The sequence below is a fragment of the Eucalyptus grandis genome, chromosome 5 (assembly GCF_016545825.1).
Source record: "Eucalyptus grandis isolate ANBG69807.140 chromosome 5, ASM1654582v1, whole genome shotgun sequence".
Taxonomy (NCBI): domain Eukaryota; kingdom Viridiplantae; phylum Streptophyta; class Magnoliopsida; order Myrtales; family Myrtaceae; genus Eucalyptus; species Eucalyptus grandis.
In genome coordinates, this window is record NC_052616.1 from 25,782,473 (window position 1) to 25,854,561 (window position 72,089).

General features: G+C 39.9%; 3 protein-coding genes and 3 pseudogenes across 3 annotated transcripts; 4 read left to right on the forward strand and 2 right to left on the reverse strand.

Moving 5' to 3' along the window:
* Positions 1-7,403: 7,403 nt before the first annotated feature.
* On the reverse strand, positions 7,404-8,180 carry LOC120293780 (putative B3 domain-containing protein At1g78640). The gene has a single exon (XM_039313526.1). The coding sequence runs from the start codon at positions 8,178-8,180 to the stop codon at positions 7,404-7,406; it is 777 nt and encodes a 258-aa protein (XP_039169460.1).
* A 7,790-nt stretch (positions 8,181-15,970) lies between these two features.
* On the forward strand, positions 15,971-23,979 carry LOC104445877 (annotated as a pseudogene).
* A 7,032-nt stretch (positions 23,980-31,011) lies between these two features.
* Positions 31,012-31,994, forward strand: LOC104446591 (annotated as a pseudogene).
* Positions 31,995-32,019: 25 nt separating this feature from the next.
* On the forward strand, positions 32,020-32,379 carry LOC120285946 (putative B3 domain-containing protein At1g78640). The gene has a single exon (XM_039313527.1). The coding sequence runs from the start codon at positions 32,020-32,022 to the stop codon at positions 32,377-32,379; it is 360 nt and encodes a 119-aa protein (XP_039169461.1).
* A 2,477-nt stretch (positions 32,380-34,856) lies between these two features.
* Positions 34,857-39,239, forward strand: LOC104430823 (annotated as a pseudogene).
* Positions 39,240-40,059: 820 nt separating this feature from the next.
* On the reverse strand, positions 40,060-40,836 carry LOC104430822 (B3 domain-containing protein At2g33720-like). The gene has a single exon (XM_010043546.2). It carries the CDS (start codon positions 40,834-40,836, stop codon positions 40,060-40,062), a length of 777 nt encoding a protein of 258 aa, XP_010041848.2.
* Between the last annotated feature and the right edge of the window lie 31,253 nt (positions 40,837-72,089).

The window sequence follows — 72,089 nt, forward strand, 5'->3', positions numbered from 1 at the left end:
TTCATTTTTAATTAATTAGGTTTTACTTTTGTTTTTATTTTTTATTTTATCTTTTCGGATAATAAACCAAAAAAGAAACGAAAAGAAAAGCGAAAGCGAAAGGCAAAACCTTCTCCCGCGTGGGCCTTTAGCCCATCGTTGCCTCAAGCCCGCCCTCTCGTGTCGCTCTTCTTCCTCGCGCCACCGAGGAGCACGCGCGGGTAGGCGACGCGGAGAAGCTTGAGCACACGGCGGTCGCGTGGGAGCAGAGGAGCAGCTGGCATCGACGGACGTGACCGGAGGAGGTGATGATGGCGGATGGGACGGCGGTCCAACCGGGGGGTCGAAGCCCGCCGACCGGCCGCTCCTAAGCCTATAAAGAGGGGGGCCACCGTCGACGAGGAGAGAAAGATAGAGGGCCGGAAAGGATCGAAAGCCGCATCCGAAACCTCCCACCGAGAGACTTTAATGGGGCCGAGGACAAGCACACCGAGATCCAAGGTCGGCTCTGAGAAGCGAGCACGTAGACACACCGAGACAGAGAGAGAGAGAGAGAGAGAGAGAGAGAGAGAGAGAGAGAGAGAGAGAGAGAGAGAGAGAGAGAGAGAGAGGCCACCGGAGCTTGGGGTCCCCTGAGAGACTTCGGGGAGCTCAAGTTCAGGTTGGTCGTTGTGTGGTGAGCCCGGAGGGGTCCCCGAGAGACTTCGGGGAGCTCGAAAGGTGAGCCCGAGGGAGAGAGAGAGAGCGTTCTGTCCAAATTTAACCGAGACTAGGTCTCGCCGTGGCCGCCGCTGCTCGCCGAGCCTCGCCGCCGCGCATCAAACTCACCAGCTTTGCCGTTGCTCGCCGTGGCCGCCGCCGTCGTAGATCGCCCCCGCCGTCACCGGCCACCGCCTTCGCTCAAGAAAAGGTAAAAAGCCGCGCCTTCGTCCTCGCCATCCATCGCGATCCCATTCCGTCGCTTGCCGCCGCCGCGTGGTCCCCATCGTCGTTGTCGCCACCACCGTGGCCGCCGCCGCCACAGATCACTTCGCCTCCTCTCGGCGCCGGTGATTCGCAAACCCTAGGGTTTGCGATTTTCCGGTCACGGCGGGATCCAAACCCGAAAATCGGGTAGGGTTTGCAATCCGAGGGTGGCCGAGGATGGGTCGGGTGACCGAGCCGGAGCCGATCCGGTAGGGTGTCGCTGGGGGGCGGGTCGCCGAGTCGCCGCCGGGCCGGGTCGGCCAGCCGATCTCTCCCAAAACGACGAGCCACGACGCCGTTTCAAAAGAAATAAAAAAGAAAAAGAAAAAGACGAAAAAATCCGAGTCGACCCAACCCATGATCCAACCCGGTCAGTTTTTAATATTATTTTAATATAAAAATATTTTAAATAAATAAATAATAAATATTTTATTTTCCGAAAATTAAAAAAATAAAAAATTTTATATTTTCCAAAATATGTCAAAATCCAAAAAAGGCCAAAAATTCATGAAAAAGCCAAAAAAAATTCAGAAAAAGCCAAAAGACTTGTATTTTTCCAAAATACCAAAACAAAAAAAAAAAAAAAATCCATTTTATGTCCAAAAATGAGAAAAAGACTCAAAATGTTTTTCGTCCCAAAATGCATGGAAAATCCTCAAAATCCAAAAGCCTTAGGGTTTAAACAAGATTAGGTACCGAAAAGGCATTAGTGATTAACTAGTGTAATCAAGTCCCCGATCCTAATTTCTCTCGGTCGCAGAGTGAGTATTTCTCCGATACTTCACTGGGTTTCTAATCAACCCACCCCAAATCGATTAGTGGCGACTCCAATTTAAAAATTGATTTAAAGGTTAAAACTCAGATTATTAAGGCGTGAATTGGTGGACTTGGGAGAGTCCGGGCTTAATAAATTCAAATTGAGCCATTAGCCTCCTTAGGCGCTCGTACTATCAAGGGTGCCAAACAAAAAAGAGGTCGCGACAAACACAAACACCTAAAAACCTTCAAACTTTTCACATAAGGTTTAACACCATACCAGACTTCAAAAGGTGTTGACCTCTTTAAGGCCTTTGTGGGCAATCTGTTCAACAGAACACTGCAAAAGATTAGTGCTTCTTCAGCCCATAACTTCTTAGGTAACTTCTTCTCTTGCATCATACATCTAGCCATCTCCATAATGCTTATGTTTTTCCTCTCACCGACCCCATTCCGTTGAGGTGAATAGGAAGTAGTGAATCGCTGCACAATTCCTACTTGCTCACAATTCAACTTAAACTTATGAGCAGATACTCAACCATTATCGACCCGAGCATTTTAATTTTCTTCCCACTTTGATTCTCAACTAAGGCTTTAAACTTCACAAACACATCAGCAACTTCAGACTTGGCTTGCAGAAAATAAATCCAACTCATCCTAGTCATATCATCAATGAAGGTAATGAAATACCTGCTACCATTGAGAGAAGACTCAGACATAGGTCCACATAGATTTGTGTGGACTAATTGCAGCTTCTCACATGCTCTCCAGCCTCCTCCTTTGAAAGGAAATCTGGCTTGCTTGTCAAGAAGACAAGTTCTACATTGTGGAAATTCCTCCTCCAAACTTGGCAAGTCATCTGCTAAGCTATTTCTCTCGCATAAATGACATGCTCTTCTTGTGAACATGCCCAAGTCTTTTTATGCCATAGCTCGCATTTTCTTCTTTGCACTTTAAAGCCATTTGTTGCATCTCTTGTGGCTTGAACATGAAACTCTTGTCCCTCATTGGGATTCTTAGCACTTCTTTGTTATCTGCATTATTAATAAGACATTCATTCCCTTCAAACTTCACTTTATAGCCCTTTCAACTAATTGACCAACACTTAACAGTTATTCTCGTCAATGTTTGGCACAAAAAGAACATTACCGATTAGCTTCACCTCCGATTTCCTTCAATAGCCACTGCACCCTTCCCTTGCACTTCGATATACACTATCCGTTTGCCACCCCGACTGACCCGACTAACCTGTCTAGACTCCTAAATAGTTTCGAATTGCCAATCATATGATTGGTACAACCACTATCCACCAGCCATGCATCATTCCCAATAGAAGATTCAGAAAAAGAAGCTACAAACAAGTACTCTTCCTCGCCTTTCATTCACCGCTACATGTGCTTTCCCCGCTTGCTGGTAATTTTTTTCTTTGCAGATGGCTTCCATGTGACCCAACTTGTGACATCTTCCGCATCTAGCATCGGGCTTTCTCCAACATCTAAAAACGATGACTAGTTCCACCACGGTATTGACAAGGCTTTTTGTTATTCTTCCATTTGCTAGACCCACTAGAATTTCCTTCTTTTGCTACAAACTTGGAGTCACCAGCATTTTCTCTGGATTGAATCCATTTCTTCCCTTTGCCTCCATCATTTGACTTCACTTTAGCTTACATCGCACCCTCTACAAACTATTCTCTTCTCATCGGTCTTCTTTGCTCTTGTGCCTGCAGAGCATTTAATAATTTTGCAAGCTTTATATTAGCTAAGTTTCTTGTATTTTCCAGAGAAGCTATGGTGGCTTCGAACTTCTGGAAGAGACACCAGATCTTTCCAAACAAGCCTTTCATCCTTCAAGGCACCCCTAAAACTCTGATTTTTTCAGCTATCCCAACCAGCCTATCAGAGTACTCCTTCACTGACTCTGAATCCTTCATTTGCTGTCTCTCAAACTCCCTCAAGAGATTCAGCACCTTCATGCTCCTTATCTTCTCATCTCCCTCGTATTCATCATTCAATAAATCCATATTGCCTTTGCAGAATCACATCTCATGATCCTTGTGAAAATAAGGGTGATGGAGCAAAGATACAAAAAGTCTTTTGCCTTGGCCTTCCTTGTGATTCTTTCTTTATGGTACTTTATCTGATTCAAGATCGGATTGTCTAGAAGTGGAGCAACCTCATAATCATTCTCCACAGCCTCCCATAAATCATGACCCTCCAAGAATGCCGTCATCTTGACAGCCCAAGCATGATAATTTTCCCCAAAGACTAGAGCAGCCATTGCAAAGAATCCACTGATCCGCCTCCATCAGCTTTTTCTTTGTAGATTGGAAGCAATCTTCACTCACTTACCCTCACTTCACAGTCCCTTAAGATCCCACAAACGCTCTGATACCAATGTTAAAGCTCATAAAACAACAATCAAAACAGAAATTTTTTTGTTGTTTGAGAGAGAGAAAAAAAAAAAGAGAATAGAACTTCATACGTCTTGTGTAAAAGAAAAAAAAACTGTCGAGTACCACAACTAAATACAAAGAAAAAAATGCTCACATACGTGCAACACATAACTGCACACAAACGTGCTATTAACTTCCTAGAAAATAGCAAAAACACTAAATGCATAACTAAATGAACTTGGCTGTTAAAAAAAAAAAAACAGAGGAAAACAGAGGAAAAAAACACAACAGAAAACAATAGCTGAGACAATTCCAACACATATCAGAAGACTTTAACTTTGCAGCTTCGCATTTGTTTGCTCAAGCAGCTTAGTGCTTTCTTTGGATTAGATGTTTTCCTAGCAAAGTGACAAGACTGTTTTCTTTCCTGTAGACATCATTTGAGCGAGCCAAAAAGTGGGTTCAAGAACTTCAAGCACAGGGTAGTGATTAAATCTTGTTTAATTTCTCTATGTTATAGTTATGTGTTTGGCTTTGCCATTGGAGTTTATGTTTATTTATGTTTTGTGGCTTCTAAGTAGGTAGACTTTTTTAACTTCTTGATCTCCAATATGCTTGTGACTTTTTGTTCTTCTTTTCTTTTGTTAAAAGAGACATTTTTTTTATGTTTAGTATAACCTTGGGGTGCCAGTATACACAATTATATTGTGTAATTTATCATGGAGGTGTTTGGATTTGACCTCCTTATGTTTCTTCAGCAAGAACCTTATACCATCTTATAATAATTTCATGGTCAGTAGTTGAGCTAACTAGCTGTCTCCATTCCTGTCAAAGGTAACCCTAACATGGTTATGGCTCTCGCTGGAAATAAAGCAGATTTGTTGGATGCCCGGAAGGTTACAGCTGAGGTAATTACAGTTTTCCTGCTGTTTTGCTTTTGAGGTGATTGCTTCTGTTTTGTCTGAAATTATATTTTCTTTTATCAAGAGGTAAGTGCAATTTCATTGAGGTGGAAATAAGGGGGTGCCTACCTCAGTATACGCTAGATGTCGGATATCTACATCTTCCAATCTCATGCGATGTTTGGAGAAGATATTAATTGAGAAGAACCGATACTCCTTTTTATTTACTATGTACTTCTGGGCACGCTCCTCTTCCTCTCCCTTCTCTGTAGACAAAATCTTGTATGAGAAATCTTTTGTGGATACTTGTGTTTATCTTTGCACAATCTGATGCCTATCCAACCCTTCAGTCCTCTACAGAAATCATCTCGTTGGCTAAAGATGTGTGAAATCAGGAAAGTTAGTCTTTTGAAGTTTATCCTTTTTATAGATAATCGGTTGGGAGATTATTCATGCTGCTTTTTTATCCTTATTTGTAACCTTGGGCAATGCTTATATTCTGCAGTCCTAATGAAAGGTGGAACTTGATGATTACTAATTCATGAAGGTCGAAACTTATAACTATTGCAAAGTGCAGGCATCAAAATGATACTATTTGAGTTGGTTAGATAAAGTGGGCACAGAGCGAAGAAAAGAGTGTCTCCATTGATTTTTTTATGATGTGAGTTGACTCCAATTCAAAGTGGTCATTGTCATTTACGGAGATGACCGACTTTTTTGGAGCTCAATTGGAAGTCAAGCTGTGTATTGATCAACCAAGCCTAACTTTGTCGAGTTCACTGTCAATAGGCAAGGCATGAGAAGAAGTTGATTGATTATGCAATGGCACTGTTGACAATGATTTTATGGCTCGGTTTCTAGTCAGCATAAAGGTTTTAATTGATCATCTTTATAATTGATATCAGTCAAAGGAGAAACTGTAGGTTTGGTCCAGATTGTTGGATAATGAGACTCATTTTCAATTGTCGTCCTCTATAAATTGCTTATGTCTGGTCCCATTTTACCGCAGGAAGCACAAACATATGCCCAAGAACACGGTCTCTTCTTTATGGAAACATCTGCAAAAACTGCTGCAGACGTCAATGACATTTTCTATGAAATAGGTATACTGTCTTGTCAATGTATTTGTCTCGCGAATGCTTAGTTCATATCATGCACGCCATTGCTTGACTGGTTTTCATGTACATGTACTCGTCTTTGCTGTAGATACTGCATGCTGTGAACTCCGTTATTAGGTTTAGAAATTTGGATATTGCTTATAATTTGTCTCTGCTCTCAACCAAGGCTGGTGATTTCAGCGAATTATCTACAATATCTTCTATAATGAAATGTTCCTGTCAATTTTTGTGGTGCACATTTTCTTAGTTTGTCGATTCCATGTAACTTACTGTTTTATTTTTCATGGATACAGCTAAAAGCCTATCCAGAGCTCAGCCAGCACCGAACCCGTCGGGAATGGTTCTCATGGACAGACATGCCGAGAGGACGGCAGCTGCATCGTGTTGTTCTTAAAGTAGCCTTTGTCTGTGCTTTCTGTAGAAGCCCATGACACCTTCTCCCCCAAAATGCATGATGAATTTTCGCCACTCAGAAGTTGTCTCTGCCGAAATATTGGGCGGAATTGTACAAGCGATGTTAATTTAGGCCCCTCTTATGCACAGTGTTATTGAGGGCGTGTGATATATAATCTTTCATATAAATGTAATGACTATGGTTTGGCTCCTATATTGTTCTATGCTCGTGAGGATTGCGAACCAGTTTCGGTGCTCTTAATGATATTCTGACTTAGGATCCTTTTGGTAGGATCGTGGTGTGTTGGCCATTTCGGTTCTCAGCAAAATTTGCAACTCTCTATTCCATGTTTTTGGATGGTCGAGAATCTACAGCAATCACCTCTTATATTTTTTCAAGCTTAAAAGATTGGTCACTGAGACGATGATGTCATTGTGTTAAGATATAAAACCAACAATCAATGCACATCCGTGGTCAAGTTTCCAATTCCAATTAGCACAAGCTTTTACCATGAAGTAGTAAACCTCGAGCTTCGTTCATGTTCCAGATTAATCAAATATCATTTAAAGAAGCCAACACGATATATTTCTCTCTAAAGTATACCTTCATGCGTGTATATAATATATAAGAACGGAACAGAAAAGTAAGTATATTACCATAATAACCATAATAGAAAGGAAACGCCTCAACAATATAGGAGACATTAGAATTGGGCTTTAAAAGAAACGCTCAACAAGAATTGAATAACAGCAAAATTCCATCACTTTCTCTAAAGGTTAATTTTTTTTCCCTTGGTCACCTAACAATTAACAAAAGAAATACTAATTCAAGTGCAAATCTAATTGAATGATATGGTGGCCACTTAATTGATCAGTAGTCGGTTTCACAAGACGCTAATTCGCCTTGTGAAGAAGGCTGAAATCGAACTTGCTAGCAATAGGATCCCAATGTATCCCGATTTCATCACCTTCAGCCAACCCCCTCCGCTGCACGAACTCCTTCATCCAACACCCCTTCAGGACGTAGGACCCTGACGATGCCCAGTAAGCAAACACCAGTTGGTGCTCGGAGTGTGTGTCTTCGTCCCACACCACGACCTCGGCACCCTCGTTGCTCTTGACTCGCCTCGCTCTCTCTTCATCCATGCACGGGAGCACGTAGGTCGCCACGCCCGCCCGCGGGATCAAGAGCCTCGACAGTTGGCCAAGATCGCTCTTCTTAAGCGTCTTCTTGATGTGATAAGGGTCATAGCGCAGCACCTGCTCCGTGGAAACGTCCCCGCATCTCTCTTCCTCTGCTTCACATTCTGAGGCCCCTCTCTTTCCCTTCTGGCTTCTACAGCGCTTCGCCTTCTTATCCACAATCGGAGTTCCGTCATCAGTGAGTGAGGCCGTGGACTTTCGCTCTGGTCGGGTTGGAGCAGCACTGAGTTCCTTAGTGTCCAAGTAACCCCTTGTTGGATCCGGCGTGAGAGGAAAGAAGACGCGAGCCGGCACCACCACTGCAGCAGACGAAGTTTCTCGGCCCTCTTCTTTGTGATTCCTCTCGTGGTCGTGCAGATGAGAAACGCATGATGAAGAGCCGATCGACGGCAGCAGCGTGTGTAACTCGCTTCTCGGGACGTCGCCAGTCGGAGGCAATTCCAGGGTGAAGGGATCGACAAGCTTCATGGTTTTCGGGTCGAAGAAACAGGAAAAAGTGCTCCGCAAGAACAACAGAGGGCAACACGGTGCAGAGAAATTTAGAGAGAGAGAGAGAGAGAGAGAGAGAGAGAGAGAGAGAGAGAGAGACAACGTAGAGAGAATAGAAACCAAGACGACGAGGACTAGGAGGTTGGAGAGAATTTATAGTTTACCGTTGTTTGCCGTTGGAAATGGGATTAGGAGTCCGGTTCGGATTAGTGTACGTCGGGGATTACTAAAGAAAAAAGAAGAAGAAGGAAATAAATCCAAGATTCCAGATTGATTTCCTAACGAAGATCGGCTTTTATTTTCCTTTTCCGTAAGGGATTGAAGGACAAATTCATTAATCTCCACTTAAATTTTCCCACTAATGGTTTTTTATTTTTTTCAATAATAGAGAACCGCATGGATTTGTAATTGTTTTACTTATTCCGGTCAAATTATCACATTTTAGGAAATATACAGTCTTACAATTTACATTACATGCGCACATGCACTTGTTACCTTGCGCTTTCAATCCAACCCGATTTTGGAAATACTTTGTAGTTCAACTTAATTCCTTCTAATTGTAATTCGATCATTTTGAGCAATCCGTACTGGTCGCATACACACACCGGTTTTTGGGTTTTGTCTTAATAAAAATATCTTGCAAAAAGAAACAATAGCTATTTTATTAGGCACGAAATAATAAGTAAATACCTTATTTTAGGTAAGGAAAAAGCTATCAAAAATCATAAATTATACTTACCGCGACACATTTATCTTGAATTTTTTTGTGAGGAAAAAACCCAAAACTTATACCTATGTGACACGTTAATTTTTTTTATGACACCAAAAATTATAAATTGCATATGTGCAATACATTACCTCAAATTAAGTTGGGGCAAATATATTACATAGGTACAAATGTAAAAAAGTTTAGGGTACCTCAAATTAAGTTTGGGGCAAATATATAACATATTTACAAATTTTGGATTTTTTGTGTCACAAAAAAAATTTGAGATAAATGTGTCACATTTATCATAGTTTATGGTTTTTAGTGGTTTTTTTTTTTTTTTTTTGGTCCTTTTAGGTATGGTTTTTTGCATGCTAATCTACAGAGATTTGAATTTGCAGGGAAGTTCTATCACCTAAAATTTATATCTCCTTTTGTACTCGAACTCTTATTTGAATAAATGAATTGAGGATTTTAATTCCCATGTTTTGATGTTAAAAATTGGGAGGGACGAAAATAAGATGTAAAATATATACAAGAGGCACCTGAAACTTGATTCTCATTCAAACCTCAACTGGGTCCAAATATCAAATGGGATTGGAGTTACTAAATTCAAAAATTGTACGATTCACTAAAAGAGACTAATGCTAGCAATATTAAAAGATTCGAATACATTAAATGTTGCAAATCAAAGAGAAATGCTAGATCTTGATATAAAATTGATACACTACAGTAACGAACATCAACTGGGTATCAAATAAATGCTCACTTAAAGTACGACACATATCAATACATTGGTCTTAATATATTTAGCACTACTCTTAGTGTCACGCCTCGAACCTCGAGCGCGTGCCCATCCCTCTTTGGTCGATAAAATTTTGCAACTTCCCAGGATGAGTCGCCGACCCATTGATTTTTAAGCACATATGAAAGCAAAAATAAATCCCCTGACAATAATCATCTCGAGATAGAAAAGCAAGATACGAATTCACAAAATAAACATACTTTTATATTCACATAATGTCAAGCACAAGGTCTATGACCAAAAGGCCACAAAAACTAACTTTCCAAAAAGAGAGGGCCCTAGCTGACATACACTTCACATCACTTCATCTCGGCTCCCGGTCCTCCACTCAACGATCCTAAAAATATTGTCTCACAACTGGGTGAGATAAAATCTCAGCGAATCTAAGCTCTAAACTCCAATTAGGAGGGAAATACGCCCAAAAGCATCCTAACCACGCAATCATACAATTAGCATAGAAGACTTACCTCGCCTCAGTTCCACCTTGCAGATCAGCACGGTTTATATACATTATGTATAGAATCGATACATCCAGCAATTGAAACGCATCACTCAACTTAATAAATCACATGGGTCCAGATTATATGGCCAAATCATTATGACACATCCTATATCATGTTACACAATTTTGTCACATAATCCGGCGCATCTATTTCACTCAACATGCGTTCCAATTGATAATTTCACCCACTCGAGGGTACGGCCTACTAGAAGTTTGGCGGTCTACTGGCGTAGCCAGGCATCATCTCATTCCATTGAGCACAATTACGTCTCTCTTAGAGACGACTTCCCCGAAGGGGCGTAGGTCAAGAATCTACTACGATCCGAATACAACCTACTCACAAGTTTGGTGTCTTTTGGCATAGCCAGGCTTCGTCTTCACCATGAGCATGGCGACGTCTCTCAATTAGACGGCTTCCCCGAATGGGCGTAGGTCCAGAATTTACTGCGACTCGAGTCCCAATGAATGGGTAACGTCTGGCTTAATAGCCTAGGATGGTTTCTTTTAACCAACACACGACCACTCAATCTTGGCCTAAGACACTGTGCATTGCACTCAAATGCTTCAATTAAAATAGTGATCCTGGCATATTTTCTTCGTATTAAAAGTATCTCGAAAATAGTCGTGTGTTGGTACACGATCAATTCGAAAATCCTAAATTATACTAACTGCGACACATTTATCTTGAATTTTTTTGTGAGAAAAAAGCCCAAAACTTATACCAATGTGACACTTAAATTTTTTTTTAATGACACCAAAAATCGTAAATTGCATATGTGCAATACATTACCTCAAATTAAGTTGGGGCAAATATATTACATAGGTACAAATGTAAAAAAGTTTAGGGTACCTCAAATTAAGTTTGGGGCAAATATATTACATATTTACAAATTTTGAATTTTTTGTGTCACAAAAAAGTTTGGGGTAAATGTGTCATATTGATCATAGTTTATGGTTTTTAGTGGTTTTTTTTTTTTTTGGGTCCTTTTAGGTATGGTTTCTTGCATGCTAATCTACAGAGATTTGAATTTGTAGGGAAGTTCTATCACCTAAAATTTATATTTCCTTTTGAATTACTGTATATCTTACTCGAACTCTTATTCGAATAAATGAATTGAGGATTTTAATTCCCATGTTTTGATGTTAAAAATTGGAAGGGACGAAAATAAGATGTAAAATATATACAAGAGGCACCTGAAACTTGATTCTCATTCAAACCTCAACCGGGTCCAAATATCAAATGGGATTGGAGTTACTAAATTCAAAAATTGTACGATTCACTAAAAAGAGACTAATGCTAGCAATATTAAAAGATTCGAATACATTAAATGTTGCAAATCAAAGAGAAATGCTAGATCTTGATATAAAATTGATACACTACTATTATGAAGTAATGAATATCAATTGGGTATCAAATAAATGCCCACTTAAAGTACGACACATATCAATACATTGGTCTTAATATATTTAGCACTACTCTTAGTGTCACGCCCCAAACCTCGAGCGCGTGCCCATCCCTCTCTAGTCGATAAAATTTTGCGACTTCCCAGGACGAGTCGCCGACCCATTGATTTTTAAGCACATGCGGAAGCGAAAATAAATCCCGTGACAATAATCATCTCGAGATAGAAAAGCAGGATACGAATTTACAAAACAAGCATACTTTTATATTCACATAATGTCAAGCACAAGGTCTATGACCAAAAGGCCACAAAAACTAACTTGCCAAAAAGAGAGGGCCCTAGCTAACATACACTTCACATCACTTCATCTCGGCTCCCGATCCTCCACTCAACGATCTTGAAAATATTGTCCCACAACGGGGTGAGATAAAATCTCAGCGAATCTAAGCTCTAAACCCCAATTAGGAGGGAAATACGCCCAAAAGCATCCTAACCATGCAATCATACAATTAGCATAGATGACTTACCTCGCCTAAGTTCCACCCTGTAGGTCAGCACAGTTTATATACATTATGTATAGAATTGATACATCCATCAATTGAAAAGCATCACTCAACTTAATAAATCACAGGGGTCCAGATTATAGGGCCAAATCATTATAACACGTCTCATATCATGTCACACAATTTTGTCCCATAATCCGATGCATCTATTTCACTCAACATGCGTTCCAATTGATAATTTCACCCACTCGAGGGTACGGCCTACTAGAAGTTCGGCGGTCTACTGGCGTAGCCAAGCATTGTCTCACCTCATTGAGCACGGTTACGTCTCTCTCAGAGACGACTTCCCCGAAGGTGCGTAGGTCCAGAATCTACTGCGACCCGAATACAACCTACTCACAAGTTTGGTGTCTTCTGGCATAGCCAGGCTTCATCTCCCACCATGAGCACGGTAACGTCTCTCAATTAGATGGCTTGCCCGAATGGGTGTAGGTCCAGAATCTACTGCGACTCGAGTCCCAATGAATTGGTAACGTTTGGCTTAACAACCTAGGATAGTTTCTCTTAACCAACACACGACCACTCAATCTCGGCCCAGGACACTGTGCATTGCACTCAAATACCTCCATTAAAATAGTGATCCTGGCCTATTTTCTTTGTATTAAAAATATCCCGATAATAATCGTTGCAGACACTCAATTCGAACTGTAAGACCGATACCTATCCTTTTCAAACCCCACTATTTGATATAGTACTTAAAATCCATTTTCGGTGTTAAAACCCGACACCTGAGATTTTCTAAATAAATATCAAAATCCACAAATTTTGGAATTAAATACTCAAAATTTCAATCAACACTCAATTTACACAACTAACACTCAATTGCGTAAATTAACCATACCTTTGCAATCAGTATGAAATTCCCATCGGCTATCCCAAATTAAATTATGAAAAATAATTAATAAATAATTAATTTCTAAAATTAATTAATTAATTCAATTTAATTTCTAAAATACTAACCTTGGCCAAAATTATTAAATTAAATACCAATACGGACCCGGAAAATTCCCAAGAACCGTTCTAGATAAACAGTACAATTTATTTAGGCCTTAGCTAAACCATGCTAACCACCTAATGTGCTCAATTAAATAATTTAATTTCTAATTTAATCTAACTAACCACATAATCCCTAATTAAATAGATCTAAACACCACTTAAACGTTATTAACATACTAAGCAGAGTTTTAGAGTATAAACTCACTGGTTAATTGCGGAAACCGGTTCACTGTGACGACGGCGTGACAGCGGCCAAACTTGGGCTCGCGATGACACCCACGGGCTTGGACCGGGCCTGAAATTGGCCCAACAAATCTCAGCCCAAATCTGAGATTTGCTTTTAACTTGGGTTGGGCTTCAAATCTAACTGAAGGTGGGTTGGCTGCGGCACTGGGCTGCCGAATTGGGCCTGCTGTGGCTGGGCTTCAAGGGCTGAAGATTACATTCACAAGGCTGGCCTGACTTCTTCGCTGGGCTGAAGACACGGCCCAAAGGAGCTGCTATCACGTGGGCTGAAGGAGGGCCCAACCGTGGGCTGACTTTGCTGGAATTCACGGCAGCTGGAGAAGACCCCGCGGGGCAGCTTGCTGACGTGTGGACTGATCATTGAAGGGAACGGGCGAGTGAGCAGCTTCGTCCGTGGAACTAGATGGACGAGAGAAGATGCCGCAGCTACGAGCGACACGGACTAGTGAGAGAGAGACGATCACGGTCTTCACTGGACAGGTGGGTACGAAGCGTTGGGGTTGCTTCGTCGAAGATGGAGCTTCGGACGTGAGATGGCAGAGAGATGTGGAGTTTTGGGGGTCAACCAAACGTAGCTTGTTGACTGGATGAAGGACTTGCGTTGGACGAAGGTGGAGAAGGAACAATGAAGTGGGATGGTGGGGCTGGCTTCGGCAAGTGGCGGAGATGAAGGAAAAATAAAAATGAAAGAAAAGAAGGCTGTTCGGTGGGGGGTTTCGCAGGGTCAAAGGAAAATAAAAGATGGAAAGGAAACAAAGGCAGCTGGTTTTGTGGTGTGGCGTCCGCGCGAAGGAGATGGAGGAGGGGAGTCGTGCACGAGAAGCTGCCGAAGGGGGAGGATAAAATCAACCAAACAAATATCTAATTCATCGTGACTTGATCTAAGAAGTCTCCAAGCTTATCCAATGGTGTTCCCTATTTCTTTCTAGCCTTTTAATCCACCAATAATTCAAATTAAGGCCAAAATTGCAGCCTCCAAAATGGCATACGAATTTCACCATAAACACTTCAATTTCCTCTCCGATTATCCAAATCGAGGTCCGATTTCGCTGAAGAAAAATCCTGAACAATTTTCCGTAAATCTCTGACACTCAAAGGCTTGGATTGGAAGTCTAAATTTCCCTTAATTCGGCCCATATGAATTTCTGCTAATTTTCCGCAACATCCGAACCGATTTTCCGAAAAATCTCTGAATCTCTGAAAATTCTTTGGAGGATGAGTTGACGTTCCTAAAATAGGTTGAATACTTACGTAACTTTTGATTTCCGAAATCGAGTTCAAATTCGCGGTTACTTTCAATCAAGCGCGCTTTTAGCGTGACTTAGTCTACCGGGTAACTTTTATGAATTTTTGGTGCAATTGATCCGTGATCAATTTATCTCGAGTCATATTGTACATTTTCGACACATTTGCGACTCTCGATTGTCGTGAAAATCTCGAGATATCAATTACGGGCACCGGATACCAAAACGATAGAAAAATCGGTCTAGTGCCAATCAACGAGTATTTTGCAAATGAGGTGGAATCACCAACACTCTGATTACATATCTTAATCGAATCGACCTATCTCCGGTCTCTGATCAATTTCTGACAGTGTCGTAATGACCCTTGCAGATCAACACGGTCGAGCAGTTAATTCCTAATCGAATTCTCAAGTCTATTGTATTAAAATCCCTTAATGGTTTCACCTGATAAGCTAGTTATCTCGTGAGGGGCCCTCTCAGAGAATAAGGCCATAAGCACGTCGATAAAAAGCCCATTTCATCTCATCGAACTCAGACTCGAAAATCAGGATGTCACACTTAGAGGTTCGCTTGCTTGATTGGAAAATGTATGATTTGGAAAATATTTTCCTAAACATAATTGATTATATTGCTTGGAATAATTAAGAAACAAAAAAAATTTCATTATCAACAACAATCTATGTCTAAATTTCTCGTAAAAGATGAAGATAATATATTTTTATACATTTTTTTCTTAAACAACGCTAGTTATCATTTTTAGGAAAATATTTTCCAAAATGTGGATTTTCCATGAAGCAAACAAATTCTTGAGTTAATCTCAATCTTTTTAGCTTCCTAACTCAAAATGGTATTAGGAAAAACTAATGCGTTGAGTGCTTCGATTAGGACAATCATTTAATGTTAATTATCCACATCGTGGTTCAAGATTCAATAATTCTGAACTCTGGAGATACGTGTCTTTATACTTAACTTAGGTTTATTTAGATTTTTCTAGATAAAAATGAATATATAGAGTGTCAATATTCATCTTCTTAGACGTGTCTTCGGGCTTGGAATTCAACCGCTTTCAGATTTCTTTTGTAGGGGCCATCCTCTCTGGTCCCACCAATATATCTTCTTAGACGTGTCGGTTCTAGACATAGTGCGAAGCACGTGTCTAACTAGCAAGAAGCAAGCTCCCCAGTAGAAGCTTCCAGAGATAGTTTGATAACTCGACACCTAGCTTGGATGCCTTTCTTATTTCAATGTGTCGATACTCTCACACTTTTGCCCCCCTCCCCCAATTAGAGAGAGTTTTTCTCTATATGAAGGTGAGGCATTGATCTGACTGCTTGTATGACAAGACATATGATTTGTTCAACTATGGTTGTATTTATCTGCCTTGGTAAAGATCTATGTACATATTAGAAGACTTTACAGTTCTACATCTGCTTCGGTGCTCTGCAGCTTAGTGCTTTCTTTTGGCTTAGATGTTTTCCTAGCAAAGTGACAAGACTGTTTTCTTTCTTGTAGGCATCATTTGAGCGAGCCAAAAAGTGGGTTCAAGAACTTCAGGCATAGGGTAGTGATTAAATCTTTTTGCTTAACTTCTCTATGTTATAGTTATGTGTTTGGCTTTGCCGTTGGCGTTTACATTTATTTATGTTTCGTGGCTTCTAAGTGTTATAGATAAAGCAAAATATTTGTTTTTAGGGGCTTTTTTGTCTTTTCTATTAGATTTCCTTTTAGGTTAAAAGTGGTACCTATATATTAGCGATGGCAAAACCCTAGCCGTCAAGACGCTGAAAAAGGAAATAGAGAGGCAAGAAAAAGAGAGAAGAAAAAAGTGAGTTTTTTTCTTGATGAGAGTTCTCAATCTCTTTGTGCCCTGATCTTAAGAGAAGATCGTGTCACAGTATTCCAACTATTTCCGAAGTCTAGTGGATTCGAAGAGTGCCTCTGCGGAGATGTAGCCCAAAGTTTGGGTGAACTTTAACAAATTTTCTGGCGTGTTCATTTGATTCTGCTATTTTATTACTATATTTTGTCTGGTGAATTGTTTGCGAGCACTATTTTTCTGGAATCGACGTGCGATTTCGTAACAACTGGTATCATAGCCTGGGTTGGCTAATCGAAAACATCGAGGGTTTTCGGTGACGTTCGATTGAAATCAAACAGGATGGCAGAAGATAAAATCAGAATCAATAAGTTCAATGGAGAGGATTTCAGATGGTGGAAACTACAAATAGAGGATTATCTTTATCGAAAGATCTCTATGCACCACTTGAGGGTTGGAAACCCGAGATGGCGGAAGTGGATCCGATGCAGGCCGGATGGAAAATTCTTGATCAAAAGGCGTTAGGTGCGATTTGTCTAGGGTTGACGAAAAAGACAGGGTATCACATCGCGAAAGCAAAAACTGCAAAAGAAGCCATGGATATTCTAACGAATATTTTTGAGAAGCCATCCACATCAAATCAGGTATTTTTGCTGAAGAAACTGGTTAATATGAAGTTATCTGATAGAGGTTCTGTGGCAGAGCATATTAATAGTTTCACGCAGGTCACGGGTCAATTGGAATCTGCAGGCATAAATTTGGATATGAAGCTTCAAGCTTTATTATTTTTATGTTCTCTTCCGTAAAGCTACAATACCGCAGTGCAGGGGAATTTCGAGCACCATGAAGGATGATTTAACTCTTGATGATGCTGTGAGTAGTATCATGGATGAAGAGATGCGAAGGAAAGTCTCGTGTGGAGATAATTTTTCTGCATCTACATCTTCAACGGCACTTGCAAAGGGAGAACCGTGGAAGAAGTAAAAGTAGAGGAAATTTCAGCGGTCGTAGCAGATCACAATCAAGGGGTAAGAGACGGGTTGCAAAAGATGAGTGTTGATTTTGTTACAAAACCGGACATCGGAGGTTTCAGTGTGAAGCCTACAAAAAGAAGCAGCAATATGAGAATCAAGGTGCTAATGTAGTTAGTGATAAATCTTTGCTAGATAACTTGTGTTTGTCTACAGGGTTTGGCTTGACAACAGATAAATGGTTTATTGATTCTGACGCTTCTTTTCATTGCACCTCGCAAAGAGACATATTTGATGATTATGCTAGTGGAGATTTTGGACAAGTGGTTGTGGGAAACAACCACATGTGTCCAATTGTTGGGAAAGGAACTGTGACTGTGAACATCTCAGGTGGAGGACGTTTAGTTTTGCGTGAAACTAGGCATATTCCGGAATTAGAGAAAAATCTGATTTCAACCAGTAAACTTGACCAAGAAGGTTTGGTAATAACCTTTGGCTGCGGAGAGTGGAAGATAACCTTAGGGGTAAGAGTAGTAGCAAAGAGAAAGCGTATAGGTATACTTTACCTTCTCCAAGGAGACAATATCGGTGATATGGTTGCAACTACAATGGCTACGGGTAATTTATCTACTCTTTGGCATTATCGTTTGGGACATCTTGGTGAAAATGTGTAAAGCAGTTACACTCGAGAAAATTACTCCCAGGTTTGCAAAAGTTGAGTTAGATTTTTGTGAGAGTTGCATTTATGGAAAACAGAAGGCTGTTAGTTTTCAATTGAATGGGCGACAAAATAAAGGCCGAAGCTAGAGTTGGTTCATACCGATGTATGGGGACCCTCGGAACTATCTTATGGTGGTAAGAGATATTTTGTCACATTCATTGATGATGCAACAAGAAAGACTTGGGTCTATGCTCTTAAAGAAAAATCAGAAGTATTCGGGATGTTCAGGATGTGGAAGACCATGGTAGAAAAAGAAACAGGTTATCAGATTAAAGCTTTGAAATATGATAATGGTGGTGAATACACAAATAAAGAATTTGCAAATTATTTGAGCCGAGAAGGCATACAAGGGCTAAAAACTGTTCCTAAAACTCCTCAAGAGAATGGTGTAGCTGAAAGAATGAACAGAACTATTCTAGAACGTGCGAGATGCATGAGACTACACGTGGGTCTCCCGCTACACTTATGGGCTGCTACAGTTGATGCAACTGTTTATCTTATCAACAGAAGTCCATCTAGTGCGTTGGATGGAGAAATACCACAAGAGCGGTGGTCAGGTAAGAAGATTAATTATTCACATCTAAAAGTGTTTGGTTGTATTGCATATGCTTTAATTGACAGGGAGGATAGAAAAAATCTTGATGCTAAGTCCCAGAAGTGCGTCTTTATCGGATACGGTGGCGACGAGTATGGCTATAGACTTTGGGATTATGAGAATAACAAAGTCATCCGAAGTCGCAATGTGGTATTCCATGAAGAAAAGATGTACAAGAATCGTCAGACAGAGACAGAGCATGAGAAGGTAGTACAACCAAAATATGTTGAATTAGACACAATGCCCGTGAAGATGTTTCCAGTAGATCAAAGTTCACCTGAAAGAGAGGTTCAAGATGAGCCTATTATCAGTGAAGAGGTAGTTTAAGAAGAACGCAGTGATTCGGAGCAAACGAATGACCCTGAAGTACCTGTCTTGAGAAGGTCTACACGTGTGAGAAAGCCAAAGGTAATTTTTGATCCATCGCTAATACCGTTCGAGCCATGTCTTATATACGATTCGGGGAACCGGTGACTTACGATGAGGCAAAGGCAAACACGTCTCACTTGCAGTGGGAGTGTGCTATGAAAGACGAGATGAGCTCGTTATTTCAGAACAAAACTTGGGAGTTGACCAAGTTGCCCACAGGTAAAAAAGCTTTATTAAACAAATTGGTGTACAGGGTTAAGAATGAAGCAGATGGTAGTATTAGATACAATGCGAGACTTGTAATCAAGGGCTTTTCTCAAAAGAAGGGATCGACTACTCCGAGATATTTTCACCAGTAGTGAAAATGACATCAATTAGAGTTCTGCTAAGTATAGTTGCAGTGGAGGATCTTCATCTTGAGCAGTTAGACGTAAAAACAACGTTTTTACATGGTGACTTAGATGAAGAATTATACATGGCACAACCTAAGGGTTTTGAAGTCAAAGGTAAGGAGCACATAGTATGTCGCTTGAAAAAAAAAACTTGTATGGCTTGAAACAAGCTCCGCGGCAATGGTACTTAAAATTTGATGGTTTCATGCAAGAAAAGGATTTGCACACTTTGTGAGTCGATCACCGTGTTTATTTTCGCAAATATGATGATGGTGACATTGTGTATCTATCTTTATATGTGGATGACATGCTGGTGACTAGTTCCAATATGAAGAGAATCGTAGAAGTGAAGAAGATGTTATCATCACAGTTTGTTATGAAAGACTTGGGAGAGGCCAAGAATATTTTAGGCATGAAAATCATCAGAGATAGGAAAATAAGAAATTATGGTTGTCGCGGGAAGACTATGTGAACAAGGTGTTAAAGAGATTTAACATGGACAAGGCAAAACCGGTTGCAAATCCTCTAGCGAATCACTTCAAACTTTCCAAGGATATGTGTCCAAACACTCAACTTTTGAAAGATGAGATGGCGGTAGTTCCATATGCATCAGCAGTGGGGAGTTCGATGTATGCCATGGTGAGCACGAGACCAGACATTGCACAAGCAGTGGGAGTTGTATGTCGATATATACAGAACCCATGCAGAGAGCATTGGAATGCAGTTAAATGGATATTGAGATATCTAGCAGGTACTTCCAATTACTCACTTTGTTATGGTGGTACATCTCTAGAGTTGCAGGGTTATGTAGATGCAGATCATTTGGGTGATCAAGATAGTGGTAAGAGTACCACTGGATATGTCTTTACAATTGCAGGTACAGCAGTGAGTTGGGTATCTCAACTACAAAAGATAGTGGCTTTATCGACGACAGAGGCAAAATATGTAGCGATTACAGAAGCCTCCAAGGAAATCATGTGGTTACAAGATTATATGGAGGAGTTACATCGAAAACAGCCAGTCAGTACACTGTGGAGTGATAGTCAAAGTGCAGTGCACTTAGCAAAGAATGCAGCTTATCACTCAAGAACTAGACATATCAAGAAGCATTATCACTTTATCGAGTCAGCATTGAAAGATAATGAATTAAAGCTACAAAAGATTGATGGCTCGAAAAATCCAGGTGACATGATGACCAAGGTAGTAGACAGAGAGAAGCATATTTTCTGTACTACTACCATTGGTATTACTCCATGTTGATTGATGAGCAAGATGCTCGCAGAGGCACAAGTTTTTCAACTACTATTTTTTGAAGAAGATGGATGCAAAGTTGCTTGGTGCTTGGGTATATTTGTCTTCAAGTGAGAGATTGTTATAGATAAAGCCAAATATTTGTTTTTAGGGGCTTTTTTTGTCTTTTCTATTATATTTCCTTTTAGGTTAAAAGTGGTACCTATATATATTAGCGATGGCAAAACCCTAGTCGTCAAGACGCTAAAAAGGAAATAGAGAGGCAAGAAAAGAAAGAAGAAAAAAGTGAGTTTTTTTTGATGAGAGTTCTCAATCTCTTTGTATCCTGATTTTAAGAGAAGATCGTCGTTGTATTCCAACTTTTTCCGAAGTCTAGTGGATTCGTAGAGTGCCTCTGCGCGGAGACGTAGCCCAAGTTTGGGTGAACTTCAATAACAAATTTTCTGGCGTGTTCATCTGATTCTGCTATTTTATTACTATATTATGTTTGGTGAATTGTTTACGAGCACTATTTTTCTGGAATCGACGTGCGATTTCGTAACACTAAGTAGGTAGACTTTTTTAACTTCTTGATCTCCAATATGCTTGTGACCTTTTGTTCTTCTTTTCTTGTGTTAGAAGAGACATTTTTTATGTTTAGTATAACCTTGGGGTGCCACTATACACAATTATAGTGTGTAATTTATCATGGAGGTGTTTGGATTTGATCTCCTTATGTTTCTTCAGCAAGAACCTTATATCATCTTATAATAATTCCATGGTTAGTAGTTGAGCTAACTAGCCGTCTCCATTCCTGTCAAAGGTAACCCCGTCTCCATTCCTGTCAAAGGTAACCCTAACATGGTCATGGCTCTCGCTGGAAATAAAGCAGACTTGTTGGATGCCCGGAAGGTTACAGCTGAGGTAACTACAGTTTTCGTGCTGTTTTGCTTTTGAGGTGATTGCTTCTGTTTTGTCTGAAATTATATTTTCTTTTATCAAGAGGTAAGTGCAATTTCATTGAGGTGGCAATAAGGGGGGTGCCTACCTCAGTATACGCTAGATGTCGGATATCTACATCTTCCAATCTCATGCGATGTTTGGAGAAGATATTAATTGAGAAGAACCGATACTCCTTTTTATTTACTATGTACTTCTGTGCACGCTCCTCTTCCTCTCCCTTCTCCGTAGACAAAATCTTGTATGAGAAATCTTTTGTGGATACTTCTGTTTATCTTTGCACAATCTGTTGCCTATCCAACCCTTCAGTCCTCTACAGAAATCATCTCGTTGGCTAAAGATGTGTGAAATCAGGAAAGTTAGTGTTTTGAAGTTTTATCCTTTTTATAGATAATCGGTTGGGAGATTGTTCATGCTGCTTTTAGATCCTTATTTGTAACCTTGGGCAATCCTTATATTCTGCGGTGCTAATGAAAGGTGGAACTTGATGATTACTAATTCCTGAAGGTCGAAACTTATAACTATTGCAAAGTGCAGGCATCAAAATGATACTATTTGAGTTGGTTAGATAAAGTGGGCACGGAGCGAAGAAAAGAGTGTCTCCATTGATTTTTTTAGGGTTAATTCCATAAAAAAGCACGAACTTTAGGTGTTATCCCAAATCTGGCCCGAACTTTATTTTGTCTCAAAAAAAAGCACGAACTTTAAGTATTGTCTCAAATCTGGCCCGAAATTTATTTTGTCTAAAAAAATGCACAAATTTTCATTTGTGTCCCAAATCTGGCCATCCGTTAACTCTCATTCCACAGTTATCCGACATGGCATTTCCACGTCAGCAATAATATCCAACACAGCAAAACGATGCTGCATTCGAGTGTTTGGAGGAAGTGTTAAATTTAAGTTTGCATTCCAATGAGGTGAACTTTACAGATAATTCTCATGGGAAAAATAATTTAACAGCTTCAGTTCTAGGGGACGAGGCACATAGCTAGGGCCATTAGATCAATTAACAATTGGTAACTGTTTGCAACGCCCGTAAGTCAAGTTGAAAGCGAAGATTACATTGCCTTAAAGCGAGATATTAAAAGCGTGTGCATCTTATAGTTAAATAGAGATGTGAAGCCTATTTGTAATAGAATTAATTTATTTTGTCTCAAATAAAGTTTGGGCTAGATTTGGGACAACACCTAAAGTTCGTGCTTTTTTTTTAGACAAAATAAAGTTTGGGCCAGATTTGGGATAACCCCTAAAGTTCGTCTTTTTTTAGACAAAATAAAGTTTGGGCCAGATTTTGGGATAACACCTAAAGTTCGTGCTTTTTATGGAATTGACCCGATTTTTTTATGATGTGAGTTGACTCCAATTCAAAGTGGTCATTGTCATGTACGGAGATGACCGACTTTTTTGGAGCTCAATTGGAAGTCAAGCTATGTATTAATTAACCAAGCCTAACTTTGTCAAGCTCACTGTCAATAGGCAAGGCACGAGAAGAAGTTGATTGATTATGCAATGGCATTGTTGACAATGATTTTATGGCTCAGTTTCTAGTCAGCATAAAGGTTTTAATTGATCATCTTTATAATTGATATTAGTCAAAGGAGAAACTGTAGGTTTGGTCCAGATCGTTGGATAAGGACCGTGATGTTAATGAGACTCATTTTCAATTGTTGTCCTCTATAAATTGCTTATGTCTGGTCCCATTTTACTGCAGGAAGCCCAAACATATGCCCAAGAACACGGCCTCTTCTTTATGGAAACATCTGCAAAAACAGCTGCAAACGTCAATGACATTTTCTAAGAAATAGGCATTACTGTCTTGTCAATGTATTCGTCTTGCGAATGCTTAGTTCATATCATGCACGCCATTGCTTGACTGGTTTTCATGTACACCTACTCGTCTTTGCTGTAGATACTGCATGCTGTGAACTCTGTTATTAGGTTTAGAAATTTGGATATTGCTTGTAATTTGTCTCCGCTCTCAACCGAGGATGGTGATTACAGGGAATTATCTACAATACCTTCTATGATGAAATGTTCCTGTCAATTTTTGTGGTGCACATTTTCTTTCTCTGTCGATTCCATGTAACTTACTGTTTTATTTTTCATGGATACAGCTAAAAGACTACCCAGAGTTCAGCCAGCACCGTCGGGAATGGTTCTCATGGACAGACCTGCCGAGAGGACGGCGGCTGCATCGTGTTGTTCTTAAAGTAGCCTTTGTCCGTGCTTTCTGTAAAAGCCCATGACGCCTTCTCCCCCCATAATGCATGATGAATTTTCGTCACTCAGATATTATCTCTGCCAAATTATCGGGCGGAATTGTACGTGCGAAGTTGATTTAGGCCCCTCTTATGCACAGTGTTATCAAGGGCGTGTGATATATATATATATATGTAATGACTATGGTTTGACTCCTATATTGTTCTATTCCCGGGAGGATTGCGAACCGGTTTCGATGCTATTAATGATATTCTGACTTCAGATCCTTTTGGTAGGATCGTGGTGTGTTGGCCATTGCGGTTCTCAGCAAAATTTGCAACTCTCTGTTTCATGTTTTTTGGATGGTCGAGAGTCTACAGCAATGACCTCAAATTTTTTCAAGCGCCCTAGTGGGCGAAATTTAGATCTTGGGAAGCAATCGGGGGCAGGTGTAGGGTGTAAAAAGCCGAACCGAGATAGGAACCAACAAAAGAGCGTTTTTAAGAAAAGAAGCAACAGCCCTCACTGATCAGCGCACATTCTTCCCAAAGCACGTGTTCTGTAGACTTCAAGCTGTCCACTAAGTTGAGATAATCTGACTCCAGAGTGAGTTGTGCCGTACGAGAAGAGAGAAATTTCATCGTCTCCACCATTGCTAGGGTTTCTGCTTGCTCAGCCGTGGAGATGGGTACGTTCTTCGCAAAGCCATCAATCAAAATCCCAATAGAATTGCGACGCACGCAGGCGATTGAACCTTCGTTTGACCTAGGTAAGTACGCTGCTGGTGATCAAATCTTTCTTCTTTCAACCGTTTTGAAAGCAGACTTTTTTTTATTAAACCCGAGATTCATCAAAAGTGTTTTAATATTGTCGCCATATATTCTTGAGTTTTCGCTGCCATAGCCCGGGACACCCGACAAGGATTTGCCATAGCCCAGGAACCCCCGATAAGGATGCTTGGTTCGACCCGACGTACGCTGTAGAAGAGAGAAAGATAGCACAATATTTTCAAAATGTGGCGCCGCGCACAGACCACCCAATATTTTCTCAACAAACGCGGACGCAACACAAACTCTTGCCAAGACAGCTTTTCCCACACTACTGTCCACGTGCACGCTCTGGCAATGACAGGATCAAGCTTTGACTATACGATCTTCAATCATGAATAAAAGAATGCAAAGGAACCCATGGATACGTTCAATTTCTTCCAACCCCAACAATCATTACTGATCACTCGCCACCAGCACCACCGATAGTCTCTTCGTCCAGCGTTTTCGAAGTTGCCAACATTAATGATCACAGTGAGAATAATAATCGGAGCCAAAAAGAAGTTTTATCTCCGCAATTTCGGCTAACCCTGACTTGTTCCCTACTAATAACCTCCACTGACATTCCAGAAAGCTCGTCTTTCTAGGTCGGTGACAACAGCACGCATGTATAAAATCTAACATGAAGAAAAGCAGCACACACGTATTCAATCTAAGACTTTGTGATAAATCTACTCTTTTATCAATTTCCGTGTCTTGTTGGCACCCCAAGCAACCTTGACAATGGCCTCGAGGGGTCATTGGCTTCTTGAGATTAAAAAAAGGGATATGTTCAACATAAAACTTGAAATTAGATTAAAAAAAATAAGTCCTAAAACTTGTCAATCAAAAATGGAAACAAAAAATTTTTTATTTTCCACGAGAGTTTTTCATTTACAAAAAATTAGCTTTTATCAACTTTTTTCGTCGGCCTTGGGCGGGGGTGGCCGCCTCGCCGGCCCCGGCGAGGGCCGGCGAAATAGACTCTAAAATTCATTAAATTTTTTTGAATTTAAATTAGGTAAAAGTGATCCCTTGTTATGGATGAGAGAGGGGATGATAGTTGTTTTTAATCTAATTTTTAAAGATTTTGAATAAAAAATAATTTTAAAAATCCATTTGAAAAATAAAAAAATCATTTAAAATATGATGCATTCGCTTTATATGTGCATATTACAAGTTTTAGATTTGAAACTTTTGTAAATCAAAATAGAGCAGAAAATCCATTCGAATCAAAATTGAAATAGCTCAATTTTTTTGGAAATAACAATTAGGTAAAGTGATCCCTTGTTATGGATGAGAGAGGGGATGATAGCTGTGGTAACAATTATTATTTCTCAAATAAGAATATTAGAAATTTTAGAGAATAAATTAATAGAAAAAAGGATTTTATATATATACACACGCCGGTAATGGCGCACGTTCCGCTGAAGCCGCCTACCGTACAATCGAATCATCAGTCAAATCTCCGACTAGGCTCCAAAAAAATAATAATAACCTCGTTCACCGGTCGCCTGCTTTCTGGTTTGTGCTCCCCTTTCCAAAAGATTTCGTCAGCTTTCGCTTTTGTGATCGTTATTCTCGTTATTTTTCCTTTTTTGTCTTATCTCCCTTACTCTCGTTGACGTGTCGCTTTTGTCCGCCTTTCATGCTCCTTCGTTCTCGTTGTTGTCTGATTTCCCTTACTCTCGTTCGCCTCTCGCTTTTGCCCCGTCTTCCCTATAAATACCATCACCGATTGCTCTCGATTCGCTCCCTCAGACCACCACCACCACCACCCTCCCAACGCACACTCTGTTCCCACACACACTGCGGCGATGACAGCATCAAGCCCAGCACCCCCTCCTCTGATCGACTTCCTCAGCAGCCCCGGCAACTTCTCCTCCTCTCCAATCCAGAATGCCGACATTGTGACACCCCCTCCCAACCCACACTATGTTCCCACACACACTGCGGCAGTGACGGCATCAAGCCCAGCACCCCCTCCTCTGACCGACTTCCTCGGCAGCCCCCGCAACTTCCCCTCCTCTCCAATCCAGAACGCTGACATTGTGACACACCAAGAGGGTAAGTAGATACATTTCATTCATTTGAAATATACGAAAGTTATCCTATGGCGACTTCCGTGTAGTTTACATTAATAAAGAAAAGAGAAGAAGAAGAAAGGAGAGAAGGAAAGAGACAAAAGGAGACTTTTTTCCAGCTGTCTTATGACCTACCTGAAACGAGAACTCCCAGAGCCGTCGACCTTTGACGTAACCCGCTTTGTCTGTGCAGAGAGGAATAGATCATCTGACGTCTCCTCGGAGTTGACGCTCCGCTTGTATCCGAGGGAGATCACAAAGAAGCTAACGAAAAGTGACGTTAACCACTTGGCGCGGCTGCTGCTTGCGCTGGACTGCCTCAAGGCCATGCTTCACGATATGGACGAGGAGATGAGGAGGCAGGTCGAGAGCACGGAGGGGATGGGGGTTGGCGTGGTGGACTTAAAGACAGGCAACGAGTACCAGTTCGTGTTCCCCGCTGGGGATCGGGGAGCTACTTGCTGAACGGGGGCTGGACCAAGCTGTTCGTCGAAAAGCAAGGGTTGAAGGTCGGGGACGAGGTCTGGATGTCCTGGGACAAGGGCTCGCGCAAGTTCTACTTTAATGTCCTTTAAGGTCCTTCACAAGGTTGCTCGTGGGACGTGCAATGCAGCGGCTTGAGTTATCTTTTTTTGTACTGTACTTTAAGTTTCCTTAACAGCAACTTCCTGATTCGCGTCGTCTGTGGCGGCGCATATCTTTACCTTAGTACTGCATCTATTATGTTTTCAAGCCGCTTGGTTTAGAATTTGAATAGAACAAATCCATCTCTTTTTGCTTGAGATATTCCTCACTCGGAGTTAGTACAGAACTTTACTTTCCTTTAATTACTTTTGATAAAAGATATTTCATTGTCAAAATAATTTCGGTGAAATCCTAAACACGGATTATTTCATCATTAAATGGTGGATCTTTTCAAGTATGCAATGACGGATTCTCATCGTCTTGAATTTCGTGCCTCTCTCTCCAAAAAAAAAAAAAAAAAACAAACAAACAAACAACATAGATCAAAAGAAAGCGAAGAAACCCATTAATACATTTGATTTCTTCCAATGTCAAATCTCCTCCGATCATCATCGATCACTCGCTGCCAGCGCTATTCATGGTTTGTTCGTGCCGTGTTTCCGATGTTGCCAACCTTAACCATGACAATGAGAATAACAACCGTAGCCAAGAAGAAGTTTTATCTCCACGTGTTGGGCTAACGGTCAACTTTTTTCCTGGTAGTACCATGCAGGGAATGTCTAGAAAGCTTTGTCTATCTCTACTGGGAACCACAAAGTATATTGACTGTGAATCCACGTAAATAAAGCAAAGAATCTCCCTGAAAGCTATACCCACGGTGCTTTTCCCCAGTACGTTGGCTGGCTTTAATAATTGCCACCCGTTCAGCAGCACGCACGCACGCACAAAATCTAGGATATTGACTTTATGGAAGGTTTGAGCATTGACTTTTTCGACGTTGAATTCGATCCAGTATCGATCTATTTTGTTTTTTATTTTCCTTGTTTGGCCGCATCATACGTGGTAAAGCATGTTTCTGCATGCCAATTTTGTGAGGAAAAAAAAAATTATCCAGTAACTTCATTAAATTTCACGTTGGTTGAAAATCGTTGGTGTAGACACCAATCATCCTATATAGTATAGTCAATGACTGACGTTGACGTGGATAATAAGTTTTGTTAATTTTTATTGAATTTTTGACTGTTTATTTTCTTTTCTCTTTTTTTCCCCTTTTTTTCCACGGGACTAGTGACCCCGTTGGACTAGGGTGAGAGTTGTGACGCCCTTATCCAACATGATAAGGAAAAAAAATAGAAAGAAAATAAAAATAAAAAACAGATTTTCTAAAATAATATAAAAAAACAATTATTAAAAGGAGTGTATGGAAGAAAATCAAATCAAATTTTCCATATCGAACGGTAGAAAATATTTTCTAATTTATTTTTAAGTTTTAATCAAACATCGGAAATATTATCATTTTTCTGGTAGCTAGCTTTATAAAAATGATTTTCAGATTTTTTCTTTTTTGAAAAATCGTCATAATTTTTGCGAAATAAATCGAGTTTAAATTTAATTTCCAAGCACCCAAAAAAATACGACGCACGCCGTGTTGCACGGGATCTTAGAGAGTTCCGAATGCCAAAGGGGGATCAAGACATATTCGTGGTCCCTGGTGGGCAAACAGCTGGGCCCCTACAAAGCAATCAGACAGCGGTCGATTTTCAAGCCCAAAGCAAAAGTTTATTGAGAAAAAAAATCCTCCGCATCCAGCATTAACATCGATAAACGCACATCGCACCACATGATGGTGTCAGGAGCCTTTTTGCCCTTTATGGAAGCGTACCTGGATCGATCGGACACCCCAAACCGTGATTGGAGTTTACGAAAAGTCAAGAACCGATGATCTTGCGGCCAATTTGTTCGAAAAAACAAATGATGAAACCCTACTTGGCAAGAACACATCTAATTCTTGGAGTGAGCTTGTATTGTTAGTTTTTTTTTTTTTAAAGTACCACACAAATGATCAAATCACTCACGAAAATCAATCCGATTACCAAGTGAGCTTGTATTGTTAGTTTATTATATTGAGCTCGTGTTGCTCCATATTGCACGTTGCAATAATTGGCATGAAATTGCTGTGGATCATTTTGTTGCTTTGTCCCTCTAGTTCTTGGAGTTCTATACCCTGTGTTTGCTTTCTAAACTTGCACAATGCCCTATTGAGCTTTGTTAGGTCATCATCTCGAGAAGACCACCGCTAAAGAAGTTCAACAAATAAAATAAAATAAAAATCAAAGTGGGAAGATAGTAGGGTAAAAGAGTGAAATTTTTCTAACTCTCTATTGAAAAAGTCAATGTGCTTTTGATCCGTGCTTCGGCGCACGCAATAATAAAGAACAAAAGATCAGTGGCCGGCTCCCATGTGCAGTCCTTTTTCTTCTATCGCCGACGACGACTTGACAACCGGCTAAAGAGGATTCTCGGTCATTGCTAATGGTGGTGCTGAGGCCAGAAGAAAAAGTGTGATAAGCATGCTACGTCCAATCCTCGGACTTACCGACAAAATTTGCACGGCAATAAATATGGTTAGACCTACTTTTAATTATTGTCGATGTTCGATTTCCTCCAGCACAAATCTTCTCACAACGTCATCGATCACTCGCCGCCGGCACCAACGATGGCTTCTTCGTCCTATGTTTCGATGTTACCAACATTGACAATGATAAGAAGGAGAATTGGAGCAAAACATAGGATGATGATAAGAAGGAGAATCGGAGCTAGGAAGTGAATTCATCTTCACCTTCCTAGCTAACCCTCAACTTGTTCCCTACTCAGACATGCAATAACATTCGAGACAGCTTCTCTTTCTTGATCATGAACACCAGCTGTGGCGACCCGCATCAAAATATCAATCTAGTTCCGCTTTAGGCCGACAAGGGATGAACAATTAGGAAAACATTCGGCACGAATGGCTTGCTAATTGTTGGACGATTTATGTATAAGATAATCCTAAAGAGTAATGATACATGATCCGAAAGTCTAATTTTGATTGCACCCTATGGCATCATAGAGATTGTGATTACAAAACTAAATGATGAGTATATGTTGTCGCATGCTATCCTAGTCGGACCAAATTTGGTCCATCTTAGTCGGCTTTCGTGTTTCATCACATGACTGTTTACTTGTTTGGGTTGACAAGTCCCTTAGATTTACTGTCGATTTCCGAGCGCCCAAGAAAATATTGTGCATGTGGTGTCGCATAGGTTATAGAAGATGCCGACAGCCAAAAGGGAATCAATAGCGACACGTGAAGGACAGAGGATGGACCATACAGAAGAAATCCCAAAGCGGCGTAATTCCAAGCCCAAAGCAAAAGTTTATTGAGAAAAGCTTCTCGCAACCCCTAGTACAGAACGCGACACTGGGGAAAGCTAAAGCTGATTTTGTTGGATTGACTCGATGAAATGTGACAATATGGTACGAACTTCACCCGCTCGCTCTTGGATACTTTGCGATCGATTCTATATACCGTACCTAAATTAGTGCTCTTTTCACTCTCCCCTCTCCCCGCCTAAAAATGCCCTATCGACTACCAACCACCCCACATTCTCGTCACACACCGTCGCACTGATAGGCTCAATCTCAGACTCACCCCTTGTGACCGACTTCACCCAACTCCTCCAATTCAGAATAGCAACATGGTGACGCCCCAGGAGCGTGAGCTCCCAGTGATAGACCTGAGTCAGCCGTGTGCAGAGGCCATATGCTGGGCAGCCAAAGAATATGAATTCTTCCTGGTGATGAACCATGGGATCAGCAGTGAGCTGCTTAAGAAGATGACGAGGGAGCAGATGAAGCTGTTCGACAACTCCTCCCGCACCTCCCCCCTGCCCAGTTCTCCTGGCCTGAGGCCTTCCATTTCCTTTTCACGAAGATTTATGACCCCTCTTTCTACGGCCAATTCACCTCTCTCAGAGGAGTGATGATGGAGTTCGCCCCCGCCATGTCTTGGCTAGCCAGGATGCTGGCGGGGTCCTAGCCGAGAATCTCAAGCATCGGACCACAGCAAGTTCAACAAGATATGCCACGAGAGCACGTGCTTCCTCCAGCTGAACCACTATCCGGTGTGCCCGCTCTCGCCGGAGACGTTCCGGCCAGTGCCCCACGCAGACGTTGACTTCCTGACCATTTTCTACCCAGACCAGGTACGAGGCATCCGTTTCCGCAAGGACTCCCGATGGGTCGTGGTCAAGCCCATCCGTGCCGCTCTTATCGCCAGCATTGGAGACCTTCTTCAGGTAACCAAAAAAAGAAAGCACAAACTCAAAACAATGATTATCCAATCAATGCTCATCCAATTCTTCAATGCTCCGACTTTCTCGTGTCTCGAACGAGGACAATGATTAACGCGGGTATGAATTGCTCATCTTTCTTTGGGCAGGCGTGGAGCAATGACGTGTACAGGAGTGTGGAGCAAAAGGTGGAGACAAACAGCGAGGTGGAGAGATACTCCGTTGCTTTCTCCCTCTGCCCTTCGTGCGACTCTCAGATCGGGAGCTGCAGAAAGCCCTCCGTCTACAGAAAGTTCACTTATGATGAATACCGGAAGTAAGTACAAGAGGACATCGAAAGAACCGGCCACAAAGTTGGTGTCCCACGTTTCAGGCTAATGGGAATGTAAACACAGTTCGTGTGAGGTATCTGAAATGAAAACTCCCGAGTCGTCGACCTCTGACGTAACCCGCTTTGTTTGTGCAGAGAGGAAGATATCATCTGACCTCTCCACAGAGTTGACGCTCCAGTGGGACCCGTGGAAGATCAAGAAGAAGCTAACGGAAAGCGACCTCAATTACTCGTCGCGGCTCCTGCTTCTGTGGGACTGCGTGAAGACTCACGTGTTCCAATGGATGGGAAAGGAGATGGTGGACCAGTTCGAGAGAGAGGAGGGGATGGAGGTCATTAGGAGGGACGCGGACACAGGTGGCGAGCACTGGCTTGTGTTCCACCGCTGGAAGTCGGCGGGGTCTTACGTGCTGAACTATGGCTGGACCAAGCAGTTCGTCTAAGGGCGAGGGTTGGATGTCGGAGACGAGACCGGGATGCTCTGGGACATGGTATCTCGCAAATTCCACTTTTCGGTCCTTCGCAAGGTTGCTCAGGCGGCCGCTTGAGTCTGTATTAGAAAGTTTTCGCGATAGGATCTTGTTCTCTCTCTGTTTTTTTTTTTTTTTTCCTAATATTGGTCTGTGACTGGGAGCTTTGGGGTTTATCTTGTTTTTTCCACATAGTGTTAAGTTTTTCTTTTTCGATTCAAACGGTATATGATTCAGAGCTAATTGAGGAGATGTTATTTGTTCACTTTATTGGGTTTGTCAATTAGCTAACCATGAATTATTTCGTCATTAAAAGGGTGGATCTTTTCAAGTTCTAATCTGCTGCAATGCTAGAATCTTGGGCACCGATGGAACCTTTTCCCCTTAAACCACAGTTGACAAAAGTGATGATGAAAGTCCTCGCGTCACTAACATCCTACGGACCCAAGCTCATCCTACCCCTCCCTGCAGCTTGCTTGTCAGCCTTTCGCTTCACCCTTTTGGGCTTTATGTTACTTGAGGAAGGAAGGCTTCGTTTTCCTTGGCCTCTCACTGTCAGTTTCTCCTTTTAAGATAGCTTTATGGCGCAATATGCTCTGCTGCCCTCCGTTGGTTTGTGTTCGGAATGTGGTAATGTCCTTGCTAGTCTTCATATTGCAGCTTCTCTGTTCTGTAATGTGAGTTGTTGGTTAATTATATTGAGCATGTGTTGCTTCATATTGCATGCTATGAGTGGTATGCAGCTTTATTGGACTTCAAAGTTCGACATGTAATTGCTGTTTGATCATTTGCTGCTTGTCCCTCTGGTTCTTGGAGTTCTATACTTCCAGAATGTGCTATTCTGTTTCGTTAGGTTATCATCTCAAGAAGACCAAGCAAAGGAGGTGCACAAAAAAAGGAAATCAAAGTGGGAAATAGCAGGGTAGAAAAAAGAAACTTTCGTAATGCTAGATGGAAAAAGCCAGTGTATTGTTGATCGAAAGTGCTTATGTGTACACAATAGAAAGCTAATGAGAGAATAAAGACTAGTGGCTAGAGGCCCCTCTGCTCTCAATTACATTTCTCTCTTTCCTCAAGTCACCACGAGACAGAAACAATGCAGAATTATTGATTTATTGCTTCTCTGAGACTTTGTGGCCTGCTGCTAATCATGTGGTTGCAGAAGAATCTAGGTCATTACTGATGGTGATCCTGACAACGGAAGGATAAGTGTGATAAGCACGTTATATCTCTTCCTCTGCTTACTAGGAAAACTTGCACAGTGAAAGGCGTATCGTCTAATTGCTTGATAATTGACAGGCTTTTGTCGATGACCTCCATCTATATTTCCTTAAGCCCTAATGGTTATGACTAAGTATTGTAATCTATTTCTTTCTGTGCTTCTTCACAAGCTAATTACTTATTTTATCCAACCACCTGTTTTTGTTTGATGTTTTTCGTACATTAGGTGCTTCTTGGAGATGTAGGAGCTGGACAATCTGGCTTGGTACTGCGGTTTGTTAAAGGCCAATACATTGAATTTCAGGTTCACGAGACTCAATTGTTGATTTATGAGGTTGATTTTGTTTCTTTCAATGATAGTTGCTTGACTTTGAAGTACTTCTGATGTTGTAGGAATCCACCACTCTTTTCTCAGACTTTGGCTATAAATGATGCAACTGTGAAGTTTGAGATCTGAGATACTGCTAGCCAAGAGAGATACCGCAGCTTGGCTCCCGTGTACTGTAGAGGAGCTGCTGTGGCAATCATTGTATATCATGACAAATTTAGTAAGTGAAACTAACAACAAACCAATTATGGGCTCCAATGCTGTATTAAGTTGCTAAGTCGACAAATCTTTGATTGTGGGAAGAGATCTTGTTGCAAAGTTATAGTTTCCACTACAAGAAAATGCATGTAATATTGGCTTTATTTCTCTGTGTTGTTGAAGATCCTTGTCCATATAAGAATTTAGTGAAATTAATCTTTACAATTCTGCATCTGCTTCGGTGCTCTGCAGCTCAGTGCTTTCCTTTGTCTTAGATGTTTCCCAAGCAAAGTGACAATACTGCTTTCTTGCTTGTAGGCATCATTTGAGTGAGCCAAAAAGTGGGTGCAAGAACTTCAAGCACAGGGTAGTGATAATTCTTTTTAGCTTAACTTCTCTATGTTATAGTTATTTGTTTGGATTTGTTGTTGTTTTGCAGAAAAAGTGGTTGCTTGTTATCCTTTCGCTTCCCCCTTTGGGCTTTGTAATACTTGAGTAAGGGAGGGTTCGTTTTACTTGCCCTCTGACTGTCAGTTTCTCCATTTAAGTTAGCTTCGTGGAGCAATTTGTGATGCTGCTCGCTGTTAATGTGTGTTTGAGCTGTGATGATGTCCTCAATAGTCTTCAATTTGCAGCTTCTCTGTTCTGTAATTTGTGTCGTTGCTTGCTTATATTAAATATGCACTGCTTCATATTGCACGCAATGAGTGGTATGCAGCTTTATTGGACTTCAAAATTTGACATGAAGTTGTTATTTGATCATTTCATGCTTTGTCTCTATGGTTCTTGGGAGTTCTACACCTCTTTTCATCTTTCTAAATTTCCAGAACGCCCTATTGTGCTCTGCTAGGTTACCATCTCGAGATGATAGTGCCAAATAGGTGCAGCAAAAAAAAAAAAAAAAAAAAAAAAAAAAAATCCAAAGTGGGAAAATAGCAGGGTAGAAAAGTGAAATTCTGGTAACGCTAGATTGAAAAAGTCGATGTATAGTTGATCAAAAGTGCTTATGTGTATACAATAGAAAGCTAATGAGAAAATAAAGATTAGGGGCAAGAGGCCCTTATGCGATCATTTTTCTGCATTACTTCTCTGTGACTTTGCAGCCTTCTGCCAATCACCTGAGCATCTATTACACTACTAATGGTGATCCTGGCACCGGAAGCATAAGTGTGATGAACATATTATATTGCTTCCTCTGCTTACTTAGAAAACTTGCACAGTGAAAAGCCTATCATCTTGTTCTTTCAAAATTGCAGGCTTTTGTTGATAACCTCCATCTATATTTCCTTAAGTGCTTTAACATGAAATGGTTATGATTAGGTATTGTGATCTATTTCTTTCTGTGCTTCTTCACGGGCTGATTACATATTTAATCAAACCCTCTGTTATTGCTTGTTTTTTGTTCATTAGGTGCTTGTAGGAGATGTTGGAGCTGGAAAATCTAGCTTAGTACTGTGGTTTGTTAAAGGCCAGTTCGTTGAATTTGTGGTTCACAAAACTAGAGTATTGATTTATAATATTCAGCTGATTTCGCTTTTATCATAGGAGCTTGACTATGAAGTACTTCTGATGTGGTGGGAATCCAGCATCGACACTGCCTTCTATTCTCATACTCTGGCTGTAAATGATGCTACAGTGAAGTCTGAGATCTGGGATACAGCTGGCCAAGAGTGATACCACAGCTTGGCTCCCATGTACTACGGAGGAGCTGCCATGGCAATCATTGTGCATGACATGACGAACCTAGTAAGTGAAGCTAACAACAAACCTATTATCGCCTCCAATGCTGTATGACGTTGCTAAGCCGACTAATCTTTGACTGTTGCAAGAGATCTTCGTGCAAAGTAATAGTTTTCACTACAAAATTCACGTGATATGTGAATCGGCTTCTTTTGGCTTCCAATTTTAGCATTCTAGCACTTCAGTTTTCAAAAGATGTCCATTTTCTGATAATGAAGTTGTAAATGCTGGTCCTTTACTTTTGATTCTTAGGAACCATCACTGACTTTCCACGTACAAATTTGTGTCCTCAAGAGGTCATTACATATTATTTACTTGAAATTTTGCTCCCATGGTATGAGTTCTCCGTGGAATTACCAAAGAGCAAACCAATTTATCTTTCTCTAGAGGCCTGGCTAACCTTTGTTGGGTTGGAGTCAAGATTAATTGTTTGGTTTCTGTTGTGAATGTGCTTCTTGTTCTTGCTGTGTATTTTGGCAGGTGGTCGCTTATAATAAACTCAATGAGTATAACAATTCTAGTTTCCTAAGACGTTGCATGTTGGCAGTCTCACATCAATGATGATAATGTTGGCAGTCTGACAATTGTTCTGTTCTTTGATCTCAGCATTTCATTTTAATGATCTTGTGGTGTCACAAGTGAGCTTGTTTTGAGTATATCTCTATTAGAGGCATACTATATTGTTGTCCCCGCTTATGTTGATGTAAACTTCAACTGTCTTCCTTGAAGATTTTCTCTCTTTCTTCCACACGATATACTTGAAGCTGGTTATTGATGTATCATTCTAATCATGGTGCATGATCCAATTTTTCTTTTTATATATTATCCCCATTTTTTTGAGGTCGATCTTGTTGCTGCGCCCTCCCTAGCAAAATACTTACAGGATAGTTTCCACTCTTTAACCTTAAGGTTGGGGAAAGGAGGGAAGTCCCCTATCTCAAAAAAGGATTACTGCCTTCGCATAACATTACTGATTCCTCTTGCTAATTATTCATGTTACCCTTATAATCTAACTTCCTTTTTTTATTTCTCTCTGTGTTCATATTTACGTTAAGTGTAGGCTAGTGTATGGAGGTGAGGCATTGATCTGACTGTTTGTATGACAATGACATGTGATGTGCTCAAATATGGTTCTATTTATCTGCCTTGCTAAAGATCTATGTCCATATTGGAAAACTTTACCTTTACGGTTATGCATCTGCTTTGGTGCTCTGCAGTTTAGTGCTTTCTTTTGGCTTAGATGTTTTCCTAGCAAAGTGACAGGACTGTTTTCTTGCTTGTAGGCATCATTTGAGCTAGCCAAAAAGTGGGTGCAAGAACTTCAAGCACAGGGTCGTGATTAAATCTTTTTGCTTAACTTCTTTATGTTATAGTTATTTGTTTGGCTTTGCCATTGGCTATCCCGTTTATTTATGTTTCATGGCTTCTATGTAGGTAGACTTTTCAACTTCTTGGTCTGCAATATGCTTGTGACTTTTTGTTCTTCTTTGCTTGGGTTAAGAGAGACATTTTTTTGTGTTTAGTATGACCATGGGGTGCCAGTATACACAATTATAGTGTGTAATTTATTGTGCAGATGTTTAGATGAGGCCTCCTTATGTTTCTTCAGCAAGAAACCTTGTATCATCTTACAATAATTTCATGGTCAGTATTTGAGCTAACTAGCTGTCTCCACTCTTGTCAAAGGTAACCCTAACACGATTGTGGCTCTCGCTGGAAATAAAGGGAATTTGTTTGATGCCTGGAAGGTTACAGCAGAGGCAATTACAGTTTTCCTGCTGTTTTGCTTTTGAGATGATTGCTTCTGTTTTGTCCAAAATTATGCTTTCTTTTATCAAGAGGACAGTGCAGTTTCATTGAGGTGGCAATAAGGGAGTGCCTACCTCAGTACCCGCTTGGTGTGGGATATCTACATCTTCCAATCTCATGCAATGTTTGGAGAAGAAATCAATTGATAAGAACCAAGACTCCTATTTATTTACTATCTACTTCTGAACACGCTCCTATTCCTCACCCTTCTCTGTAGCCAAAATTTTGTATGAGGAATCTTCTGTGGATACTTCTATTTATCTTTGCACAGTCTGATGCCTATACAAGCCTATAGTTGTCTGCAAAGAACAGAAATCATCTCATTGGATACAGATGTGTGAAATCAGGAAAGTTAGTCTCTTGAAGTTTTATCCTTGTTATAGGTAATAGGTTGAGAGACTGTTCGTGCTGCTTTTGATGCTTATTTGTCGTCCTTGGGGTATCCTTATGCGTTCTGGACTCCTAATGAAAGGTGGAAATTGATGATTACTAACTCCTGAAGGTGAAAACTTATAACTATAGCAAATTGCAGGCATCAAAATGTTGTTATTTGAGTTGGTTAGATAGAATAAACACAGAGCGAAGAACGAGTGTCTCCATTGATTTTTTATGATCTGAGTTGACTCCAATTCAAAGTGGTCCTTGTACTTACCAAAAAAAAAAAATAAAAAAATTCAAAGTGGTCCTTGTCATTTACAAAGATGACAGACTTTTTTGGAGCTCAATTGGAAGACAAGCTATGCATTAATTAGCCAACCCTAACCTTGTCGAGCTCAATGCCAATAGGCAAGGCATTAGAAGAAGTTGATTGATTATGCAATGGCACTGTTGAAAATGAGTTTATGGCTTAGTTTTTAATCAGTGTAAAGGTTTTAGTTGATCATCTCTATAATTGATATCAGTCAAAGGAGAATCTGTAGGTTCGGTCCAGATTGTTGGATAAGGACCGGGACGTTAGTCAATGAGACTCATTTTCAATTGTTGTCCTCTATAAATTGCTCACGTCTGGCAGGAAGTGCAAACACATGCCCAAGGACACGGTCTCTTCTTTATGGAAACGTCTGCAAAAACTGCTGCAAATGTCAATGACATTTTCTATGAAATAGGTATTACTGTCTTGTCAATGAATTCGTCTTGTGAATGCATAATTCGTATCATGCATGTCACTGCATTGACTGGTTTTCATTTAAATGTACTCGCCTTTGCTGTAGAAACTGCATAATGTGAACTCTGTAATTAGGTTTACGAATTTGGATATTGCTATAATCTGTCTCTTTTATCAACCGAGGATGGTTTTCATTGACTGGTTTTCATTTATATGATGAAATGTTTCCATCAATTTTTGTGGTGCACATTTTCTTAGTTTGTTGATGCCATATAATTTGCTGTTTTATTTCTCATGGATACAGTGAAGAGACTACCCAGAGTTTAGTGAGCTCCGAACCCCTCGGGAATGGTTCTCATGGACGGACCCACAGAAGGGACGGCGGCCGCATTGTGTTTTTCTCAAAGTAGCCCTCGTCTGTGCTTTCTGTAAAAGCCCTTGACTCCTCCCAAAATGCATGATGAAATGTACAGGCGATGTCAATTTAGGCCCCTCTAATGCACAGTGTTACCAAGGGTGTGTGATATACAATCTTTCATATATAAATGTAATGACTATGGTTTGGCTCCTATATTGATCTCTAGCCGTGAGGATTGAGAATCAGTTTCGATGCTCCTAATGATATTCTGACTTAGGATCCTTTTGGTGGTAGGATCGTGGGGTGTTGGCCATTGAGGTTTCTCAGCAAAATTTGCAACTCTCTTTTTCATGTTTTGATGGTCGAGAATCTCTAGTTTGCAGCAATCACCTTTTGTCTTTTCTCAAAAGCTTAAAAGATTGGTCACCGAGACGATGATGTGCTTGTATTAAGACATAAAACCATAAAACCAATGCACATCCGCGGTTTAGTTTCCTATTCTGATTAGCATAAGCTTTCACCATGAAGTAGGAAACCTTGAACTTCATTCATGTCCAAGATTAATTAAATATCATTTAAAGAACCCAACACTACATTTATTGTATACCTTAAAGCATGTATATAATATATAAGAAAAGAGCGGAAAATTTCGTATATTACGATAATAGAAAAGAAACGACTCTAGAATATTGAAGACATTGGAATTGGGCTTTAAAGCACTGCTCAACAAGAATTGAATAGCAGCAAGATTCAATCACTACTATTCTAGCTCTAAAGATCAAAGGTTTTTTTCCCTTGGTCACCTAACAACAAAAGAAATACTAATTCAAGTTCAAATCTAATTGAATGATATGGTGGTCTCTTTAATTGATCAGTACTCGGTTTCACAAGGTGCTAATTCGCCTTGCGAAGAAGGCTGAAATGGAACTTGCTAGCAATAGAATCCCAACATATCCCGATCTCATCGCCTTCCGCCAACCCCCTCCGCTGCACGAACTCCTTCATCCAACAACCCTTCAGGACGTAGGACCCCGACGATGCCCAGTAAGCAAACACCAGTTGGTGCTCGGAGCGCGTGTCCGCGTCCCACACCACGACCTCGGCACCCTCGCTGCTCTTGGCTCGCCTCGCTCTCTCTTCATCCATGCATGGGAGCACGTAGGTCGCCACGCCCACCCGCGGGATCAAGAGCCTCGACAGTTGGCCAAGATCGCTCTTCGTAAGCGTCTTCTTGATCTTGTAAGGGTCATAGCGCAGCACCAGCTCCGTGGAAACGTCCCCGCATCTCTCTTCCTCTCCTTCACATTCTGAGGCCCCTCTCTTTCCCTTCTGGCTTCTACAGCGCTTCGCCTTCTTATCCACAATCGGAGTTCCGTCATCAGTGAGTGAGGCCGTGGACTTTCGCTCCGGTCGGGTTGGAGCGGCACTGAGTTCCTTAGTGTCCAAGTAACCCCTTGTCGGATCCGGCGTGAGAGGAAAGAAGACGCGAGCCGGCACCACCACTGCAGCAGACGAAGTTTCTCGGCCCACTTCTTCGTGATTCCTCTCGTGGTCGTGCAGATGAGAAACGCATGACGAAGAGCCGATCGACGGCAGCAGCGTGTGTAACTCGTCTCTCGGGACGTCGCCAGTCGGAGGCAATTCCAGGGTGAAGGGATCGACAAGCTTCATGGTTTTCGGGTCGAAGAAACAGGAAAAAGAGCTCCGCAAGAACAACAGAGGGCAACACTGCGCAGAGAAATTTAGAGAGAGAGAGAGAGAGAGAGAGAGAGAGAGAGAGAGAGAGAGACAACGTTGGAGAGAGAATAGAAGCCAAGACGACGAGGACTAGGAGGTTGGAGAGAATTTATAGTTTACCGTTGTTTGCCGTTGGAAATGGGATTAGGAGTCCGGTTCGGATTAGTGTACGTCGGGGATTACTAAAGAAAAAAAGAAGAAAAAAAGAAGGAAATAAATCCAAGATTCCAGATTGATTTCCTAACGAAGATCGGCTTTTTTCTTCTTCTTCTTTTTTTCCCTTTTCCGTAAGAGATTGAAGGACAAATTCATTCATTTCCGCTTAAATTTTCCCACTAATTGTTTTTTCTTTTTTCAATAATAGAGAACCGCATGGATTTGTAATTGTTTTACTTATTCCGGTCAAATTATCACATTTTAGGAAATATATAGTCTTACATTACATGCGCACACGTACTTGTTACCATGCGCTTTAAATCCAACCCGATTTAGGAAATACTTTGTAGTTCAACTTAATTCTTTCTAATTGTAATTCAATCACTTTGAGCAATCCGTATTCGTCGCATACACACACCGGTTTTTGGGTTTTGTCTTAATAAAAAATATCTTGCAAATAGAAACAATAGCTATTTTATTAGGCACAAAAAAAATAAGTAAATACCTTATTTTAGGTAAGGAAAAAGCTATCAAAAATCTTAAATTATTCTAAGGTGCGACACATTTATCTTGATTTTTTTTTGTGAGAAAAAAACCCAAAACTTATACCTACGTGACATGTCAAATTTTTTTTTTTTTAATGACACCAAAAGTCCTAAATTGCATATGCGCAATATTACCTCAAATTAAGTTGGGGCAAATATATTACATAGGTACAAGTTTAAAAAAGGTTAGGGTGCCTCAAATTAAGTTCGGGGAAAATATATTACATAAGTACAAATTTTGGACCTTGTGCCTCAAAAAAAGTTTTAGGTAAATGTGTCATATTTATCATAATTTAGGGTTTTTAGTGGTTTTTCCCCTTTTAGGTATGGTTTCTTGCATGGTAATCTATAGAAATTTGAATTTGTAGGGAAGTTTTGTCACCTAAAATTTATAATTCGTTTGAATTACTGATATATCTTACTCGAACTCTTATTTGAATATGTGAATTGAGGATTTTAATTCCCATGGTTTGATGTTAAAGATTGGGAGGGATGAAAATAATATGTAAAGTATATACAAGAGGCACCCAAAACTTGATTTTCATTCAAACCTCAACCAGGTCTAAATATCAAATGGGATTTGGAGTTACTAAATTAAAAAATTGTACGATTATGAAATTGTAAATCAAAGAGAAATGCTAGATATTGATATAAAATTGATACACTACTATTATGAAGTAACGAATATCAATTGGGTATCAAATAAATGCCCACTTAAAGTACGACTCATATCAATACATTGGTCTTAGTATATTTAGCACTACTCTTAGGGGTTCGTTTATTTCATTGGGAAAATGTATGAATTGAAAAATATTTTCCTAAACATAATTGATTATATTGTTTGGAATAATTAGGAAACAATTTTTTTTTTATTATCAATGACAATCTATGCCTAAACTTCTTGTAAATGATGAAAATAATATTTGTTTATACATTTTCTGTAAACAATGCGAGTTATCATTTTTAGGAAAATATTTTCCAAAATGTGGATTTTTCATGAAACAAACAGACTCTTAAGTTAATCTCAATCTTTCTAGCTTCCTAACTCAAAATGGTATTAAGAAAAACTAATGCATTTAGTGCTTCGATTAGGACACTCATTTAATGTTAATTATCCACATTGTGGTTCAAGATTCAATAATTCCGGAGTCCGGAGATATGTGTCTTTATACTTAACTCAGGTTTATTTAGATTTTTCTAGAGAAAAAGGAATATATAGTGTCAATATTCATCTTGCCTCGTGCTTCATGCGGGACAATTTTTTTTCACTCAAAAGCTTAAATAGAGCTTAAGTAGCATATTTCTTAACCATTGCCTAATTAGTAAATGCGTATTTCATTACTAATTGGCTGGATAATATTTGTGTTTTAAAATAGTTAATTAAAATATTTATTCCTACATGCACCATAGGAGTTAGCATCATGTTGGTCAATCCACAAGCATGCCCAAAAACAAGTATTTATTCTGAATACCAATTAAATCATCTGGCAACTTTAGCACATCACTTCGTGTCTACTCTTAACAATAACAAAATAAGAAATTTGGGGATATATTTTTCAATCAATTCTACATCTTAAATTGTCAATTTGCAGATCATTTCATAACATAAGAAAATCATACATTTGTTCGAAATTGTGTCTAATTTCCTTTAAAAACCATATATTATAAGGGGCACATCTAACCCCAAATCCATGTTACTTTTTATACATTTTCACTGTGTGCACAACCATTTTTATTCTAGAAATAGCAAGTGTCAAAAAATTGAAACTACAGAGACCCTCGTAAACTTAGGCTCTGTTTGTTTTCCCAGAAGATGAATGATATGGAAGGTATTTTTCTAAAAATGATTATTTGTATCAATTGAAATAATTAGTCAATGAACATATTTTTGTTACCGATACCAATTTGTATCCATACAATTTTGTAGACGATAAAAGTATCTTCCATTCATTTGTTTTCGAGAGTGATAGAAGTGATTATTTTTAAGAGAATATTTTTTAGATCATTCATTTTATGTATAACAAACATAGCATGGGATTGTCTCTCTTTTTTATTTTGTAAGAAATATGTTGTGTTATCACATTAGGAAATAAAATCGCTCAACACATGCACACGTACAGTTCATTTTCCTATTCTATTTCGCATATGTATTCACCATAAATGAGAAAAACATTGAACTCCACGTCCGAGATTAATCAAAGATTATCCACCAAGCATCCCAACCAAAATATTTCTCTTAATCCAACTGTAATTAGGAAACACTTTGAAGTTCAAGCGCCTACTTCACAATCAAAACAAATCTCTTGATCTTCCACACTTCTAATTTCTTATTGTCTCTTCAGAGAAAAGAAATAACATGGATCGCGAGAAAGCAAAAGAAAAAAAAAAAACCATCGGGATGTTCGATTCCTTCAACCGCAAATCTCCTCCAATCGCCATCAATCACTCACTGCCGGCACCATCAGTGGTCTCTTCATCCTGCATTTTCAATGTTTCCCCCGCTGATGAAGGCGAGAAGAAGGAGAATCGGAGCCAGGAAGAAGTTTCATCTCCATGTTCCTGGCTATCCTTCGACTCGTTCCCTACTCAGACCTGTAATTACATTCAAGAAAGCTTCTCTTTCTCAGTCGTGAACAACAGTGGCGCCTGCGTTGAGATATTGATCCTGCCCCACTTCGCGGAAGCAAGCGACAAACAATGAAGGGAACATTCGGCATGAATGGATTGCTAAGAGTCGAGCGATTTTGGTCACCTGATCTTAAAGAGTGACGATGCATGACCCAGAAGTCCATTTCGATTGCACCCTACAGCTTCATGAAGATTGTGATCATGAAACTAGATGATGGATTTATGTCGCATCATATCCTAGTCAAACCGAATTTGGTCTGTCTTAGTCAGCTTCTGTGCCTCATCACATGCATGTCATCAGCTTTCCAAATGGGAGACCTACTGTCGATATCCAATCGCCCAAGAAAATATAGTGGAAGAGTTTTTCTAATGTGGACTACACTAATTGATATTGTAATTTACCGTTTTATGGTTACTGTAAAACGGGGTTTGGTTTAAGGTGAGATAGAAGGTTTTTTAATTAGTCTAATATGGGGCTGGCTAGTGTGGGTTGAGTTGAGCTTGACCCGTAATGAGGGAGCTTGGTTGGAAACTCTATAAATAGTGCTCAAGTCTCTCCTCTAACCCGAATTTTCACATGTAACCTCACATAAAGAGCACTAATCTAGCGCTAAAAGGTGAGAGGGCCGTCTTATTGAGCTAGTGATATGGAGGGCAATAGAAGAGAAGGACTTGCGCATGGAACATCGGTTTTTCCGCTTCCACTTCAAGAACGATTGATTCCAAATTAAGTGCGTTAATCTTTCTACTCAATTATTTGTGGTCTTGTTCTGGTTATGGAGATCTTGGAATTGCACAATTTGCATCCAACATGTGGTATCAGAGCCTCCATAATCTTAGAACTCGAATGCATAGAATTTTGCCATAATTTGACATTTTCGAGATTTTTGGTTCAATAAAAATCAAATTAAATCATAAATTCGGACTAGGCTCATCGAAACAAGAAAATCCGTGGGTGGTGCGTTGCTAGGGGAGGCCCCACACACCCCCACGTGCGGCCACGCACCGCCAGGGCGTCGTGCACGCACCTCACACGCGGTCATACGCTCTCACGCGCTCCCACGTGCAGGGCGCAGCTCATGGTGCCGTTCTTCGCCTCGATTGAGTTCTTTTCAAGGCATAGTAATTTATGAGGTGTAGATCTGCTGATTGTGTTGTCTTGTTGGGGGTTAATTGTATGATCGATTTGGAAATAGTTTGTGCTTGATTGTGAATCTGAGATGCGATTCGAAAGTTTGCATTTTTCTACCGCCCCCTGGTAGACTTGGACTTTGAGCTGACTTAGATTGGGAGGAGGACGACGATTGTCTGTAAGATGGTGTTGCCTCTAGTTTGTGCATCTGAGTTAATGTCCTAGACGAGATGCCTTTTAGATCTTTTTATGAAATTCTGGTGCACCTTGTTGTTTGCTTGAATAGTAAACGAGACCCTTTTTTTGGCATCTCGTGTTTGTGTTCTTCTTTGAGAGAAAGAGCACGAGAGGCTTTTGTTTGGGGGTCACAGGTGCATGTGCATGAGTGTGTGTTGCATGCGCAAGGGCTAACATCATGATGACATCAGCGACTGACCCATTGGCTGAACGGACCCGTGATTTGTTGACTAACCCGACTCGGCTTGATTGGCAGCAGACTCGACCTGACTCGGTCAACTGTTGATTGGACCAATCAACTGATTGGACTAGGCGGTTGGACTGGACGATTGAGCTGGGAACTAGTCGGACCACTACTAGTCGGACTTGTTTTTGACCGGCCTTTACACCTGCACATGACCCCCACACGCCGCGCACTTAGGCGGCGCGTGCGGGCGCATGGGAGCTCTGATGGGCACGTGTCTAACGGTGTTGGATTCATAAGATTATTCTCTATGTTGTGGTGTATTTATTTTATATGTTTGATGATTTTATAGATGTGAAAATACATATAAAATCCTAAATACGTGTATTTTTAGTGTATTTTCGCATATTTTTCTTATATTTTTATGTGATTTTGGAAATACAAGTGTTGGGTTATTGATATGTTATCACATAAACATTATAAATGTGTGATTCATTAATAAAATTAAAATTTATCGTGAATCGAAGTGGCTTAATGAGATACAACCAATATGGGATAGTAATTGAACTATGATTGAGGTGATGAGAAACATAAAAGTTATGAAACTCATAAGCAATAGTTGATAACTGTTAAGCTTGTCAATCTGGAGTATTCATGTATTACTATTGATGTTAACTTGTGAGAGATCCTCTAAATCGGCATTCTTTTTATGTTGTTCTGGTAATCTATAATCGGGTGCACAAGAGATGCTTTCTTCTATGTTATGAGAAATTTCTTGTGTTGCTGTGATCGGTGATCTCATTAGGGTTTGTCTTTTAGATCCTTTCTATATATATATATATTTTTATTATTTTTTATTAATGAATAACAATATTATAAATGACTAAAGTAATGTAATTAGCATGATATGTGATTTTGGTGATTTACTGCCCCTATCACTAAAGTTAAAATCACATGTATATGGTGTATGTGAGAAATAAAGTTTATATCCCTTTTATAATGATTGTGATGCCTCCTAGTCTAATGCGTAGTTATACTCCAAAATGAGGTAATTGTATATTAGTTCATGGAGGGATATATGATGGTGTGGTGAAGGAATGACTAATCCTAGTGGTTCATATATCTAAAGGTGATGAATTCACCAAAATTGGAATATGTTCTCAAAACCACTATCATGTGGGGAGTGTACAATTGCATGTCATATATTTTGCCTAAATGTGATTATATGATTATGTGTGTAACTCTTTGGATGTGTACTTGTACGTCAAGTTACATAGTGCTCACATGATATTAATTATATACATTGCTTGTTTTTTAGAAACATTTTTTTTTTGTAATTAATAACTTAATTATTATTGAGATTTTTACTACTTCAAATTTTAAGTTGTAGACATATAATTTGTCATCTGGGAAAAAACAATAGAATTTGCTTATTGTCCATGAATTTGAAAAATGATTTAACAACTAACTATACTACAAAAAGATGCCATAAAAGACAATAAAGTTTTCACTTTGAAAGATGGGTGGACAGTTAATAGATATTAAGAAATATTTATTTCTTTCTAGTTTTTTAAAGATTCTTTCAGAGTGAACATGGCAACCGAAGGAAGTTTATTTTTCTCTATATATTACGAGGTCAATGGAAGAAAATGGTTCTGGGTATTGGTTTATATGGTTCCAACGAACCCTATGTCTTCTTCTACCATGTAAGCGGAGTTTGTAGCATGTTTTTCAACTGCTGCTTAAACTATTTGACTTTGGATGCTCATTAAAGAGTTGGTCATTTTTTTAACTTTATGGATTGACCCATACGGTTAGTGGAAGCTATTTTAGCTTTACTCTAATAAAGTTTACATATGTGTTCGTTACATTTAGTAATGATTTGATATGTATTAACTTTTGTATTCAATAAACTATTTTTGAATGTATTAATATTATGTTGAATATATATTAATAAAGTCTCAAGGTATTATATAAACCTTGAGTGAAGACTAGAGGCATCCGGTTATTAGCCTTATGCATATATCTTGTTATATATAAATAAATGTTAACCGTAAGGATAAGACATATGTGGGTTAATTGAAATCATAAAGATATTATCTAGTGGCGCAAGTTTTTTGTGATGCTTAAGGTAAGAGAATGATGATTGACAAATGGGATCTCTCTGTGAGAGATGTTATCCATTTGCCACATTACCATATTGAATCCATATCAATAAAGTTGAGAACATTCGTGACCATGGAAGGTTCTGTGTGTATACATACAATTACCGCCATGATTTGGTGTTTAAGACTTTATGGGATATGATTGACTATTAAGAATTATCTCTAGACCAAAGTGCACACATACATTACAATTTCAATTAATATAGTCCAAGTGGAAGAATGTAAGGGTTTTTCTAATGTAGACTACATTAATTGATATTATAATTTACTATTTTATGGTTACTGTAAAACGAGGTTTGATAGAAGGTTTCTTAATTAGTCTAATATGGGGCTGGCTAGTGTGGGCTGAGTTGAGCATGGCCCATAAGGAGGGGGCCTGGTTGGAAACTCTATAAATAGTGCTCAAGTCTTTCCTCTAACTCGAATTCTCACATGTAATCTCACATAAGGAGCATTAATCTAGTGCTAAAAGGTGAGAGGATCGTCTTATTGAGTCAGTGATATGGATGGCAATAGAAAAGAAGGACTTGCGTGTGGAACATCAGTTTTTCCGCTTCCTCTTCAAGAATGATCGATTCCAAATCAGGTGTGTTAATCTTTCTACTAAATTGTTTGTGTTCTTGTTTTGGTTATGGAGATCTTGGGATTACGCAATTTACATCCAACAGTGCTTGCATAGGATCTTAGAAAGTACCGAAAGCCAAAGGGTGATCAAGACATATTTAGAAGTGACAAAGAGGATGGACAAAGAAGAAAATAGAGAGAGGCTAAATTCCAAGTCCAAATGAGAAGTTTATTGAGAAAAGCTTCTCGACAGTTAATTGCCATTGTTCATGCACGAAACGAAAGCGTCTCTGACCATTGAAAGGATGTGGATTTTTTTGGATCCTTATCTTCTACCACCTCACTTTGCCACTCTCTAGAGAGAGTACTTGCTAGATTCACCCCCAGTTTTTTAGGGAGGAAAAAAGATGCTCTAAACCGATTGCCATTCGTAGAAAGCGAAAACGTTATTTGATTTAGCTCGGCTTGGTTTGAATTTTCAGCTCTGTGTATTTTTACCCTAATCAAACTCTTTTTTTTTGGGGTCGAAATATCATGATTTCATTACTTACCCACTAAATGGGCATTATCAGTTGGAACATCTAAACATAAGATTAAATTAAAGGTTAAGGAGGATGTGAGAACCAATTACTAAGAAGAGAATTTGCTTGGTGGGCTTTAGCTACCCATTCCGTGACCTAGTTTGTTTCTCGAGGCTCATAGATGATCGAATTCCATTTTGCTGGGCCAGTAACCTTTTGCAATCCTCCACAGTGGGCTAGGCTGGCCAAGGGGGCTCTTCACAGCTTGATAAGTTGCGCATGAGGGGTAAGTGATCTAAAGATATAGTCACCTGCAAAGCAGTTTTGTTCGTGACTTCCAGCTGGAGATTACTTCGTGCATTGCTATTCTATTTGACCCATAACAGAGCTTCTCTCATAGCTAGGGTTTTGGCTACCCAAATGGACAACGCGTGAATCCTCTTGGTGAAGTCCGTGATGAGAAGACCGGCAGCGTTCTTGCACACGCCAACCACCGATTTCTTCTTCGTTGAGGCACACCAGGAGCTGTTTACGTTCAGTTTCAGCTTGCTTGTACCAGGTGGGTTCCATCTCAGTGTGTTATTGAGGCTTTGTGATGATCCTCTACTGCCGCTCATCCCTTTGGCACACCATTTTATGTACAGAGCAACAGTAGTTCGGGCTTCTTCTTGAGTAGTTGTCGGATCAGGCGAAGATCCTTGGAAAACCGCTGAGTTACGGGTCTTCCAAATCTGTCACAACAAGCTTGTGAAGAGGGCTTTCGGTTCAGGGCCTGTTCTTGAGGTAAGATTCTCGAAGATCCATTTGTTGATTTGAGTAATACTTGCTGGAGATGTGTCGGCTTGAAAATGAGGGCCTGACCATAGGGTTTTTGTCCAGTCACATAGGAGGAAGAGATGCTCTGCAGCCTTGGAGTTCCTCTCTATCCCACTAGGTGATAGCTAACCCTCTCTTATCAAATTCCCAAATCTCAAACCCTAATCCTGTCTACCCATGGCAAAACCTAAGCATATCCCTCCCGATTAAGCCAACATCCTCCAGATCTTTCCATTTTGATGATGTTTCCAATGGCAGAGTGTTGGCAGTCGTCACTAGAGTTCTTCGCTTGTCCTCCAGATTTTCGGCATTCCCGGTGATCGATGTATGTTGCATTTCCTTTGGTTTTCTGCGTAAATCATCTAGATTTGTCTTCGTCCAGGCGACCCATGGAGATTATTGAGTCTCAATATCTTTCATGGCCATTTGTCTAAAGTGGAAGGAGGATATTGAATCTCTGGGTTTTTGCACATCCATGTGTTAACCCTTGTTGCTCGAAGAAATTATCCCCTGGTGTTGCTCCTCAATAAAACCTCATGTTGAACAACCATTATCTGTAGAGATCCCTTCAATCCATACAGACTATCTATAGCTCCTCAGCATATTCGACATAGGTGTTAGGAAATGGAAGGTGGAGAGGATAACCATCTCTGATCGGCAGCTCTGTGTCGAAAAATGGGAGACTTGCGGTCCGATGAGGATATCATTGACCTAGGGTGTGAAATCCCAGAGGAAGAAAAGCAAGAATGTGAGTTAACTCTCTATGTCAAGCTATTTTCGAAGCCAAATGTTAATTTCCAAGTTTTTATCAATACTATGAAAAGAGCATGGAAAACAGATTCAGTAAAATGTGAGTGAATTGAACCAGGTTTTTTCTCATTTCTATTCCAATCAAGTGAAGAAAAAAGGAGGGTGTTAGAATCGGGACCATAGTCCTTTGCAAGTAACCTCTTAGTCTTCAGGGAAGAAGATCCAAACATACTTGAACACTGTTATGAGTTTACACATTATGCTTTTTTGGGTGCATTTTATAGGCCTTCCTCGTGCTAGAATCATTGAAAATGCCATACGCTTGCTAGCTTCTTGCTTGGGCCAAGTTGAGGAGGTTAAAATTGAAGCCAGAAGTAACAATGCATGGAAAAATGGAAAAGCCAGAGTGTTGCTGAATCTGTCTTGCCCACTCAAAATAGGAATTGTGATTAATTGTGGGGAAAAGAAATGGTTGATAGACTTCAAGTATGAGAGACTTCCTCACTTTTGCTATTCTTGTGGTCGCATTGAGCATTATGCAAATTTCTGTACTGAAATTCCCTATGAAGAAATTGGACTCGCCTAGGATCAACTAGGGCGGTATGGCTCATGGCTAAAGGCTGAAGTCCGAGAGGTTAGCCCCTATTGGAAGACTTTTTATGGCAACGTTGATTTTCCCTGCCACAGAGGAAAAAGTTGTGATGGAAACTCCAATAATGGTTACCGAAATACCCCATTGATCATAAGCAGATGAACCAAATGAATTGGCAATTGTTGCTATCCAGCATAATGTACAGGAGGTTATGGAAGAGTCAAGAAAGACAGAGCAACTTACTATACATAGTGGGCAATGCACAGAGCAAAACACAAAGCTGATCCCTACTCTAGTAGGTAATGAGATCCTTTCACTAGCTTCTAAGAAAGGAAAGGCAGTGTATAAAGCTCCTGTGGCAAAAAAACAGAAGCGGGTTAGTTCCTTTGAAAAGAAAACCTCACAAGATCTCTTGGTGGATAAAAACAACTCTTGGATGCCCCAATTCAAACTTGGGAAGGGGCTATTGCAGGTTTTGGTGGCTAGCCCTAATAAGCCACTAAAGAATAGATGAAACTATTGAGCTGGAACTGTCAAGGGTTGGACACTCCCTTAACAGTCTAGCACCTTAGAACCCTAATGGCTCAAGAACAGCCCAATCTAGTTTTCTTCATGGAAACAAAAAACAAAAACACCATTGTGAGTGAGTGAGGAAAAGGACTAAAACTCACTTTGCTTTTTGGAAAAAAAAAACTCGCTTTCCTTATTTTTCTATCTTTTTCTCCACTCCATACCCCACCATTAGGTCCACCACAAAGCCGTCCTCCCACGTCTTCTCGATCCCCAAACCCTTTTCTTTCTGCCTCATCCCCAAGTCCCGATGCCACCTCTGTGTCTTGTCAGCATCCCTAGGCAACCCCGACTACGGCCTGGAGGAGTCCTGCTGGCTTCAAGAGGAGCAATACAATTGAAATTAGAAAAAGAAATTGAACATAAATCAAAATTTACAGAAGGGAGTTTTTAAGAATAAATGGACTCTAAAATTCATTAAATTTTCTTGAACTTTTTGGTAAAAAATTTTCTTGAATTAAAATTAGGTAAAAGTGATCCCTTGTTATGGATAAGCAAAAGGATGATAGCTATGGTGCACAGTATGATTGTTTTATTCGTGAATATTATTGATAAAGTAAATGAAAATAGAGCAACCCAATGAAAAATAAGAAAAGAGAAATGATTAGGTGATGGTCTTTAATATATTATGAAAATAATAATTTATTCTTTAGTATAAAAAATTAAATAATAAATAATTGAAAAATGTTTTGAGGTCCCCTCCTTCAAAATATTTTCACAACAAACTGTTACTCTCACAAGAACTAAATAATGTTATGCCAACAAAGCTTAATAATAATTAGGAGAGCAATGATGATAATTTCTATCCTTAGAGAATAAATTAATAGAAAAGGATTAAATATCAGCCACGCAAGAAGCAAAACGTCAACATCAGCCAACCGCCTACTCCCTCTCAGCTAAACTCCCAAATCACATAAGTCGCCCGAATCGGAAAGTGGCTCCACTAAAAAAAATCTCTTTCTTTTCCAAAGATGTCAAAAATTATGTTTAACGTTGACTTCAATGCTAATTTTTTTTTTTTTAGATTACTCAAATGTCAGTTTTTCAAAAAAATATCAAGATTGTTAATCCTTAAAACGACGTCGTCGTTTAAAAGTTATAAAAAAATATCATTTAAATGCTAAATTTTATTTAAAGTAATCATCTCCATATCTATCGTTATTAAAAAGGACTAGTTTAATGCCAATCTCACCACATAGAAATATCATGATAACTAGATTTTTTAAATAAAAGCTATGTATTATTTTTTGTGGAGGCACTTAAGTGATTGTTTTTCCTCCCATTATGTATTTAAGTGATATGGTGGCAAAAATTTCTAGCATTAAAGTAATTGTTATACACAACTTTTGACACTTTCAATGATCTCTTGCCCTTAATTTTTACACTAGACCTGACTACTCTCTCTCGTGATGCTACTTAAGTGCTCCATGACGCTCTTGGATCTCCTCTTTTTTGTTCCCATCCTCTCGCCCGCTTTTGTCCCCTTCTACTTGTACTCTCACTCTCCACATTATAAGTACGCTAAGAGCAGACCACCACCCTCCCCAACCCACACTCTCTTCATACACACTTCGTGGCAATGACGGGATCCAGGTCAAACCCACCCCTCCACAGCTGGCTCGGCAGCTCCTGCTCCTCATCTCCGATCCAGAATGCCAACATGGCGACACCCCAGGGGAGTGAGCTTCCGGTGATTGACCTGAGTAAGTAAAACACACTTCCTTCAATTTAAAATATACTAAAGCCACCCTATGGCGACCTCCATGGTTTGTATTAAAACATAATTCTGAGAAATTATTAATTTATGAAATTAAAAAAGAGAGAGAGAAAATGAAAGAAGAGAAGGAAGGAGACAAAAGAGACTTCTTTTAGGCGTGTATATCTTAAAACTCCCGAGACGCCGGCCTCTGACGAAACCCGCCTTTGTATGGGCAGTGGGGAAGAGGTCATCAGGTAGTGCCACCTTGAACGAGAACGAGCGGCCCGTTCCTGGTGTCTCCATGCAGTTGGTGCTCTACGAGGACCCATGGAAGATCAGGAAGAAGCTAACGGGAAGCGACTGTGGGCACTCGTCGAGGCTCCTGCTTCCGCTGCGCTGCGTGACGACGCACGTGCTCCAGTGGATGGGCCAGGAGATGGTGAGCCGGGTCAAGAGCAGGGACGGGATGGAGGTCGTCGTGAGGGACGCGGACACAGGTGGCGAGCACCGGCTCGTGCTCCACTACTGGGCGTCGTCCGGGAGCAACGTGCTGAACGGGGACTGGAGAAAGCAGTTCGTCAAGGGGCGAGGGTTGGAGGTCGGGGACGAGATCGGGATGTTCTGGGACACGGTCTCTTGCAAGTTCCACTTTACGGTCCTTCGCAAGGTTGCTCGTGGCACCAGCAGCGTGGTGGCTTTGAGTTTTCACTGGAAAGCTTTTGGTAAAGGATCTTGTTCTCTTTATTTTACTTTTTTGTTTTTTAATGTTGGTCTATCACCAGGGAAATCAAAACAATATATATCGAAAAAGCAGAGAGCATCAACTATCATAAATACCGCCTGCAGAAAGGCCCTGCACACATCAATAAATATATTATCTTTCAGTTTTCTTTTTTGTATGTTACTTTAGGGATGTCGCGACCAATTTTTTTCGGGTGTGAACCACCTAAGGTTTGGCTAATGGATTGTTAAGCCTAGACTTAACTCGAGCTCTCCCAAGCCCATACCAATTCGCGACTTTCGGTTCAAGTTCTTAACATGCAATTGATTTTCAATTATGAGTCGCCACTAATCTATTTTTGGTAGGTCGATTAGAAACCCAAATAAAGTAACGGGAGACTTACTTCATTCCTACGAACCAGAGATTTGTGAGTTCGGGGGACTTGGTTACGTTAGATTTCTCTAACACCCTTTCGGTACCTTTATCTTTTATTTTGAAAAAAATTGTTTGGCAAGCAACTTGAATTGATTTTAATTCCTTAACATGCGAGGTGATCATGCAGGTGCGCAAACCACCAATTTAACACTCAAGAAAGCAAATGAATAAATTGCAGGACTTACCTCATAGCAACGAAAGCATCTGCGTTGTTAGTTTAGAATTCACATTAGCAGTCCTAAATATGATTTCTAATTAACACGCAATTTTTGTTTTGTTTTCACTTAATTAATGAAAATCATGCAATATGCAATGCATGCCACTAATTTAACATGAAATGATATGACATGGCAACATGACTTAGCTATATGAGCTAAGCAATATGACATAACTAAGCATGTAGTCTATCCTAAGCATGAGATGATTTATTCTAAATAATTTTTTTATTTTCCATGAGATTCGAAATTAAATAAATGCAACACTTAAATATGCAATCTAAATTAATCTAATGACCTAATTCTAACGACGGGCAATTTCTAATTAAATGCATCTAACAAAAATCACTAAATGACGTGCATTGTATGAAACTAATTCTATATGACGTGCACATGATTTTTATTTTCCTAATAAGCATGCAATCTATTCTAATATGCAATGACGTGCAAAGAATGCCCTAATTCTCATTTTTTTTCTTTTATTAAAAATTGCCAAATAATTAAACGTGCAATTCAAATTTAAAACTAATATCCTAAATGCATGCATTTTTTTAACAAATTCAAAATAAAATCTCTATTCTAAATATGCAAGATAACAAGAGATATTCTAAAACCAACCCAATCCAAATTCAAATGTTTTTTTGGATTTTTCCTTTTACAAAAATAAAATTGATTCAACCAACATGACAGCAAATCAGATAAGATATCATTGATATCCACAAATTGGCGAACCATATCTCGCGCATGAGATCGGGTTGGCCAATTTCTAAATAAATCGCGAATCGAATCTCGAGCGTGAGATCGGATTGGTGATTTTTCCGTGCGACAAGCGGGTCGTATTTCGAGCATGAAATCGGATTGTCAATCATATGCACGTTACGGAATGAGGGATTGATCCCTAATTTAAAATGATACTCGATATTTTGTGGATACAATAGCATCGTTTAATGATTCATACGAGATAGCGATTTCACAAATTAGGCAATAAAAATATATGAAGATCAATTCAATGAAAATGATTACCTAAATTGCAATATCGCTCGGATACCGTTTCCAAATTTGAATGACGGAAGGTTTGTAGGCAGTGACTAGGATCGAAACCAGCTCCATGATGCGGCATGACCAGAAGTGAGCGAAACGGCTCACATCGGGAACGTCACGGCGGAGATCGGGTGTGAGGTGGGTTTGCTTTATTATCGTCGAAGAGAGAGAACCGCCAACGTGGGATCTGGACTTGCGAATAAAACCTGGTAATTGATTTGGCGACGGACGTGCTCTTGATTTGCAGACGTCACTAAAACCTGGTAATTGATTTGGCGACGGACGTGCTCTTGATTTGCAGACGTCACGTTGCTTAATGCAACTGAGATCTCCAATTTCCACCTTCCTTGATGCTGTCTTTTTCTTTGGAATTCACTGCTCTGGATCACGTGGCCATGAATTTCAGTTGAAGCTCCTTATTTTGGCTGACGTGTTGTGATAATGGAAAAAAATTTATCTCCTGGACTCACGATGACAGCTCAAAGGTTTCTCGGCCAATAAGGATTCCCGACCAATGGACCAACGTTGTGGTGATCGACCAAGGAAAGGCTGCGGTGGTGGCACTGGTAGTGTACCCTGAGTGAGGGTCGGCTAGGTGAGCTTCTCGGAACAGCGAGAAATCATGGGAGCCCTGCAAAAGTAGAAACTTTGCTGTTCGGTTTCAGTGAGGACACGGCTCGGCTCACAGTGCGCTCAGCCTCCTGTCGCTCATGGTGCAGCAACTCCAGGCCAGCATGGAGAGGGAGGTGTATGTTCTGCAGCAAAATTTAACCGGATCCGTGAGGGAGATTGAAACGCGAGCGGCGTCGTCGATGGACCTGGAAGGAAAGGGAAAACTCGCTAGGCTTCTACTGAATATTAGAGAATTTAGTAGCTCGCTCGGGCTGGTTTAGATCGATGATGAAGCTCCGAGACAGCAAAGTCTGCTAATAGCACGGGGTGCAGCGGCAAGAATGCTGTGAGGACCGAAGACTCGCCTGGATCGCGGCGGCTATTGCTGAGAATTGCTCGAAATTGCGCCGAGATATTCAACGACAAAAGCAAAAATAAAAAATAAAAAAAACGGCACAAGTAGAGTCAAAGATTGATTGAACACATGGAACACAACATGCGGCATGTGTCATGTAAATGTAAAGACCATCGCAAAGAGAAAGCCAGCCCCTCCCCTCACGTGATTTCTCTCTTGCGTTCTCAGAATCAAATTTTGCTCTTTCCGAATTTATGGCCCCCTTTTGTCGTACTCTCCAACGAGGTGAACGAGTTTTCTCCTTGTACTTTTAGAACCTGCAAGAAAGAAAGAATAGAAAAATACTCTTTTTGTGGCCATATGTATCAATATGCGTGGCCTCAACTGGTGAGGTGCAGCGGATCGACGCGATGCTTCCGCTTCACGATGCGATGGACGGAGGTGTTGACTATCAAGCAAAGTCGTTGATGGATATCATCAAACAAGGCAGCACCGGCGCAATGGTAGGCGTCACGATCGATGGACGGCAAGGGGATCAATGGATTGTGGGGAGGCTCCGCCAACCTTTTCTCTCACGTGTGTATCCCTTGATGTGTTTTTATCAATGGCCGTGTATTCTATTGAGTGGCCCCTAAAACTTCGTGGTTGTTGATCAAGGCTTGACTGGAAGTGAACGCTGTTGCTCTATCATCGGGGAGGATCACTGGAAAGCTGGTCGTTGTCAATGCAACAGACGATCGGCAGCAAGATCGGTGTCAAGGTGCGGCCACGAACTCAGCAAAGTCACGGCCGTGAAGAGCTTCTGGCGGAGCTCCCTCCGCTCTCGATTGTCACGTGTTTTCTCTCTCATATGAAGAATGCCCCCTCACTGTGGCCGTATGTATCAATATGTGCGGCCCTCTCTTTTTGTCTATTGTGAGCTTGCTTTTATAGCGTCCGACTCTGCACTTCAAAACAGGAAATATGAATATACTAAAGAAAACCACCTACCGACTTCCTTCTTTGTGAGGTTTTATTCTTTTTTCTTTCCCTTGTATGCATTGCGGATCCATGTGTCCTCATTGAAGAATATTTTTAAACATTTCTTCCCACGAGCTAATCCTTTCTTGCCTTTTCTAATGTCTTTGTCCACAAGTTTACATTCACGCGATCAGCAAGAAATCCTTTTTCCCATTAGATCGTCCATTTTATTATTTTTAATAACTCACCAAAGATTGATCGAACATCGCCAAACTTCCTTGATTGTAATCGAATTTTTCCAGATTCCGAATCTCACAAAAATGAGCTCGCATTATCTCCTCGAAAATACTGAAAAATCCACCGTCAATTCTCTATAACAGCTTGGGCTAATTTGCTCTCTCCGTGGGCTTAATCCAACTCATTAAATTAAAGTTCAGAACTACCAATTCAAACATATTTGTCACCAGCCCAATGTAAATGCAAATTAAAATAAATGTACCTAAAACTATATGCTATGCGATTAACTATTTTTTAGGGATAAAATTAATCCCTAATTTTTTAATACGATAAATGACTAATTAGGTTGCCAAAATTTAGGTGTCAACAAGGGATAAGTACATGATAAGTATTAAAAGTTATGTACGGTACTTATTTTAGTACCTAAAGTTTTTGCCGGCTTACTTAAGTGTTAAATCAAAAGAAAAATTATACCAACGACAAGAAATTCCAATTAAATTGATTACGTGTCATTTATAATAAAAATTATAATATGACTTAGCAAATTTTCTAAAAATTCCAATCGCCGTGACATTTCCACATGGCATGCTTGGTATTAAAGTGATTACTTTAAATAAAATTTGACACACAAATAATTACTTTAAATAAAATTTATCACTTAAATGATCATTATTTATGACTTTTGGACGATGTTGTTTAGGGATTATATGCCAATTAGGCACATTGCAAGCCATGTAGGACTGAGAAATTAATAAGATATAGCTACGCCAGATTTCTGAAAACCTAGATTAAAGTTGACACTTAAATAATCGTTTGAAAAAAAGTGGAATTTAAGTAATCCAAAAAAAAATTTTAGTATTAAAATGAGCGTCGGATACAACTTTTATTCTAGTGTACTTATCCCATACTTTTATTAAGTTTCAACATAGTTTGTTTGCATCCTATTACGTAATCGAGTCTGTAATTTCTACTAAGTTTGGAAATGTACAGCACAATTTGAATGGAATAATAAGATATCTTTGGTCCAAAATTAGTATAGAATTTTGATTTTTCAAAATAAAAATAGAAGAGTTATTCTCAATGAAAGATATTTTGTTGCGAGAACAGTTCCAACGAAACCAGGCTATGAAATATTTCGTCGCTAAATGGCGGATCTTCCCACGTCCCGGTTTGCCGTATTGATAGATTCTAGGGCACCAATGGAACCTCCCCCCTCAAAGCACAATCGACAAAAGCGGGTAATGATCCGTGCGGGCCCGACTACCACTATCATCCTGCGGGCCCGCCCGTTCCACACGTCACATAGCGAACAAGGTGTCAACTGTCAACGCAGTCAATGACGAGGCGATGACCCTTCCAATAGGCTTCTCTAATATTTTTCCTCGTCAATCAAACCACAAAGGTTTGACGTTTGCAAAGCGACCATGCTCACCGACCAAAAAGAAAAAAAAAAAGAAAAAAGAAAAGCGACCATGCTCTGGAGGAGGAACACGCCCAGCTCTCTCTAGTAAAAAATTAGAATTCTTTAAATTAAATATGGTTAGAGAGGTTTTGTCTTTAATATATAGACATGTTGTGTGTCACTTCGATCAACTTAGGAAGGACTAATATATTCAATTAATTCAACAAAAATGTTATCTTTCGGTTTTCTTTTTTGTACGGTACTTTTAAGTTCTTGAACGGTATTGTTAATTAAGTTTCAACATAGTTTGTTTGCATCTTTGTTATGTAATGTAGTTTGTAATTCCGACTCAGTTTAGAATTGTTTAGTGTTGTTTGAATCGAATAATGAGTTGTCCCTGTCTAAAATTAGCACAGAACTTTGATTTTCTTAAAAAAAAAAAACCAAAGTTACTTTCGATAAAAGATATTTCATTACAGAACAGTTCAACGAAATCCTGACCACGGAATATTTCGTCGCTAAACGGTGGGTCTTCCCATGTTCTGGTTTGCTGCATTGATAGATTCCTGGGCGCCAATGGAATCTTTCCCCTTAAGCACAATCGACAAAAGCGGGTATGATCCGTTAGGGCCGACCACCCTGGGTCACTATCATCCTGCGGGCCCGACCCTTCCGATAGGCTTCGACCCAGCTCTCTCAAGTTAAAAAATTGAATTCTTTTAATTAAATATGCTTAGAGACGTTTGTCTTTGATATATAGACATGTTGCGTGTCACCTCGATCAATTTGGGAAGGACTAATATATCCAATTAATTCCTAATTGAATATGTTTTCTTAAGAAATACTAGAGAACCACGTGGATTAATAACCTTGTACTTAGTTATATTAAATTATCATATTTTAGGAAACACAGTCTTATCCCCTCCCACCACAAGCACGCACTCATCGCACGATCTTTGATTCTTTTATCCTAATCCAACCTGAATTAGGAGATACTTTGTACTAACGCAGCACGCCCTTCACAACTTGATTTTGTGGAACTGTAGTTCGATTAGTCTCAATGATCCGTGACCTAAAATCTATGGGATTTCCACATGTGTAATTTCGTGCCGTCTCAAGATAAAGAAATAGCATGGATTAGCATAAACCGAAAAATCCATGAAGATGTTCGATTTCTTTGACCCCAAATCTCCTCCGATCATCATCGACCACTCGCTGCTAGTAACATTCATGGTCTCGTCGTGCTGCGTTTCCGATGTTGCCAGCATTAACAATGACAGTGAGAATAATAATCGGACCCAAGAAGAAGTTTTATCTCCATGTTTGTGGCTAACCCTCAACCTTTTCCCTACTAATGGCCTGCGCTAACATTCGAGTTTCTCGGTCGGGGACAATAAAATAGATTTCTTTGAAAGCAGCGTGATGGGGATTGCCACCCAACATGAAGAAAAGGAGCTTCCGAAGAGCGACATCGGCCTGCCATCCTGTAAGAGTAGATTACTTTTAACTAAACATGCTTAATGACTACTTTACCTATATATATTATTTCTTTACCAAAAAAAAAACATGCTTAATGACTACTCCACTGTCAGCAGCACGCACGTATAAAATCTAGACTTTAGTGAGTTTCTATTAGAGTGTGCAACCAGACCGGGTTTACTCGGTTCCCGGTCCAGCCCACCTGAAAATAGGGTCGGGAACTAGTTCCGATTGAAACCGGTCCAGAATCGGTTCCCAAAATTCAGATCCTGTTTGAATCGGTCTAGGAATCGGTTTCGAGGGATTACCCACCCGAGAACCAGATCGATCGGACCGGTTCAGAACCGGTTTGAGAACCGGGTTTTTCAGGCAGCCAAAAAGTCCAAAAGGACCACCCTAATTTGTTCTCGCATTTTCCTTCAACGAGCTCCCCCACCCCCCGACCGTTTCTTTCTTTACCCTCACACCTGCAGACTTCATAGTTCACAGCATTTTCCTTCGTCACGCCATCACTGACCCAGCTCCCGTCGCGCTTTGCTTCCTCATCTCGCGTTCATTTGCATTCATCTGCTTCCTCGTCGCACCATTGCCAACTCCTCATCGTGCCATAGCCAGTCACGCCATCGCCAGCTCTTCGTTGCTCTATTTCATCCATTGCCAGCCCCCCATTGCTCTATTTCATCCATTGCTTGCTCTCGATTTGCGGTCTAAGGGTCATGGGTGCGCGGGGTCCAAGCTTGAGAAGGCCCTCGGCGACCAGTTCCCTGAGGGTGAGCGCTACTTCGGCCTCGAGAACTTTGGCAACACTTGCTACCGTTCCCTCCCCTCTGTCTTTCTTCTCCCTCAATTTGATGATGGTCCGCCACGCCGCTACCTCGGCGGATGATGATGATGATGATGATGCTGGAATCATGTTGTTTCAGGTCGATTATGAAATGGGTTTTGTTTGGGTTTTGTTGATATGAGTCTGGTTTGACTTTTTGTTGTGGAGTTTGATCATTAGATTTTCTAAATTTCCGTTCACAGTGATTTTGCTTATGTTGTTTTGCCGATTCCTGGGCAGGCCGTCTATTTTTGCATGCCCTTTTGAGACCAACTGCTTGCTTACTATGCAAATAACAAAAGCATTGGAGATGAAGATAACCTATTAGTGTGCCTTGCAGACCTATTTACACAGGTGTGAAATTCTCCTAGCTTTATTTTCTTACTTGCTGCATTGCTGTAGTTTTATTAGGGTAATTGTTTGTTTTGCTATTGGTGTACATTTGAAACTTCTGTGTTGCTATTGGTGCTCAGACAGTGATGGATTATGGATATAGGTTTACTCTGTATGTTCTTGCATGTCAATTTTGAGGAAAAAAATTATCTAGTGATTTTGTTAAATCTCACACTAGTCGAAAATTATTGACGTGAATACTGATCATCTTATATGGAATGGCTGGCAATTGGCACTAATGCGTACAATTTTTTTGCAAGTTTCTTTTCTTTTTTTTTAAATTTCAATTTTTATTGATTTGTTTTCTTTTTTTTTTTTTCTCACAGGATCCATGAGCCCCACCAATCTTTGGCAAGAGCCATGACACCCTCACTGACCAGAGTGATGGTATCATGGCCCTTGCTAATGGGTCAGTAAGGGTTGTCGAGTCTAGACTAGTAGGGGAAAATATAAGAAAAAAGAAGAAGAAAAAAACATACAAAAAATTCATTTTTTAAAGTTAAATAAAAATTATCCACATCAATACCAGCAATGCCACGTAGGAGACTAACGTCCGCATTAGCAGTTTTTGGCCCAAATTTTCGAGAAGTGCTAAATTTGTGAATTGTCAAAATGTAAATTAGCATAATTGAAATGTTAAAAACTAAATTGATTATCGTACAATTGATTTATGACTTTTTGGACAATTTTTCATGATTTTCTAACTTGGGATAATCGATTTTAGATTAAGTATGTTAATAATCTAGAATTTTGAACCTATCATGTTAGAATCCGTTCTTTATTTTTGGAATGAAACTGAATCGATTGACCCTAAAATCGGTCTGGAACAGAAACAACCAATTCCATAATCGATACAAGAACATACCTACCTTCTTCTTCTTCAGGAATTGGTAACCTGAGTTGGTTAAGGTCGGTTCTCGAATTTTTTTCAAAGTTCTAATCCGCTATGATAACATTCGAGATGTGTTGGCCATGGTGGACTCTCAACAAAGCTCATGGCAATCTTTTTCATGTGTTGATGGTGGAGAATCTCTTGTTTAAAACAATCACCTTTTGTTTTAGGGAATAATGCTCCATGTAAGACAATCTCTTCTCAAAAGCCAGGCCAAATGTGTACCTTGAACTCCTTTCTCAACAATTGTCTCATGTTCGATTTATCACTCGGGCACAAGCACTTCAATTTCCTAGTCTATCTTGCATACGCTTTCACCATGAAGTAGGAAACTGTCACACCCCAAACCTTATAAAAACAGAAATAATGATATGGTTGTTCCTTTTTTCACCTAAACGACACGGTCTCAAGGTCAAAACAACGTATCAGAGTCTCGATAATCTAGCAAATGAATATTTATATTTTTTAATTCAACTAAACCCAACAAATGTCATCTCAGACATATATCAAACTATCTCAACTTATACCAAAAACTACCAAATTTCCTCATTGATATGCTCTCTTCTTACTAGCCACTAGTCGAAATACCTGGAAAAAAATTTGGAATGAGAATGGGGTGAACAACCACAACTCAATGAGTGATATATATCTCTTTAAGCAGATTGAGCATCCACTATACATGTTTTTAAATCAATACCAAAACCAAATAGCCCAAATTTAGTATATATCAAACTTACAAGATTAAAATGAGTTATATAATAGTACAACATAACTATACTCGTAGTAGAAATACCTTTTCTCATCAATAATATCGAAACGGATAATTAATGGTCTAATTCATTGATCAATCCCAAATCACATGTCAATGATCCATTTCATTAACCAGATTCGTATCACATTACATTTCAAAGCCTTTAAAATGGCTCTTATGAGACTCATGTCATCATATAGCACTTTGCCCTTGAGCGGTACAATGAGGTGGCTCCCACGAGATTTGCATCATTACGTAGCACTTAGCTATTGACTAATACATATCAATAGCATAAGGTCTTAGAAGCGGTTCTCACGAAATTACATTATCTTGTAGCGCTTAGTCATTGACCAATGTATATCAATAGTACAATGCCCTATAGGTCGCTACTACAAACTTATTTTATCATGTAACACTTAGTCCTTTACTAGTCTATATCATAATTAGTTTCACAAACCAAAACATAGTAGAGTGGTTGGGAAATAATGTGTCATTATCCGTAATACTTATATATAAACTTTCACAACACCTCATGTTTCTTAAACCATTTTCAAATAATTGTGGAGCAGTAAATGCCTGATCCAGATTTTTATGCAATAAAAATGTTACTTAATAACTCATACTATTTATAATTCATATTGTTTTCAAAATATTATTTTACAAACTTAAGAAAGAGATAGCACTGCTCACCCTAAAAATGTCTATAACCAAACAAAGAGGGTTACTTGAACTGATGCACTCTCAACGATATCAAATAAGTGAGAAATAATGTCAAAATCGAGTAAATTGTTACCTCAATTATGAATTGGTTAAACAAAACTTAATCACTGACAAAATAACTCCTACGTATTAGTAAATTGCTCATTCAAAGTGATCATTCAAAACTGTCTGCAAAGATTGCTTGTGCGCAAAACTTTAAAATTTTGCTCCAACTAAACTATTACTTCAATTGACTCCCATCAAACGCCATGGTTTACAACTCCAAAATTGGACTTCATAGCTCAAATTTCATATAATTTTGAATTTGTGCCATAATTTCAAAACTTCCTTCGATTGAACAAATAAAAAGGTCGAGGACTTACCAGGCGTAGCAATTCGGAGTTGACTCGGCTGGATTGCGCTTGCGCAAAATTTTCTCACTTCTCTCTTTCCCCTTTTCCTCCTCTCATTCACAGACGATCTCCTTCCATGTTTTGGCCACTGGCTTCACTGCTTCCTGCGCATATCAGGAGAAGGAAATTTTTAAGTGGGCTGAATTATGGCTATTGAAACATGGGCTGGAATTATTTGGGCCCATTGATCCTCATGTCCAAGATTAATCAAATATCACTTAGACAACCCAACCCAACACAAAATATTTCTCTTTTGCTTGTATTTAAATTCCTCTAATTGTCTATGGGAATGTCACTATGTAAGCGAGAACTACAATCCGGATGGGATGGCATGACGGATCAATCTACCATACTGAACTTTGCTCGCTCAAAGTATACCTTCTTTTATATAATATATGTGAAAAAACAGAAAATTATAGATATCATCAAAATAGAGAAGAACTGACTCAAGAAAATTGAAGACATTAAAACTGGGTTTCAAAAGAAATACTCACCAACACTTGAATTTGTCGGGGAAACTTGATAGCCTGGTAGCATATAACAACAAATATTCATCACTAATATCATTCTCTAAAGATCAACAATGTTCAAAAAAAAAAAAAAAAATGTTCCTCTTGGTCGCTGAAAAAAAGAAAAAAGAAAAAGCTAATTTGGGATTAAGTTTAATTAAATAATATTGTCAGTCAATTGATCATTAGTAAGTTTCACAAAATGCTAATTTGCCTTGTAAAGAAGACTGAAATGGAACTTGCTAGAAGTAGGATCCCAATATATCCCGATTTCATCGCTGTTCGCCAATCCCCTCCGCTGCACGAACTTCTTGATCCAACGCCCCTTCATGACATAGGACCCTGACGACTCCTAGAAAACAAACACTAGTTGTTGCTTGGAGCGCGTGTCCGCATCCCACACGATGACGTCGGCACCCTTGCCGCCCTTGATTCGCCTCGCAGTCTCTTCGCTCATGCATGGGAGCACATTCCTCATCACGCACGCCCGCGGGATCAAGAGCCTTGACAGGTGGCCGAGATCGCTCCTATTATCTTATGAGGGCGTAGAGCAGCATCAACTCTGTGGAAACGCCGTTGCGTCTCTCTTCCTCTATTTCACATTCTGAGGCCTCTTTCTTCGCCTTCTGGCTTCTATAGCCCTTTCATCTTCTTATGCACAATCAGAGTTCCGTCATGAGTGAGTGAGGCCATGGACTTTCACTTCGGTTGGGCGGGAACGGCTTCTTGATGAGGGTCGTTGAGTTCCTTTGTGGCCAAGAAATCCTTCCGATCAGGCGTGAGGAGTAGAACTTGCGAGTCACCACCACTACTGCAGATGAAATTTCTCCGGCCTCTTTGTTGCGATTCTGACAGAAAATGAAGAAAAAAAGAGGAAATTTTCTCTGTATATTCATAGATTTGTATACAAGTATATCAATACATTTATATGTGCAAGAATGAAAGTGAAGAAAAGGAAATAATATACAGGGAATCATAAACTTCTTATTTACTAAAACTATCACATATTCACTAAATCAAGCAGCATCAATCAGCCCACAAGGATCAATCCACGATCACAATCTTCAGCTGTATCTCCAACACTCCCCTTCAAGCTGGTGACCTATATATATCAAGGACTAGCTTGCTCAATAGGTAAGTATGTTGTCTTTGACATAGTGGTTTAGTGAAGATGTCTGCAGGTTGATCCATTGTTCCAATACCTTTTGCTACGAGGATTCCTTCTCTGATCTTGTTTCGTGTGAAGTGACAATCAACTTCTATATGTTTCGTTCTTTCGTGAAATATTGGATTTGCTGCCAATTTGAGTGCGGCATTGTTGTCACAAAATAATTTAGTTGGTCCACTAACCTGTAACCCGAGATATGAGAGTAATCCTCGAATCCAAACCACTTCGCAAGTAGTTTTTGCCATGGCTCAATACTTTGATTCGGCCGATGATAATGACACAGTTGACTGCTTCTTTGTCCTCCACGAGATTAATGAATTTCCTAATTTGATGCAGAAATCAGTGATAAATCTTCTAGTCATCAGGCAAGTAGCATAATCTGTATCACCTAAAGCTGTCATCTTCATGTTGCAGTCACAAGATAAGAAAATTCCAAGTCTTGGACATCCCTTCAAGTATATCACAACCTCTAGGGCTACATTCATATGATATTGTTTTAGAACATGCATGAACTGACTGAGTATCTACGCTGCATTACATATATCAAGTCTTGTCATAGTAAGATATATTAATTTACCAACAAGTTGCTGATATCCTGATGGATCTTTGAGTAGTGGGTCGTCAATAGATGAAGAGAAGTTCAAATCATACTCATGAGTAGTCAACTTGGTATTCTGTTCAACTGGTATGATAGTTGGTTTGCATCCAGATAATCCAGATAATCCAGCTTCAAAAACAATCACTAGGATGAACTTCCTCTGACTAAGATTGATACCTTTATCAGATCGAACAATTTCATTGCCTAGAAAATATTTGGGTGGTCCCAAATCTTTGATATGGAAAGTAGAATGCAAATATTATTTAAATCTTGCAACATGAGAGTCATTGTTTCCCATAACAAGTATATCATCAACATATATAAGCAAATAGATTGATGAATTACCTTCATTCCATGTAAACATGGCATGATCATGTTTAGAATGTTGAAATCCCGCATTAGTTAGCGCAATAGTGAACTTGGCATACCACTGTCTAGATGTCTGTTTCATAATCCCTGTGGATACTCCATATATATCTCTTCACCTAGATCGCCGTGAAGAAAAGCATTATGGACATCCATCTGATGTAATGACCAATTTCGAATGGCTGCAATGGATAAGAAGGAACAGACAGTGACTTCTTTGGTAACAGGTGAGAATGTCTCATGATAGTCAAAGCCTTCTCTCTGAGTAAATCCTTTAGCTACTAGCCAAGCTTTATATCGTTCAATTGAACCATCTACCTGAAACTTGATTTTATATACTCATTTACATCCGATTGGTTTCCGGTGTGGGGGTAGTGGGACAATATCCCAAGTATGATTTTCTATCAGCGCGGTTAGTTCGGATTCCATTGTGTGTCACCATCGTGGATTACGTGATGCTTCATGGAAGAAAGAAGGTTCGTTCTCTTCCGAGAGACGACTAATGCAACACATGTTCCGGTGATAGCCGATTAAAAGACACATATGAAGAGAGAGGATACTTCATACCTAAAGAATGCAATGTAGAACAAATGTAGTCCTTTGTCCACGTAGGTGGGCAAGTTTGTCGTCTAGAACGTCAAGGCTGCTCAGCTACTATTAGTTTAGGTGCTGAGAAAGACTCGGAAGTGGTCTCCGATGGAACCAATGCAGAAAGTCCTCAAATAACTTTGAAGGTAAACCGTCTTCAAAATTAATGGTGTCCTTCGGGACAGAAATGGATGGCTCTGGAGCAACAAACATATATTGAGAAGCCATTGATAAATCTTCTTCGCATAGAAAAGGCCTGTGACTCGGGGATGACGATGAAGATGATGAAGATATCATATCCTTAAATTATGTCCTCATGAAAAATGACATCCCTACTTATGAAGAAATGCCTTGTAGAATTCTCCATAACTCGATAGCCTTTTTGGAGGGGCGGATATCCCATGAATATGCAAGTGGCACAGGGGGCCATTTTATCCAAAGGACCCACATTTGTCGAATAACAAAGACAACCAAATACTCGGAGATGATCATTGTTGGACTGTCTATTATAAAGCAGTTCAAAAGGGGTTTTCCCATTGAGGATACGCAATGACATGCGATTAATCAAATAGGCAGCAATGACCACACAATCTCCCTAAAAACTTTTAGGAATGGAGGCTTAATATTCTAATGCATGTGCTACTTCTAAGAAATGTTTGTGTTTAAGCTCTACAATTCCATTTTGTTGTGGAGTGTAAGTACAAGAACTCTCATGAAGTATCCCTTGAGAAGATAGGAATTTTGCATAATCAGAGGTGAAAATTTCACGCCCATTATCCGTACAAATTCTTTGCACAAATTGATCAAATTGATTTTTAATCAAGGAAACGAAATTTGAAAGATGAGTAAATGTTTGACTCTTTGATTGCATAAGATGTACCCAAGTGGCCCTTGTATAGTCATCTACAACCGTGAGAAAGAAATGGGAACCATCACGATGAGGGGTATGGTAAGGTTCCGGACATCCATATGAATTAGAGAAAAAATTCTATTTGCTCGAGATGTACTTTTGGAAAAGATGCTCAAGATTGTTTGGCCAAGGGACATATTGGGCATTTAGGATGAGGGAAACATGCACTATGACCCAATCTTTGATGAAAAAGGTGGTTTTTATTTCGACTAATAGCATTACAAGAGATGTCTTTATTTAGTAATTCTAAACCTCCTGGGGAATCAATCCAGTAGTATAGTCCTTATGCAACACTACCCAAGCCCATCACTTTGCCAGTTGAATGGTCTTGAAAGAAACAATTGTTGGAACTGAATATTGCACGACATGAACTATCCATGCAAACCCTTGAGACAAAGAGTAGGTTGAATTCAAACTCAGGAATGTATAAGACATTTCTGAGGATAAAATGCGGACCAAGGTTCCATTTGGAAGACATACTAATATAGGAGATTCTGATATTTTATCAACATGGGAAAAGAAATTATCATTACATTTTATGTAGTCACTAGCCCCCATATCGATTATCCATGCATTGATAGAAAAAGAATTCTCCTCATAAAGAAAAGTACTTGAGAACCCAGCACTTTTATCACCCATCTTCAACTGATTCAAAATCTACATGATATTCTGATACTGATCTTGAGTGATTGGTTGTTGCACCCCATTAATCCTCCGTATTGAGACCTGATAAGCTGAGGGTTTTTTTTTTTTTTTATTTTTATTAGTAGGCTTTCCATGCAATTTCCAACATGTATCAACAGTATGGTGTGGGCGTTTGCAATATTCATAATATTTATTTTTGAATTTATTATTTTGCCCACTGACCTTCCCTAATGATGTGGCGCCACATGAGTCGTAGGATCCTTTATAAATTGGGGTTGACGTGGCTTGATAATAGCCCTTGGATTCGTTTGAGCTGATGGGTGATCTGTAGCCATTCGTTGCAGTGCATTGATCTAGACTGTTGGATGTCTTGCGTCGATCTGAACCGTCCAATAGGCCGCGTGAATCCAGACCGTTAGATTGTCCGCATGAATCCCAGCCATCCATTCGAAATGAAGTAGGGTTTTTGTCAATCTTTCTTCTTGTTGCGACCGCACTACCCATTTTTAGGTATCCTGAGTGCGCGACTACTTCGCTACCTCCGGCCACCGCCTCTTGTGAGCCCACATTGGATGAAAAAACCATAAGACCCAGGCCTTCTCCCACTCGAGCGTGCCCAACTATAGTGAGGCTTTGACTTTCCTCCTGGACAGTGAGCTGGTAGATGTGTCTGAGTGGTGGCGGGGGTTCCATCGTGAGGATATGAGATCGGAAGGCCAAATAGTCCTCGTTGAGAATGAGTAAGAACCATGTGGCCTTTTCTCTTTCTCATATTTCCTTGTATTGTCTCAGAGTTTCCTCGGGTCCCTGCAAACACTCCTTGGCCGACTCCAATTCGTTCCATAGGGAGGAGAGATGATTGAAGCAAGTGGTTACCAAGAGGTTCCCTTGCTTCAACTCAGTCGAGCTTTAGGTGATGCTAAAGAGCTGTACGTGATCAAGCGGGCCATACATCTCCCTGATGTTCTCCTATTTGTTTGGAGTCCTTAGTAGGTGGTAATTCGGCCGCGACATCGGGCGCGAGTGTGTTGCTAATCCAAGTGCGAACCAACTGGTTGCACTTTCACTAGTGTCGCTGGAGGTGCTCGTCGATCAGAAATGGGACGGCTTTGTCGAGGAAGCCATCCTTGTCTTTCGTCACAAGAGCCCGCCGGAGATCTCAAGCCCACGAGGAGTAGCTTTTCAGTCCGGTGAGTTGGATGCTGATAAGACATAGTTCAGGGTTTGTAGCACCCCGAACCCTTCGAAGGTCGCCACAAGCACCGATGTTACTCTCTCTCCTCTCTCCTTCCCTTTTATTTCCCCTAATCCTCATCATTGATAATCATTGCTTGCCTTAACCATGGCCAATGCATGGCCTTCTTCCCTAAGCCAGTACATGAGAGTCTTGTGCCACTTGTCCTATTGCATGCATCATGGGCCTTAGAGTTGGGCTTCCTTGTGGCCGATCAACCACTCCCTCTTGGGCCTCTATTGGGCCGGCCAACTTGGCCCATTAAAAGCTTAGGCCAATGGGCCTAAGGCCCATCCCCAAAATTTACTTCCCCCTTTTTTTTTGAAATTCCTTTATAAATATTTTTGAATTTCAATTTTCATCTTGGCCAAAGTCTTGGGGCATCTTGTTTATTGAAATTTAGTTTATAAAGTACATGGCCAAGCATAGATTATTAATCTATCAAATTTAAATTTTCACAAACATATGCACAAATCATCAAATCTTAAAAGACTAATGGCTAAGGTATAAACCTTAGGAAATTTTATCACCTAATTAAAGACTTTAACACACCTTATGGCTTGTCATTGAATTTTGGGATGCCACAGGGTCATCTGCCGGTGACGTGTAGAGGGGGTCACCGGCTCTAGCCAACCTAATCCACACAAAAATAAAATAAAATAAAAATATAATATTTCTCTCTCCCACCCTTTCTCTGTTAGGTTTCAATTTCTCGAAACTTGCTATCTCCAGAATAAAATTGGCTGCGTGCGTATCAAGAGAGACGGGGATGTCAATGGAATTGATGTTAGATATGCCCGTTATAATATGTGATTTCTTTTTAAGGAAATCATACACAAATTTGAAACAATTATAATATGTTTCCACAATATGAAATGATCTGCAAACTGACAAACTTAAGATGTAGAATCGATCGAAAAATATCTCCCTGAATTTATTATTTTGTTATTGTTAGGAGTGGACAGACAAGGAGTAATGTGTTAAAACAGCCAGATTATTTATTTGGTGATAACAAATATTTTAATTGACCATTTTAAAACACAAATAATATCCAGCCAACTAGTAATGAAATACACACCTGCTAATTAGGCAATGGTTAAGAAATATACTACGTATCCACTGTTGGACCAATTAAGCTTTTCTTTGACAAGAAAAAAAAAAAATTGTCTTGCTTGAAGCATG

Coding starts and splice junctions, on each gene's coding strand:
- LOC120293780 (XM_039313526.1), bottom strand. CDS start 8,180: ATGAAGCTTGTCGATCCCTTCACCCTGGAATTGCCTCCGACTGGCGAC.
- LOC120285946 (XM_039313527.1), top strand. CDS start 32,020: ATGAAAACTCCCGAGTCGTCGACCTCTGACGTAACCCGCTTTGTTTGT.
- LOC104430822 (XM_010043546.2), bottom strand. CDS start 40,836: ATGAAGCTTGTCGATCCCTTCACCCTGGAATTGCCTCCGACTGGCGAC.